The sequence below is a fragment of the Patella vulgata genome, chromosome 2, assembly GCF_932274485.2.
Source record: "Patella vulgata chromosome 2, xgPatVulg1.2, whole genome shotgun sequence".
NCBI classification, from domain to species: Eukaryota; Metazoa; Mollusca; class Gastropoda; family Patellidae; genus Patella; species Patella vulgata.
Genome location: NC_065880.2, coordinates 43,899,939 through 43,972,027, shown reverse-complemented (window position 1 = coordinate 43,972,027; position 72,089 = coordinate 43,899,939). Strand labels below are relative to the sequence as shown.

The 72,089-nt window shown below is 35.0% G+C and overlaps 3 protein-coding genes across 7 annotated transcripts in view; 1 reads left to right on the top strand and 2 right to left on the bottom strand.

Annotated features, from left to right (window-relative positions):
* Positions 1–1,877, top strand: part of LOC126810496 (uncharacterized) — an 8,906-nt gene extending 7,029 nt beyond the window's left edge. Inside the window, exon 3 of the mRNA XM_050535593.2 lies at positions 660–1,877. Within this exon, the coding sequence (XP_050391550.1) occupies positions 660–1,369 (710 nt within the window). The 3' untranslated portion in view covers positions 1,370–1,877. The remainder of the gene's footprint in view (positions 1–659) is intronic.
* A 2,252-nt stretch (positions 1,878–4,129) lies between these two features.
* On the bottom strand, positions 4,130–15,217 carry LOC126810499 (rhodopsin, G0-coupled). 5 transcript variants are annotated; one of them, XM_050535603.2, is made up of 6 exons: positions 14,636–15,217; positions 11,360–11,653; positions 10,066–10,182; positions 9,210–9,445; positions 5,714–5,946; positions 4,130–4,726 (listed from the first exon to the last, which is right to left on the bottom strand). In XM_050535603.2, the coding sequence occupies exons 2-6, from the start codon at positions 11,625–11,627 to the stop codon at positions 4,639–4,641; spliced, it is 942 nt and encodes a 313-aa protein (XP_050391560.1). In that variant the 5' UTR covers positions 11,628–11,653; positions 14,636–15,217; the 3' UTR covers positions 4,130–4,638. The 5 variants fall into 5 exon arrangements, with proteins under 5 accessions (XP_050391560.1, XP_050391561.1, XP_050391557.1 ...); XM_050535604.2 differs by having other exon boundaries at positions 14,849–15,217; XM_050535600.2 differs by having other exon boundaries at positions 15,003–15,217.
* Positions 15,218–44,151: 28,934 nt separating this feature from the next.
* Positions 44,152–55,069, bottom strand: LOC126810500 (myogenic-determination protein). The gene is made up of 3 exons (XM_050535607.2): positions 53,911–55,069; positions 47,760–47,841; positions 44,152–45,229 (listed from the first exon to the last, which is right to left on the bottom strand). The coding sequence occupies exons 1-3, from the start codon at positions 54,733–54,735 to the stop codon at positions 45,099–45,101; spliced, it is 1,038 nt and encodes a 345-aa protein (XP_050391564.1). The 5' UTR covers positions 54,736–55,069; the 3' UTR covers positions 44,152–45,098.
* Positions 55,070–72,089: the final 17,020 nt, after the last annotated feature.

Sequence of the window (72,089 nt, the reverse complement as noted above, 5' to 3'; positions counted from 1 at the left end):
GAGGGTTTTTTCTAAAGTCTTTCTTTCCCAGCATAACCGAAATCGAGGACTTTATCCTCCATGTTTATCGTCTATGTTTACATGTACGTAAAATAAGAATATCCCAGAATTCCAGTAAGAAAAAAAAACCTTATATCATGTTTTCTTATGGAAAACCCCTTATATCATGTTTTCTTATGGAAAACCCCCAACCCTAGAAGAATAACCCGTTACAGTTTTAAAGAAAAACTTTCAGAAGTTAACCCCAAATTCCCCTGTATATATTTAAAGCTGTCCCCGACTTTCAGACCGCAAGTTATTCTGGGCAAAGAATATACCCCAAAGATCAAAGAGATTTACCGTTATAGGTTTATAAATACATATCAAATATGTCTTGAAGTCTTGACTTTGACCATAGAATTGTTTGTACAATTTTGAACGTTTATATTACAGTATTTATTATATTTGCCAAAAAGCGGTTATTTCACGTCCTTAACATTTAATTTAAAACTGGTTTCTTATGGGGTGGGAGGGCGAATGTCGGATGTTATCATAAGGTCTCTCTCTCTCTCTCTCTCTCTCTCTCTCTCTCTCTCTCTCGTTTCTTCTGCAGAAACTATTGTTTAAAAAAAACAAACAAGGGGTAATTACCACTAATGACCCTATTTAATTTTTTATAGGTAATTCAAAATTAAAGTTGAGGATATCCGGATGTCAAAACTGGATTACGAAGTGTTCTATTCAAGACATAGCGGCACTGGAGGATGAAACTTTTGTGGTAACCTATACGAATTCGACCTATGTTCGACGATTTCATTCTCGAGGGTTGCTTCTTTCTGAGTTTAAATTTCCATGGAAACTCGGTGGTATAGCAACCCTCAACCAAAGTCACATTATTGTTGGTGTCCCAGAAAAAAAGTCCTTGATGATACTCGAAGTTCGTGATGAAGGTTTCGTTGTAAAGAATCATATTTTGATGGATGCTAATTGCGGCAGTGACATAGATGTTACGGATAATGCGGTTATTATGATCTGCACTGATCCAAACACCATCAGAATATACAACCATAACTGGGAACCGGAATTTGTGTTAAAAGACGCCCCAAATACCTTATTGAAACAAATGCACCACCTGGAAGAAAACGGATATTTAGATCAAAATCGAACCACCCTAAAGTCTCCAAAAGGGGCTATTTGGGATGAGTATAGAGGAGTTTGGTATATGGTATCGACGGATACCAACAAAGTTGAGCTTGTTAGAAACAACGGACTTGTTAAAAGAAATCTATTTTACGTCGGCAAACCAACTTCCATTATCTTGCTGCAAAGGCGACGTGAATTGGTAATTGGCACTAAAAGGGGGTTTATTTACATTGCAAATAGTAATTGAATGGGAACAAACATAAAATATGTTTTATTGTATTCCAATAGGACCAAACAGTCTAATCATTTATCAAATGCTAAATGTTCAGTATATGCCTACAGAAGGCCAAATGAGACACATTAATGATTTGTGTTTCTACATTCCAGTCTGAACATAATTATATATTCTCTATACGAAAACAATGTTTCAAATGATTGTCGTCTCTACAATCTTATGTCAATATTTCATGTACAAAATCAACATTTTAAACATGAAATTGACCTTATTGTTCATTTTCGACGTTTAATCGGTAACATTTTTAATTATCAAGTATTGAAATTGAAAAACAATTTCTTAATTTCACAAGACAAAAAAAAAACCAGTATATAAGTTTTTTAAGGTATTAAACATTTTAATTGAATTTGAAGTCTTATGATTATATTTTCTACGTTTCAAAAAATTGTACAACTTTCATTCTTTATACAACTTTCATACAAACTGTAGTAGATTAGAAATAAAAGTAGACTTTCCATGAGCTGAAGTGGATCCTTGTGTTTACATTAACTAGCAATTATGAAACAGTAAATAAAACTCGAAATAATAACAATACTAATAACTTCAATAGTTTAACAAAATTGAAAAATTAGAAAAAAGACTTTTGCGTTTCTGTGTAAACAATCCTATTTGTTGCAATATTTTCGAGCGTATTTTCATAGTTAGGGTTAGATTTGATTAGATTGAATTTCACATTTGCGTGCACATAAAAGAATCTTTCACAGTTGAAATTCGACGAAGAAATGCCACGGTCCATTTTTAATGTGGTGTTGGGTGAAAATGTCGTATTGTCTGGTTAAAATATCGTGATGTCGGGTTGTCGTGGTGTCGGGTTAAAATGTCGTGATGTCGGGTTGTCGTCTTATGAAGGGCGACACGACGACATCATGGCATGATACCATAGACTTTCGTTATCCTCTGTGAAACAGATTGCGTTTGATATTATATGTAGAATATGTCTAGCCTCGTTCTTCGAGTCCTATGTTACAAATGGCGCTGAAACGCATTATGGTACACGATTCGTATACCAATGGTAAAGTGTTTATTTTGTCTTAAATATTGGATATCAGAAGCTCATCTTTTCCCACTAAGATCACAACATCAGTGTTAATTTAAATTGATAAATAATTCGTGTTTTTAATGTCGAAGACTTTGGATGATACTGAGTTATAGACTTAACTACTTTAAGTATTGGGGAGCAGTAACGCAATAAATCGGAATGCAGGAGGAACAACACAACTAAAAGACCATGGGTGAGATTGGGTGAGAAAAATCGACTAAAAAGAGGGAAAAATGACTATCGCTCTCGAGAGGATCGGTAAGTTTTTTATCTGTTGAAATTCCAGCTGCCTTTGACATGGTTTTCATTAAATTTGGGATTAGGTACAGTTGAACACGAATTTGAGAAGTTACTTGTGTGGCCCCAAACTCTTAAAAAGTTTGTATAGTTCTACTGGATAACGTGTGTATTTACCCACCTTTTTGGTGTCAACTCTGTTAACCCATTACTATATAATTTCAGTTCAGTATCACCCAATAGCATTTGTTTGTGCTTGTCAGAATCATGTAGACCAAAATGTATGGTGGTGTAAAACCAAAGTGAATTTAAAATTGGCCGTGGCAAAGTTGATCCTAACTGTTTGGCCTGAGACAGAGATTCTATCTCTTTATCTGTTATGGCATCAGATCTATGAAGTAAGTTACTCTTTCCAAGGGATTTTAATTCTTTCTGCTTAGCCGTCATTACATCTCTGTATCCAGAAAAGGCTACACTTTCACGAAGTGTTTGTCCATAGTTATGCATGCGCAGGTAGCGTTCAACAGATGAACCTATTCCACGTAAAGTATTGTTTTCAAACTAACAACCACTAACTAAGTTTGCGTGCAGACACAATAAATTTGCATAAAAAGTTTAGAAGAGCTAAATTTCTATTCCTTGGCATTTAGAAATGGGCAAGTTATTTCCCTCTGAATTGGAGGGGGTCACGGTGGATAAGTAGGTAAGACACTGGCTCGCTAGCCTGGAGGTCGGGTGTTCGATCCCTGCATTGGCCGAGAAAGTTCATCCCGATTTTCCGGCGTGGTTCTCCCTTGTCAGTGATGCAGGACGGAGGGCCTGACAAGGACAGCTGTTTAGACATTCGGATCGGACGAAAAACCGAGGCCCCGTGTACACATCGGCGTGCACATAAAGGATCCCTTGACAGTTGGAATTCGATATAAGAGTAGACCGTAGTGCCCGCTGTCCGGGCAAAATTTCTCTCATAGTATATGCCCGTCTTCATTAGCAGGAAGGCGTTAAACCGTATTTCATTTCATTTCATTTCTCTGAATTGGAGAATTGGTTTCAGACCGGCCAGTTGTTTGGTAATCTCGCTATCGAACTCGAACAGTCGAAACTGTGCAACTCCCTCAATGTCACAAACTGGCTTAACTTAGCACTCCACCTTAAAGTGTTTATTCAATTCTCAGTGAAAAATTGGATAACTTCAAAATCCCGACGATTTACTGACAGTATATCGACAGTGTAAACCCAGCTTAAAAGTTGTTGCTGGATTCACTGCCAGTTCTTTATAGTGCTATAAACAAATATACATCACCAACTTCTATCCAGGTCAAATCGAGGAACTGGACCAGATTTTCAACAAAAAAGTTTACCAGCATTATTCATTTAAAAACCTTGGATAACAAATTTAAAATACATGATATATATTGCATGAAACAATACTGCAGTTTTCATAAATATAGTTTATTGATTGAGTGTACATTCACATTGTCTATGTAGCGATATAAAATCGGGACATTAACGGATGAATTAAGAATGAAAGAATAGAATACTTCAATTTATTTGAAAAACCATCCCCATCCACCAAGACCATATACATACACCAGTTATTCTTTAAAGATTTGGGGGAGGGGGATGGGGTTTGTGTTTCCGAATGGTTTAGGGCGTGCGCGTTAGATTATAAGGTCTGTTATTCAGCAGAGTGGTGTGGTTTCGATTTCCCGCTGGTACGTGGAGTAGGATCACCAGGTCAACTTAGTGGGTTTCCTCCAGTCCCCCACCCGGCTGCTTAAAACCCCTAAGCATAAGCGAATTATTAAAATACAATTGAACCATATGTTAGTTCTCTCTCTCTCTCTCTCTCTCTCTGTAAAGATTTATGAGTTAGGATGGTTAGTTTGAAAGGTAATGGTCCCAGTCTGTTGTTGTTTGTTCCCTACATGTATATGAAACAATTTTATAAGAAATGAGTTTCTACTTGATTTGTTTCACGGTTGACCATGCCGCCACTTGATTGTTTATTAACTCTATACCTGTATCTTGGTCTGGAAATATAACAAATCATAATAAGTTTTACATAATTAATTCAACAGTGAACTAAAAACTAGCCTTATCGGTGGAATATGGAAAGTGGCTAAGTGAATTTTTGATATTCTCGATAGCAGCGAATAGAAATCAGGATTTGTCTAAAATACATATTATGCTATGCTATTTCTGTCTGGTTAACATTAATACTGTTTAAATATGACATATTTGGTTGGAGATAATGAGGGTTATTTCGAATCCACTGTCTAAACCCATTCAGATAAACTCCAAGTATGAAAAATTCCAGCTTCTGAAAGGCACTTTCTTTAAAGCAATCCAGATAACATGAGTAAATGCCCTTTTTTTAGATCCAGCTACACAATATTGATATCGTGATTCGTTCCTAGTATAAATAAAATAAAACCAAGTACGAACAATCCAAACCATTAGACAAAATTCGAAGTCCTAAAAAAAACGGTATAGGCAAAATAGTGTAATAAGGCAAAATAGTGTAATCAGCATATGGACTGTTCACCGTGTACAAAATACACGACAAACAGTGGTAACAGGTGTCCGGAAGAGTAAGCTTACTCTGCCTGGCGCCACACCCGCCATAGCTGCATCCAAACTATTAGGCGAAATCTCGGTAAAATAGCGTGATTGGCCAATGAACTAGGCAAATAACGTGTTTGGCCAACGGACTATCAATGACAACCTACACCGGTTGTGTTCCAAAAACAAACGGTATAGGCAAAATAGTGTAATCTGGCAAAACAGTGTAATCAGCAAATGGACTGCTCACCGTGTACAAAATACACGACAAACAGTGGTAACAGGTGTCCGGAAGAGTAAGCTTACCCTGCCTGGCGCCACACCCGCCACAGCTGCATCCAAACTATTAGGCGAAATCTCGGTAAAATAGCGTGATTGGCCAATGAACTATCGGTATGCAAAATGCACGTGATGAACAGTGTTAACGATGTAGTAGACAGACATTATACTTTTACCTAACGATTTCTCTGTGACGGAATTGGCAGCTTAAAAGTCTTCCAGCACATTTCCTGAATAATGGATTACTCAGGTAATAGATGATCGGATTAATCATACAAGAAGCTTTAGCAAACATGGTTGGCCAGGTGGTGATCCATATTGGTAGATTAGCATCATAGACAGACCAAAGACACACAAACGTATAAGGTGACCAGAGAATGGTAAACGTTCCTGTCATTAGCAGACATATCTGAAATATTGTAAAAACAATTAATTGGACAGGAGGCGGATGTTATAAAAAATGGTAACATGTATATTAAATGACGTGCAAGTACTTCTATGTTTAAGGTTGATAAATACATAAATAAATATTAATATACGTCCAGTTTAAAAAATCAACCACTTTACTTCATTCCGATATACATCAAATTATAAGCTAGCTGTCTGCTCTTTCTTAAGCGTCATCAGATTTTATAATGTATATAAACAATTAAACATTAGTCATACATATATACATACGTTAAATAATAGATGACCATGACAATAGATTATAAATAATATCAGGTACCAGCGGCTGCCAGGCAGGATACGCCCACATTTTCGAGAGATGGATAGAGAACAAGCTAAAAAGAAAGTGATTTTTCCTACAATCAAGGGCCATAATTCAGGACATTACAATTCGATATGCGCAAATATCGAAAGGAACCGAGATCTTTGGGTTATAAACTTACATTTCAAGTTTCAAGAAAATCGGATAAAAATTGTGACCTCTATAGGGTCCACAACCTTGATAATATACCATATTTTTTCGCTATTTGAGAACGAGGGGTGGCCATTTTGTCTGTCAGTTTTGAGACGATTTTCACGAAATTCGAACTCAGCCGTCCTAAGGGTGTAACGGTCATATAATAATACGTTTTTTTTAAATCGGTAAAAATTATGACCTCTATCGGGTCCACAAGCTAAAAATGTGATATTTCGTACAATCAGGGGCCATAATTCAGGAAGTTACAATCCGATATGGGCGAATATCGACAGGAACCGAGATCTTTGGGTTATAAACTTCAATTTCAAGTTTCACCAAATTCGGATAAAAATTGTGACCTCTATAGGGTCCACAACCTTGATATACCATATTTTTACGCTATTTGAGAACGAACGGCGGCAATTTTGTCTGTCGAACTCAATCGTCCTTAGGTGTAACGGTGATATAATAATACGTTTTTTTTTAAATCGGATAAAAATTATGACCCCTATAGGGTCCACAAGCTAAAAACGCGATTTTTCGTACAATCAGGGGCCATAATTCAGGAAGTTACGGTCCGATATGCGCGAATATCGAAAGGAACCGAGATCTTTAGGTAATAAACCTACACCTCAAGTTTCAACAAAATCGGATAAAAATTGTGACCTCTATAGGGTCCACAAGCTAAAAACGTGATTTTTCGTACAAACAGGGGCCATAATCCATGAAGTTTCGATCCCATACATGCCAATATCGAAAGCAGCCGAGATCTTTTGGAGATAAACCTATATTTCAAGTTTCGTCAAAATCGGATAAGAATTGTGACCTGTAGAGTTTCAGGGCAGACGGACCGACGGACGGACAGGGGCGACGACAATATACGTCCACATGAAAATGTGGGCGTATAACATATTTTAACGCTGTGAGCAAAATCCTCCAATGCAGTATATAAACTATTGTCAAAATTAAGTCCGAATATCAACACAAATTCAACGCTGTCTTTGTCACAGATGAGCCCGGTCGAATAGTTTTATCCGAAGACACTTTGTTGTCCTATTCAAACTTTTGAACTGCTTTTTATAAATAAAATCGAGCGCCATTAAGGCACAGTAGGACATCTCTACCAAAATCACATAGAATGGATCTCGGCAACTTACCCATGTAGAGTGTTTTCCAACTTCTATGTTTTTACAGTAAGTTATATACTATTCAAAAAAAGTAGGGGATATTTGATTTTTAAGTGTTATTAAAGTCACCTAATGAAACTGACGAAGAAACAAATGACAAAATGAAATGAAGTTCACATTCATCGATTTATTCCATTATAAGGGTAAAATGATACCCGGGGTCAAACAGCAAAGTTACCACAGCATCACAACCAAGTCAGTAACGGGTAAATCCTCCTCTGTTTGCCAAACAAGCATTGATCCGACGTGGCATACTCCTAATGAGACGTCTAAGGTCATTTTGGTCCAGATTGTCCCATTCCTGTTGCAACGCAGCAGCAAGTTCTTGGACATTGGCAGGACGTTGTTGACGTTGACGTAACCTCTGTCCAAGCATGTCCCAGACATGCTCGATGGGGAAGAGGTCGGGACTCAGTGCTGGCCAAGGTAATGTGGTGATGTTCTGTTGTTGGAGGTAACCTGTAACGATCCTGGCCCTGTGACATCTTGCGTTGTCATCCTGGAAGATGAAACGGCGGCCATGACGTCGTGCGAACGGCACAACATGGACTGCCAAGATGTTGTCCCGGTAGTACTGGCCTGTAACACGCCCTGCAACAACATGTAAAGCCGTTCTTCCAGCAACAGTGATGCCTCCCCACACCATAACAGAACCACCCCCAAATCGAACATGTCTGATGACGTTAACGTCTTGGAAGCGCTCGTTTCGACGACGCCACACCCTCCTACGTCTGTCCAAAAAATCAACAGTGAACCTTGACTCATCTGAAAACATCACATTGCTCCAGCGTCGATTATCCCAGTGTTGACGATCCCTACACCAACGACGTCTTGCCTGAATGTGATGATCTCTCAAACAAGGGATCACGCGAGGGCGTCGGGCGCGAAGGTGACCCCTATGCAGTCGATTCCGAATCGTCTGGCCACTCACTCTCACACCAGTGTCTGTTTGAAGACGAGCGCTGATCTGATTTGCTGTGATGACACGATTTCTCAAGGCCAAGGTACGGATAAATCGATCCTGGGCTTGAGTTGTCGCCCTTGGTCGACCTGAGCGTGGTCTGTCCTGTACAGATTGTGTATCACGGTATCTGGACCATAGCCTGCTTATGACAGACTGAAAAACATTCATCGTCCGCGCCACAACCGCCTGTGTTGTGCCGATCTGTAGCATGCCAAGGGCACGTAACCTTTCATTTTGGGTAAGCCGACGCATATCAAAATTTGTTTTCTGGTCACTAAAACAATTAAACTGATGTTTCCACCCTGGAATTCAATGCCACAATGACTGTAACATTCAAAGTCAGAGTCGTGCAAATCTTGGGTTGGACCCCCATGATGATCCCAAGCATCACCTGCATTCCATGCGGTAGCTATTGGTGCGTTTGGGCGTCACATGTAACTGGAAATGTTTCTTCTGTTAGGTTCTATAGTGACTTTTTTCGTAGTCATTTGCATATTTTAGTATTATGCCCCCAAAATCAAATATCCCCTACTTTTTTTGAATAGTATATATTCCCCACTCTTGGTTATAGATAGTTCTAGACCAAAAATCACATAAAATGGATCACCACAACTTACCCAGGTAACGTGTTTTTCAACTTCTAATTTTTTACAGCAAGTTATATCCTCCCCACCCATGGGTTTAATCGTGGACATTTCAAGACTATTCTGGATTTCCTTTGCCCTTGTACATACACTGGTGTAGCAAAATATCATAATGAAGACGTGGAGGAGGTAACAGAATACAACCAAACACCAGGTATACACAACAGCTGCTGTACTACGATTTGCCCAATCTATGCTGCATGATGTTCCTGTTGAAATAATACAATACGCTGAATGAAACTAACTAAGTTGTCTAATCAACCCAGAAAACCTATTTATTTTCATCCGAAAATATATTTCTAATAATATGGGACAAATACAATTATAGATTAAATAGCATGGATAGCTTAATGTGCATTAAAACAAATTGTCGACAAATCTTAGTGTTCTCCCAAGAGCTTTTGTTATTTTTAATTGTCTAAATTAATATTCTTAAATTTAATAGTAAGTGCAGAACCTTGCTAGTTGACTTTCTTCCGCATTAAGGTTATAGATAAAACAAAGATCTATTGTTGTCTGTATCCTAACGGGGGATATGTTACTAATATTTACACAATTAATCTAAAGGCCATATCGCCCCATTATATAGCAGGATATTGGGGAGTTATTTCAATTAGTCAGGCAGCTTAGATGTATGAGATGGGTATGAACGTTCCGGAAAATTATCAAGTCGTTTCGATTTTGTTTATGACTTACCAATAATGAATATTGATTTAAAATAAGCACGATTGATGATTTATAGTATTATCAATAAGTAGGAGGTCAAGAAGCCATACAGGCTTAATGAAGACCCTGAATTATATAATCATATAATGTATTATTGTCTTACCAAAAGGCTCAAAAGTATAGGAACTCCATCCAAATAATGGCGGAGCCGTCCAAATTATAGAGTATATCCACATGAAGGCTATTACCCATTTAGTGAACTTTATGTCCAACTTGTAAACTAAAAGGGAAATATAATTAAAATATAAAAAAACAAAGGAAAATTAATGCTAAACTTGTGCCTATATTATGACATTTCTTCTCTGACAAAGAAATGACATAACACATAAACTACGGTCTATAAAGTCATATATTGTCAAACGAAAACTGATGTTTGTTTTTAGATCAGTAAATCTACGAGACAGGCCCCCTATGACCTGGAATAAATATGCAGAAAGTTGGATTTAACTGTTTTGGAATTTAGGGTACTTGCATATCACTTTACCAAAAGTCTACTAAATCGGATATGTTGGGGCTTAATTATTACAATGTAGTAGCCACAGTAAATATGTAACGTAGTATCAAAGAATCTAATGATAACTATGACTGTGGATTTGACTTCTTTATTTCAACAATGCAGGAACAAACATTAAAAGTCATTACATCTATAATTCTAATTTCTAATAACCAATACAGCACACTGGAACATATTATAACAGGTTGTAGTCATTACAGCAATCGCTCAAATTCACGTCTGTCCCCATTGTGGCATACCCTCGTTCCGCCTTGCATTTCCCTCTCATTTATATCATATACCTAAGCCAATTTTTTTTACTAATTCATTTATTACAATCTATAATTGTACATGCATAAATGATATTGAATGAAAGAACTCCTATAAATGCTACATAATGAAATCAGCTGACATTGATAGATTATCTCACTATAATCATAATTATGGCAGGCTACAGAACAATTGTGTGGGATCGGTGGATTATCTAACTTGACCATTTACATACATCAGCTGGACTGATTGTATCTCCAGCTCACAGCTATAAACCACAGCTGCTTACTAGTTCGTAACGGGGGTTGGGATGGCCTAGTGGTCTAGAGTGTCACGCTTCGACCTCTAGTTGGCCGGTCACCTCTGGCTTGCGGCTGTGGTTTCGATCCCAGGTGTGAGCGTATGTGGCTTGGAGATAGGGGCGCCTTCTCAACCTCGTGGGTTTACTCCGGGTACTCCGGTTTCCTCCCACAGCAAAGACCCCTGCGCGTGCGCTAAGATCATTAAAATGAACTTGTCTGCGATATCACCTTCGGTGGAAGCGGACGTTAAACGCTAAGAACAACAACTAGTTCGTAACACACGAACACAATTTCCAACGCTTCCATAACAAGTCATTACAAATTATACTTACTGTATTGAGGTTTGCAAACACTAATATAACGGTAGGCACTCAAACAGGCTAAGGTATTCATATCAGTTTGGGCTAACGTGAATGTTGCAAACCCTTGAATCATACATCCCGTGGTTCCAAATAAATATCTTTTAGCGAAATTGGAAGCAGTTGTCATAGGATAACCGAACACGGATATTCCTATATCAGCTATAGCCAGATTCAGCAAAAGAAGATTATGTGGCTTCCTTCTAAGTTGTTTTTCTCTACAAAACATTGTCAGCACCATTAGGTTACCAACTGTAGCAATCACACCTACAAGAAAGTATTTCAGATATATTGTACAGTAAAGTATGTTTGCCAAACAATAGACTGTTTTTAGATTATTTTATCAATACCCGTTGCCCAGTCAATTAAACGTTACTCGCACCTATGTACTTTTAAGTCTAGCCCGTATTCATTAGCCCAATCGGTACAGAAAAGTGGGGTGTTAGACCCCATTTCACTTCACTTTTAAGTCTATTCATATTGCTGTTGTAAATGGATGAAAAGATTAAGATACAATTTTTCTGTACTGGCTTTAATTTCTCCCTGCAATACCATTTCATGAAAATACGAATCCTCTTATTATTTTATATTACAAATTTCGGTGGATTTTCTTCTGTCTTTATGCCCGGGGGCATTAATACTAAGGATGACAAAACAATGTGTAGTTGTGATAGAGATCATTAATTATTAAATGACAAAAACCAAATCAGTCTATAATGAAAAAAGATAAATTATAAAAATAAATATTCCCCACCAATCAACAGTTCTATGCATAAGACGAAGCACAAGCAAGTTATTAAGGCGTCACATTAAAATCTATCATAATCTTTAAGTGGCATTTAGCGATTGGAAAACACATTTATAGAACACAATTTTTATGGGAAACAATCACTGGTTTATTCTAAAAGCACGACGTTTCGACAAGTATCCTCTTATCGTTATCAAGCACAATGACATTTCATAAACTTCAGATGAATATATAAGAGTGGACATGGTGAAACCATATAATAAGATAAAATAACAATAACAATAAAGATAAAGGATTAAACAAATTAGACATAAGATAAGTAGGGTAGTTAATTAGACAATCAACAACAATGGAAAACATTTAGCTAATTATGAAGACCATCAAAGGGAGCCGTTGGATGCTGTTATGTTGTTTCAATGAGGTAATAGGGATGAAACCATTTACTAAGATATGGTTAACACTTATAATAAATTAATGTAGGCATTGCATAGTCCATTAACAGAAGGCTAAATAAGCAAGATGGGTGATAATATGTATGGTAGATGAGCAAGTGGTTATGACAATGAAAAAATTAAGAGTGTGAAAGCTCAAAAAAGAAATGACAAATGAAGTTAATAGCCTCATAAGTTAAACAGTCCAGAAAAAAGCCATAGGTTGGAAACATATTGTAATAAATGGGGTGATAAAGGGGGGGGGGGGCCATTTAACTTACTATTACATACATACTAATAGTATGTGAACGCTCAAAAAGAAATGACAAATGAAGTTAATAGCGGGGGGACCATTTAACTTACTAATACATACATACTAATAGTAAGAAAGCAAGTACACACTGCCAATTCTCTCAGACTAACTAAACAGTTAAAGTTTGTGATTAATGGGTTGTAACTTAAGTTGAATTGTTCATTTTGATGACCTGATCGTATGCCCTTGAAATATGAAGCCCCGCGTCCCTGTTTAGTTTGGGTGAATAGCGCCTAATGTTAATCGCTTCTAGGATTTTCCTTGTTTTTCTATTCAGTTGGTTGGTTGTTAATCTATCAGTTTTGCGGAAATTGTTAGGGATGAATGGATTGGTTTTCGTCAAGTAAAATCCGGCCCACACCGCCACGACTTGCCCAGAGTCTACCCAACGCAACGTCTTGTCTCAGATAATCAGTGCAATGTGGACAGTCCCACGACCACGATTCAATCGATTTCCGTCGTGTCATGGCCTGTCGGCCCGACTGAGCCTGTTCAGTCGTTGTCGGATGCAGTTGGATGCAGTCGTAACCCATCGTGTCTGTGTGGACACTCACACGACACGATCATGTCACTGTGTAGGTCATGTGCTCCTTGTTTTCCCGGTTTACTTTTGGAATCACTCGCTAGAGGGAAGTGGCGTAACTCACGACGCATAATCTATGAGAGTCGGTCCTGTGTAGACTGGTACCGTCGTAGGCAAGTGAAGTAAAGGCGCGACCCGATTTTTTTTTACAACTACCCAAGACGCTGAGTCCTGTCGGCTCAGGACTTCAATGCTGGGTTGTAGAGACATGGGCGTGCCTGCCACATGTAAACCAACCCATCCTCTCTCTCTTCTGTCCAAAAATCTGCCATCTTGAATTTTCCATCAGTTAATCATGGAGCACATGACCTGCACAGTCACATGACTAAATGCTACTCTCTGATTGGCTAAACATCAGTAAGACAATTGATCGTGTCGTGTGAGTGTCAACACAAACACGATAAGTTACGACTGCAACCAACTGCATCTGACTACGATTGTACATGTTCAATCGGGACGACGGGCCACGACGCGACGAAAATCGATTGAATCGTGGCCGTGGGACTGTCCACACTACACTGATTATCTGAGACAATACGTTGCCAACGTTGGGTAAGTCTGGGCAAGTCGTGGCGGTATGGGCCGGGCTTAATACAGGGATCGAACCCGGAACCAGTCAGTCAGTGACTTTTACTTCTGCAGCAGACGGAAACTAACGACTAGTTTATCTATGCCAATCAGTTTAATCTTGTTTCACGTCACGCATGTAAAATGTTCGCATGAAAGAAACTAATAGACTGGTCATAATCAGCTTATTTTTTAATATTTCTGTATTATCGTTTTTAATTTCGTTTATGTTCCAAACTGTTAGTCTAGAGAGCCGGGCAGGTGGCAGAAGCCGCTGTTCTAGTAAATCTCAAGTATAGAAAGAGCATGGGCCGTAAGTTATCATTTAAGACGACTAGCTCACAATGGCACCTTTGGTTCACGCAGAGAAATCATCAGATATTGGTTAATTCCCATTCCTAACAAAAGACCGAATTTTTATAACTATTGCTGATTTGTTTCTGTATTCTTACAAAGCCGATTATATACAGGCGTTCGTACAAGCAAATACACGATTAGTCAGACGTTTTAATTTCACTTATCGGTATTTCGATGATGTTCTTTCACTGAATAATCTTAAATTTAGTGATTATTTAGAATTCATATATCCTGGTGAGTGTAGTAATACCGGAATTCTTTGTTGTTTCCTTTGTGATCGTAAATATAACTACAGGTTAGTTCGTTCCTACAACTTATTATTAAAACTGTTTTGCATCAATGTTCCTCGTTCTCAATAACTTGTATATAGTTTTGATGACTGCTCGGAGCTGGGTTAGCTCTCCTAAATTTCGCTCAACACCCTCTTTTATAACGCCCCAATTCTTTTACGTCATAGACTGACCTTGAGTTAATTTCCTTCGCAAATATGGAGAACATCCATTACCTTATTTGGTCTACCAAACATACGTCATAAACAAGATAGTATTTGATGGATATTTTGACAATGGTAATTTTACCAAATTATCACTGCTTTTTTATATATATAAACACATAACTCAATTTCATTTGAGAGTTGTAACATAATCAGATCATCTAATAACTGTGGATTGGACTTCTTTAATTCAGCAAGACGGTAACAAACATTAAACTACACTACATGTATAACATCCAATACATATTATAATATTGTAATCTTTACGGCCATCGTCTTAATTCACGTATGCCTCCATGGTTCTGTGTTGAGCTATTCAACTCAACTAACTGACTGACTTCATCAGAAACCTAAACCAATTTATAGGTGAGGTATGAAGTTACATAGTATTGATATTGAATAAAAATAATTATGATGACAGCTGAATACTAATAAATAAATAAATTAAAGGTCGGCGGGTTCTCCGACATGACCATTTCAATATGGCAGTAGCTTATCTTAACAATATTCATATCGATGTTAGAAACAGCGGTTAGGTCAAAAGGACAGCAAAAACTTCACCCTTTGTTACAGTACGTGAGATGTGACTCGATAGAAAGTGTGAACCTAATAATTAGTTAAAGGTACAATAATAATATGGTCGCAAAGACCATATTGTTACATGAGCTTGGAATTAAAAGCACCACTGACAGTGACAAGTACGCTTCCTACTTGGATCTGCATCTCAATTTTGACAATTGCCATAAATTTAGTGTCAAAGTATATGATAAACATGATGACTTTGACTTTCCGATTGTAAACTTATCATTTATTAGTAGTACCATTCCACTATCACCAGGTTACGGAGTGTATGTGTCTCAGTTCAATACGCAAGAGCTTGTTCCTTTTACTCTGATGTTTTTAAAGTAGATCGAGACATTTGTCATCTAAGCTTCAACTAGGGATACTTGTCCACTAAACTCAGAAAAACCTTTAAAAAGTGTTATGGCCGTCATATTTACCTGATTAGTAAATATAGCACGTCTATTTCGGCTATTATTCTAGATATATTTAATTGACGCTTATGCTATTTTCTTGATTATGTCTAAGATACCTGGTATCACTGTTCATCATCCATTTGCTACTATACTATTTTACTGAGATTTCCTCTAATTCTTTGGATGCAGCTATGGCTGGTGTGGCACCAGTCAGGATAAGCTTACTCTTCCGGACACCTGTGACCACTGTATGTTGTACATGGTGAACAGTCCATTTGCTAACTACACTATATTGCCGATACCGTTTTTTTATGATTTTTAATTTTGTCTAATAGTTTGAATTGTTCGTACTTGTTTTTTATTTTTATTTATCACTATTCAATCAGGAAATCAGCCTGCATTAGAATTCTACTGAATAGCATAAAAAATGTTCAGGCTGGTCAAAATAAGTGATCTTTAGTGCGAATGAAAGTGATAGAAAATGTACTATGTAAAATAAATGATAAATTACCGTCACTATTTTACCGATACCGTTTTTAAGGATTTTTTATTTTGTGTAATGGTTTTGTATTGTTCGTACTTGGTTCTATTTTATTTGCCACTCTTCAGGGTCAGCGTCAAGGTTACAGCGATATTCACACGTAAATGCCAATCCAACTGGTCAACGCCAAATAGTTTGAAACCTTAATCCCATAATGACGTACAGTTAATTTTTTTTTTAACAACTCTTACTGATAAATTGTTTCAATGAAATTTAGTAATTAAACTGGAATGCACGAGTCAAATTCAAAGGAGATATACTTTTTAAACTCGACTTTAACATATAAAAATATCATTCTACCAGCACAGAGATGGCATATATAATATACTATACTGTTTTAGTTTAATTTCTGTGGGAAAACCGGCAAATAACCAATTATTTTCTCAATATCCATAAAATGCTCAAGTTTGACCAGTTGGTGCACAGTTTCAAATTATCGCTGGAATCAACGGATTGCAACACATGTACGTATTCACATCATAATGTCTTTGTTAAGCCCCGGTTATGGTTGGCAATGCCTAAGTGGGAAAACACAATACCGGAAGAGAATTGATCATGGCTAAGCATGGTTTGGTGAGATGAATGACTTCTGTGAAATGAAACGGCCTTTCCCAATCGTAGTTTTAACTCAGTGACAGAGATCTAACTAGATCATAGTATCATCTCTTGTAGAAAACTGTACAGGCATACAGGACGGGGGGGGGGGGGGCAGACGTGGGATCCAACAATGCACTGGTTGTGGCTATGCTGAGGGTCAAACTCGCAAGCTAAATGAACAACAAGAAAAGACTGGGTGGGATGGCTAAAGCCAGAAGGTTCACCAGGGACAAGAAAAGACTACCATTTCCAGACAAAATACGGCGTAACGGACAAAACTGTTTACGCGCTAGAATCAAAGGCACATCAAGTTGGAGTCAAATGTGTGTGAAATAGCTTTATTTAACGTCCGCTTCCACCGAAGTGATATCGCAGACAAAAGGAGTCAAATATCCGAGAACACTCTATGTAGTACCCAGACAAGAACTGCCTGCTATGAACTTGACGTGACAGGGTGGGGAAAATTCTAACCAAATCAAAGTATACTTCGGCACTTGAAAGTTAGAAAGGATAGACCTTCAGGGCGATTACCAAAATATTAAAGAATAGAAAACAACAGGCTTTATCAACATACCAGCAGATGTTTTGCATGACTTCTAGAAGTACCGAATGTATGAAGGTTTTGCTACTTTGTAAACGTAGGCCTATAGCGATTCTGCAGATGATTAAATGTGGTGAATGTAAAGTTTAGAGATGAGTAAACTGGACGATCATGTACAGAACCAATAATTAATAATAATCTAATAATCATCGAACCGGACCCTGCGGTAATGGTAGTCACTGGCATACATAAACTTTGCGAATTTCAAGAAGGCTGTGGATATCGTGGAAAGACCAAACAATTATAAAATAGGACGGTATTATGACATCAATTGTCATGGGGATGGGGCGGCATTGGTGGTCTGAGGAGGACCCTAAAGTATGGTAGGCTCGAGTAGCAGGGCTACCGACAACCAGTATCGCAGCGCAATTTGCGATACATATTTTGTCCGTTGCTAATCAAAAATTAAAATCTAACGTTTTTGATTCGCATTAACTGCAAATCATTAATATGCCTGTCATTTTGGATATTGACACGAAGATGTATTCCCATTTTGAAGACTAGAAGGCTTTTTCAACACTTTCAACTTGTATAAAATGTCAAATAAAATTTTATAAACGAAACTGAATTCTCCGTGTGACATTTTCTTCTCGAACTACCAAGACACAATTCATTATACTATATAATACAGGGACATAACTCTATGAATAGGAACCATTAAACCGGAAATAGGGAATCAAGTAGTACCACTGATGTTGCAAGACATGTCAATTTCCAGTGTATCTCCCACGTATTGTAAATAAAATATATAAAAATAAATATATGTAAACGTATTGTAATATGAGAAATCGAAGTAAGAATTCCCGTAAAATATTATTGTTTATGTCGCGTGTGTCTATTTAATCGACTTTATTCGTTAATCTTCGCATGTGTCCGATTGAACGAAAATAAAAAGCAGACGCATTTGTTTTTTAACGAAGATTTCTAACGTAACGAAGAAATAACAAATAAAATTGCTTTCAGACATAAGACCTAACCAAAACATTCCCAAATTGTCACAGGTACCTGTAGCAGTGCTAAAAAAATATAAGAATGAAATCTGATCATTTGTTGTGAATGAAAGTAATATTTTGTTATTTAGATGTTTTATGTTGAAACTGAAAAAACTGCTAATCCATTTTTGAATTTGCTAATCAAATTTGGCAAAATTGGACTTTTTGATTAGCAGTGCTAATCAACTGGGAAAAATTACCCACAACAGCCCTGCCGGGTAGCCCTAAATAATTTAATATTCTCACGTAGTTAATTGTTAATTGTACAGCGAGATTGGAATCACCTTTCATGTTAAACCCGCCTAAGGGTGGTGTTATACACCATAAAATTATTCTACAACCCAAAATTATTTGTTATACCGAAGCCAACAGCAAAATGTCGTAAACGATGTACACCAGTTTTCTTAAATTTTGTATTTGTAATATATTAATAATATGATGACGGGTTGGTTCTGTGGTACAGCATGATTATTTCTTACAACCAGTATTTAAAAATTAGATTCGTTAGAGCAAATCTTGATTGCTTTCAATAAGCTGGGTTCAAGTAACAATAGGTTGTTCATAATGAAAGAGGAACCCATCAAGCTAATTATTTATACAAAACCCACGAGGATGGACATTCGACCCTACTTCTTGTCATGTATAAGCACGGAACCGAAACCACTCCGATTAATTCAATGACAGACCTTATGATCTCACTCACGCGTGCGTGTTAAACTATTCGGCCACACCACCCCTCCCCCGCCTGGATGAACAACGCGGGCATGCAAAAGGCCAATTATATATGAATCAAATGTCAACGAAGCATTATTACCTATATCACAGAGGGTGCGTTCACACAGGGGGTTTAATCTGAATTTAATTCAGAATAAAGTCTTATTCCGGATTTACGCGTAACACTCAATTCACTAAAATCCGTATATTTTTCCGAATTCAATATGGAACAACTATTCCGAAAAAAGGTATTCTCAGTCAAAATTTGAGTGCGGCGCGCTTGATTCAGATCAACGGCTTTACTGGAACCAAAGCGCGCATGTTCACTTCTACTTCCGTTTTATTGCTTGTAGGGAAACGTATGTATTATCCGGGCCAATATTCTGGGGTATAGCCTACATAGCCGTAACCCTACCCCATTGAAACATATACTGCGGTGACATTACCAGTTAAAAATCCGAATGCCAAGATATGGTGTGTTCAGATCACGACCAGGCCAGCTCTAGAAGTCTTGAAAAGAAATACCAGCAGTTGCCAGACATGATACGCCCACATTTTGCAACAGATGGATAGAGAACAAACTAAAAACAAACATGATTTTTTGTACAATCAGGGGCAAAAATCCAGAAAGTTATGGCTTGAAATGTGCAAATATCAAAAGGGACTGCGATCTTTGGGATATAAAGATATGTTTTAAGTTTCATCAAAATCGGATAAAAATTGTGACCTCTATAGGGTCCACAACCTTCGTATTACACATTTCTACACAATTTGCATACAAAGAGCGGCCATTTTGTCGGGTAGTTTCATTTCGATTTTCCCGAAATACGACTTAATCTTCATTATGGTGGAATAGTGATGTATTTAAACGGTTTTTAAAATCGGAAAAAAATTGTGACCTCTAGAGAATCCGCAAGCTAAAAATGCGATTTTTCGAACAATCAGGGACCATAATCTAGGAAGTTAAGTTCGGGTATCTGCGATTATCAAAAGGAACCAAGATCTTACAATGTAGTGTGTAATGGTGATATATTCACACATTTTTTTAAATTGGATAAAAATTGTGACCTCTACAGTGACCACAAGCTAAAACGTGATTTTTTGTTCAATCAAGGGCCTTAATTCAGGAAGTTACAATCCGATATGCGCGAATATCGACAGAAACCAATATCTTTGGGTTATAAACATGTATTTCAAGTTTCACCGAAATCGGATCCTTGATTTACTAGATGTTTACACTATTTGCGTACGAGGGGCGGCTATTTTGTCCAGCAGTTTTGGCCCGATTTTCATGAAATTCGAAGTCAACAATATCGAAACGAACCGAGATCTGTGGGTTATAAACATACATTTCAAGTTTAAACCAAATCGGATAAAAATTGTGACCTCTACAAGTACAGTGTTCACAAGCTAAAAATGCGATTTTTCTTACAATCAGGGGCCATAATCCATGAAGTTCCGGTCCGATACATGCGAATATCGAAAGGAACCGAGATCTTGGGGGAGATAAACCTATATTTCAAGTTTCGTTGAAATCGGATAAGAATTGTGACCTGTAGAGTGTTCACAGACAATTGTGGACGGACGGACAGGGGCGACGACAATATACGTCCACATGAAAATTTGGGCGTATAAAAATGGGGTTAACGCCCTACTGTTCTGCTCCGAACTGGGCTAATGAAGAGGGGCATACGCCATACAGTGTGCTATGGGGAAAATTTTGCCCGGACATCAACACTATGCATCACTGATAAGGGGTGGGGGACCACGCCGGAAAATCTGGATCGAACACCGACCTCCAGGCTAGCGAGCCAGCGTCTTACCCCTTTAGCCACCGTGACCCCCTAGACATCTTGAGTCTCTAGCATGTATTGTATGTAGTCGGATGAAAATGACAACAAAATTTATTGCTTTGCATTATGCATGTTTAGTGCTGAAAGGATTTTAATTATGAAATATATCTTCGCTAGTACAGACAGAGTAACCATCCTTAGTCGCCTTTGATTCTGGTGTAGACGAAATCGTGCCCGACGCTCAATGGCAATATGTCGACGATGTAGCCTTGCTCGCCTCAAGAAATTAAACATTAGCAACAAAAGATCACGAATACGAATGACGGGCGCACCCATCTTGGATATGAATGAACTTCACTTCTGCTAGTTATGGTTCACAAGCTTTGAAAGTTAGTGCTCTTAAAATAATGCAATTAAATTCAACCCTTACTTTCGTTTTTAAGTCAATGTTTGTAAAGGTGTCTAAAATTGTCCCTTTTATGGCGAGACGAGTCATTGATTGTTACATAGAAGTACATTATTGAAACCATTAATGTTCTTCTATATGAACACAGAACAATATTATAGAATGTATCCCCCAATCTGAACCATAACCAGAATTCACTACACGAGATATACAGGTAATGCAATGGTGGTCGGATTCTGGTAGCTAGCCAGTGATTTAACACAACAGTAGGATAATTAGATTTTGTCGATTAACTAGGAGATAGGTATCCATTTCACACAATTCAAATTTTGAAAATATATGTTAACTTACCGATAATCACAAGGTAAATACCAGTGCCAATATATCCTTCGTCAGATAAAGGACGAATGTGATATTTTTTCATTATTACTTCCCACCCGCTTTCAGGTGATACACTACAATTGCAGGTATTGTTCATTTTAAAATATATATATTATGTTCTCATAACCGGTATTTTCAATATTGTCTTCCTGCTAATACGCTTTCTTTGTTGTCTCTGCAAGTATATTAATAAGAATGGTATCAACATGTCCGTGCCAATTAAACGCCTGGTTCAATGAAGCAAAGGTTCCCATTAGTACAAGATTTTGAAGGCATTGTTGTTTGGCGTGCCTGGCTGACGTTATCCTATATGAATGAACTGCTTGTAACGGAATCAATAGAACTGTTAATCTCTATTGGTTGTATTAATAGAAAATTAAATTATAGTAAGTATATCCACACTGTTAAAATTATTATACATTATTATGTATTTTTACCCTTTTTTAACTGGCAGAAATATTGCCATCGTTATAACTGTATTTTAACATTGCGTGTTATTTCACAGTCTGTAATGTAAATTTACCTCTAGCTATTATACATCCAAGGTAAAATTACATATCTGTAAATGGAGTAAATTATTATGATGTTATTTTACATAAACTTGTACAAAAACATTTAATACAAAAGAATATTGTGTATTTTGACAAAGTGTACGTATTAATACCTCATAACTTTTGTAAAATTATATATTATGTAATTTGCCAAGGTAACATTACTAAAAGGAATGTGTTTGTCCTCGCTTGGCTAATTAGTCCTAGGTTCTATCCTGACGAACACAGAAAGTTTTGTAGAACTTTCAGCCGAGCACGTAACACAACATTCGATTATGTATAAAGAAAGTGTGTGAGTTAGTTGTATTTTACGTCCGCTTCCACCGAGGTGATATCGCAGACAATAAAGAAATGAAATGAAATGGCGTTTAATGTGCTACTAATGTGGCATGACACCGTCCAAGCAAAATGCCTCACACAACTCAATGTATGGCATATGCATTACTAGCCAGTTCGGTGCATTCAGATTTTGAATAACCTATTTCTCTAAAATGGACTAAAGTGACTGACAGAACAGTCAATATTTTTCACAAAATTCGATATGTGGTCAAAGGGGGAATAACCGATGTGACCACTATTTGACAGTAAATTTACAATTTTCTGTAAAAATAATACTTCAAACGGCATTTCTGTTAATATACAGCTCATATAATGTAAACTAACACATGGTTGTATTACTACATTAAATTTGATGTAATTTTACATAAGCCTTGTATTCATATGCATCGACATCGTTTAAATGTAAGTTAACAAACCATGTGATTTGACAAATCCTGCACTGTATTTTTACTATACTTATAACTGTAAATATACATATAATTTTAACAGTGCAGTATGTATAGCTTATTAAAATGGCTATTTACTGTTAAAAATGTAAGGAAAATCAAAGATAAATCATCAACCGTAAAGGAATAAGCGAAACATGTGTCGACTAACAGCTAATAAAAAATTGGATTTGTTTAAATATTCTGAGATTTTCAATAGGATTTTTGAAAAACTTTGTCTATAATAATGTGTGCCCCCCCCCCTCTCTCTTCCCTCTCTCTTAAAAAAAACGACGATAGCAGTATAAATAAATACTCGCTGGGGTTTATTTAAAAACAAAATCGGCTAAATACCTCAACATAAAAGTGATGAACGTTATATTATCTAATTTCGCGCGATTCAGAGACCATCATTATGAGTGGCCAATATTGTTAAAACAAACTGTAGACAAAAGGGTCGCGGTGAGGACAATCTGGACGTATAAAAATATTACGTCTACAGCTAAAATTATTTAGATAGAGTTATCTATGAATAAAACAAAAAACTAGAATATGTACTGTCAATTTCAGTTAAGTGAGTTATAGTGGTCGTATCAGGAAGAATGAATGAAATGGGGTGTAACGTCCTATTTTTCTGCCTTAACCTTGCTAATGAAGACGAGCATAGCCGATACAGTGTGCTATGAGGGGAATTTTGCCCCAGGCAGCAATTGAATTCCAATTGTTAAGAGTTCTTATTCCCACCAAATGCACCCCTATACTTAAAAATCAATATATTGAGAAATTATACAAAATAATTTACGTATACAGGTAACAGGATTAATCGTTACCATCAGTTTCTTAAAGATATTTTTGGAATAAAAACATATTCAAACTAATTAATCTATCAAAAATTTGCTTCAAACCCCTCTCAAAACTTTGTATTCGTTGGGAGATACCGCAAGCTATGAATAAACTGTTGTTAGATGCCATGTCTGTCAGCTCAATTCATTCATGGGGGGTCCATTTTTCAGAATGTATTTTTCATTACTTACTGTCCATTTAGCATACATATTGAGACCTAGGTAAATTCTTAATTATTTTCTGTAAACTACTTTTTCCGCCGTTTAATTGCATAGCCTTTCGTACGTTGACACCCCTCAATGTTCCAAAAACCGCATAACCATTTTATTAAGAAATAACAACCGCTCCGTCAGTTAAACTGGCACACAATAAGCTGGTAGACAACAGTCGGGTTGACATTTTTGCCCAGTGCTTGCTCCGTGGGTGTTTTCGGGTAATCCAGTATTTTTATAGTAAAATTGGATGTCTATACTTTCCAGATATATCAAATTTGTCATACTTTTATTGGAAATACCAATCGATAATACTTTCGGGACAATGTATGATTAACACTTAATACAACAAATGTCATTCGTTCTTATTATAAAACCAGAACAAACCGGAATACTTGATCACAATTAATATATACTCTACATGATAAAATAGACATGTATCTCGGGTAATCAGAGGTCTGACAAAACACCGAAACTGGGATTTTACACAAAACATACTAAATACATGGACCTACTACGCTACGTTTTAGTTAACTGGTATGCAATAAAATCAGTTCTGCACGATTTTGACAGGATACTTTAAGGAAGCCAAATATGTAGAATTTACATGCGATACCATCATATGTTGGCATAGTAGGCAATGAGTCTGCAGACAATCTGGCTCGCAAAGTACCCAGCTTCTGCGAAACCGAAGACTTAAAATATAGCGTTCAGGAATTTAATAGCATTGTTAAAACTAAAATTAAATCAGAATAGAAAACTGAGTTGGATAGAGAAAATACTTTTAGACTCAAATTATATAACAATCTGGTTGTAAAGACGGAGGTCAATCACCCATCGTGCAAAATTTGTAGATTAATCACAAGAATGAAAACTAAGGATTTAATTACTGACCATAAATATAAACCAGTGAAGTGCGAATGTGGCCACATTTTGACCGTTAATCATGTCGTCATTGCGTGCAATACATTGGAAGAGAAAAGACTCCCTGTAAGAAGTTTAATGGAAGATACCAAACTTCAATATACCCTCCAAAATGTACTCTTCCCCCTCGGAATATGTCATATACAATTTATGAAGCGATCTCAAAATTCATAGCAAAATCGGGAGTTAACTGTTAAGTTAGTTTCGAAAAAAGAGCACTAGTCATAGAAAGATAACTGGTTGTGTAGACCAGGTTGGCGGCTAAGATATGTATGGTTCTTAAATAGGTTACTGTGTAAAGACTGCACAGAACACATACAGGCCCTATAGACTGGATACAGTTGCTATTAGGTTATTTTGCTCTAGACACATATAATTCTTGTGAGACTGAAATCAAAATGTTCATTCGGTTCAGTGTGCAAATTGGAGATGCATGTAAAAGATTCCACAGCAATTCGAATTTGAAACAGGTGTAGGCAATAAAGCTACCTGACTAAAATACTTTCTCTTGCACTTGCATTCACATGTAGCCAGACATGTTAGTCTCAAAATGATTTCTTGTGTTAAATCATGCTCTTTTCACAGCCTTCCCTAGGCTCGGTATTTTACTTTCTTTGTGCTATCTAAACAACTCATCTGTGCCCATGACTGATTAAGACACACACATGTACCTGGTATGCCAAGTAAAAGCTAAATCGACGCTCGATTTGTCTATAAGTGCACTTATAATCACCCCTTTTATATTTTTCAGACTGGAACATCCCTGTAGTTAGTAAATATTGATACCCCCCCCCCCCCACCCCACCCCCAAAAAAGGAAAAAAAACAACCTTACATTCTCAATGTCAATATAAAACCATCAAAGTCTTGGAAACCCAAAAGTTATCTATCGCCATTGCTTTCTTTAATGGCTCTTTTGCTTAATGTCAAACATCGCGCCATCTCTAGATATTGTTTTACTACTGCAGTGTAATTCTAAACCCTAAGAATTGAGCCTGAAAACTTGCTTATGACCTGTATATAGATATTCATTATTAGCCATTTTTTCTCTGATATTTTTATTTCAATTATTTCTCAATAACCTAATATCGTGGTGCTTATATGATTCAATGAACGCCCCTTTTATGTACAAACGTTTCATTTTATGTGTGTGTACATATCTATTATATTCTGAGTTCTTGCTTTAGGCTAATTGTTTTAAAATCTAGGTAGTTTTTTTTTCGTGATTGGGTAAAAGGGGGGGGGGAGTCTTTATATAACACAATTTTATTAGTATGGGAATTAACTTTGTTCATCAACATTCCAAATGTCTCAGTGCTTGTTTTTTTCTTCTTCAAATTAAATAGCTATTTTTTATTTTAGGATTGAACGGGGGTGGGGTAGGGGTATTTTTCATTGTATAACACAATTTAGTATTGGAATTGACTTTGTCTGTTAACCTTCGAAATGTCTATTTAGTATTCATTTGTCAGTACTAATTTAATTTTTCATATCGTTTAATGAATAAATGATAATTTAGCGCACAAATTTATTGTTATGTCATTTATCAAATATTACAGTTTAAACAGAACAAGTTTCAGAAATTTCAACGCAAGTGTCAGAAATTTCAACACAAGTGACGTGTAGATTTTTACACAAGTTTCAACACAAGTTTGTGGTATTTGATCAAATTTAACACAAGTTTGTGGTATTTGATCAAATTTAACACAAGTTTTGTGTTCTTTCAACATTTAACACAAGTTTTGTGTTGTTACAACACAAGTTTGTGTTGTTAAATAGAGACACCTAACTTGTGTTGAAGATAACACAGTGTATACTTAATAAAAACATGGTAATTTACGGACTATTTCTATTTTTCTGGTTTTCCCTTATCTAGTGACATTCAATTACTTTTTTGAATTATGAGATGTCCTCTCACAGCCTCACATAACAACTTGATCTTCGAATGAATTATTAGTGAGCAGAAATTCGCCCGTGTATCTGTTATTACTCGTCACTTCAGTCAATTATAGAAGGGTTACTCGTGTTTTCCTTTTGCGTTCGCCACTTCCCTTTCTTGAAATCTTCATAACGCACCTATCGTAGCAATGATCTCTGTGTTAAAATTATATGTGATACTGACTGACACCAATATTGTCCTTTAAGAACTGTAATGAATTTAACACTGAAGAATGGGGAAGAATTACTAATCTTTGTCTATTTAGCTTTATTAAAACATGGAGTAGCCTCCCTTGTACCAAAATGATTACAGAGGCACCCGTGCTTAAGACAGGAAAAAAAAGATCAACATCGATTTCTAACAATAGCTATTTACTTGTTTAAAAAAAGAATAAAAATCTTAATATTTCAATAGAACACCAGTTTACAAATCGGTTAATCTCCAACTGGACAATAACTGCATTAATAATCACTGTAAATCAGCATTTTCTAGCTCCTTGGTGAATTTGTTTTGAAAAAAATCCCTCTTTCACATGGTTTACAAAGTAGAGCCATTATAGGTAAGTATAAATTTTTGTGGAAAATCTGAATTATTCACTACATTTTGTTGAGAGCTACTCATATAATTTGCAGGCTACAGATGAACCCAGATATGTTCCGTTTTTATTTACTAGACCTAAATCTACAGTGAAGAGGAAGTAGGGGGTCGATTCTTTGTTGACTCCATTGTCGAATCTCCAATCCCAAACAAATGTCACATAAAGACAATAACATATAATTAAACGCAAAATGAGTGACGCCAATAAATTTCAGGAGATACATAGCAAAAAGTAGTTTTAGCAAAACACATACTGATTTAATAATTATTAAATTCAACAAGTAAAATGTAAGCTAACATTACTTTCTATTTAGGTCATGCCGTCAATGATAAAAGGACATTTCATATCGATCCATGAACATCGAACAAAAGATGGTTTTTAACCTAAGTTTTCAAAATTTTATTTGTCTAAATTGCTATCTAAAGAACACTTTTCAGTCATTTTTGGTTAAAATCAAATGAGAAATTTAATTATTATGGAGTTTCTAGCGGATTGGATCTTTAAAACTCTGCTGTGGGTGTTATTCTCCATCTTGTAATAATATGTATCAGGAACATAATCGACGTCAGTGTTTATTTTACTAACATTATTTCACAAACGACTTTTTTCTCTTCCTACTCAAATAACATTAATGTTTAATTGAGCTATTAATGGATAAAGCCGATCAAGGTGCGTAAATATACCTAAAATACTGCAACGTTTGGTAATAATTCATCTGCAACTGAACGCAATTAAAGTATCCTAATTAAGACGGGGAGACGGAAACGACCCCACCTATATTTCTAAAAGGATGTACGTACAAGTTTGCAAGTTCGGCAGATGGCATTCAGCTGATTCAACAAGCATATTGTTCATTTAGCCAAATTTCTGGTTTGATTTTCAGTGTGGAACCATCATACAAAAGAAAGGCGGAGATTTTGTTAATTAGTATGCATATCAATCCACACGTGCGAAAACACAGACTTCTCGAGAAAAAATGTTAATAAGTTATATTGGAGAGTTAGTGAAGGAGAATCGAGTTTGTATAGGGGAAATTTCAGGATTTATTTTCACGATGTGTAAAGGCGAGAGTTTAGATTGTAAACAAATACCAAGAGAGGTGAATTTCTCGCGGTGGCCATTTGCTTGTAGCAGAGTTTACTATCAAAACGAAAATAAATCAGTAACAGTTTAAATCACACGTTCGGTAAGTGTCACTGTAAAATGCGGTAGGTTGACTGCTGTGTGACATTAAAACTGTGTTATAAAGTCACATTTGTTATTGAAATCGACATGTATCCCTGCCGGGTTAACATGAAATTGATTAAAATGACTCCAAATGTTTATATCCTTTAACGGTCATCAATCAACCATGTTGCATAATACGTAGTCAAGAGGAGTTTGAAATTTAGTACTGTTTACAATTTTTACGAATTGAAGTCATTCTCCAGTTTAACTTATTCTTTGAAATAAGGCGTTTATTATGCGATCTTAAGTTTTCTTTGGATACTCCGGTTTCCTCTTACTGCTAGCGAATTATTGAAATAACACTGTACCACTACTCCCAAAACGATCTAGGTTGTGTTACACCCCCCCCCCCCCCATCAAAACACTCACCCCTCAACCGTTTTGTTGCCGAATAACGAGCCAGCACGTTATTCGGGATGGGCGTCTGACTAGCAAGGAGACGACCATTTGTCAAGCGAGTAAGATGTTGACTAGTTTGTTGGCGTGCACGGGGTAGTTCTCGGCAATAACATATCCCTAGTTATCCCTACGGTCGGAGGTAGCGAGGAAATGGTTGGATGGAAGATAGGCCGGTCTGTTTTACTGAAGAATCCGGAATCCCGAATAACGTTTTCTGCACTAAAACAGGTGATTGCTGGAGAGGACTGTCTCGTGCACTGCAACAAACCTGTCAACACCCAACGGCCACCCAACGCGCACTTATCCCTACGGTCGGAGTTAGCGAGGAAATGAGCGGATGCAAGGTAGGTCGGTCTGTTTTAGTGCCGAATCCCGAATAACGTGCTGGCTCATTATTCGAATCCCGAATAACCTGCCTATTTCACGTTGCCGAAACTTCGTACGATTTAAATATAATGATCTTCGGATTAGGCTACTAGTCTGTCTTTAGGTAAATGCTGTGCTGATGACCCAAGCGCATATTGTTATCAATTTCTAACGTTGCACTACCCTGTGTAAAGTGTGCGATAATGATAAAATAAAAGTGCACTTGCAACGCGCCAAACTCCATGCACTAGGTGTTATATGTTTATAACAGCCCGGGGTCACGGTGGGTAAGACGCTTTGATAGCCTGGAGGACGGGTGTTCGATCCCTGCATTGGCCGAGAAAGTTCATCCAGATTTGCCGCCGAAGTTCCCCCTTGTCAGTGATGCAGGACGGAGGACAACTGTCTAGTTGTGCACGTAAAAGATCCCTTGACAGTTGGAATTCGATATAAGAGTAGGTCGTAGTGCCGCTGTCCGCGCAAAATTTCCCTCATTGCACACTATGGCGCCTGCCCGTCTTCATTAGCCCAGTTCGGAGCAGAACACTAGGGTGTTAAACCCTATTTCATTTCATTTCATTTATAACAGCCCGAATCCCTCCCCCCCCCCCCCACAAGACCATTATTTCCAAATAATTCCGACTTTATTTTCTGACCTGTGTTGTACTTTGTGTAGCTCACTACTCGTGTGAGAATACAAAACGTAAGTAGTAATACGGGTTATTGGTCAGAACATGCAACATTTTGCTGTTAAAAAAATCCGTTCTATGCGCTACATTAATGGCGCCCATGGCCGTTAAACTGTCGTCTGGTTGTTAAGTAGACTAGTAGATGACTCTATCCAGTCCGTTTCACGGTAAATTTACTCTTGAGAGATATATGATGGTTATCGAAAGGTTTTGCTTTCTGGAAATATTTGTTTAAAGGAAATGACACCATTAAGAACTTTGTATTATATCTGTGAGAATTTTAATGGAGCGTTAAATAATCTCACTGTGGATTTATAAACCATATGGAATCCTTTTCTTTAGGCCGTCAGCTTATACTGTAACCGTTTTCTTTACTATTTGCGTATTTCTCTTGATATGAATGCATAACACTATAAGCTAAAGTTGTTTGTGGGTTCAATGATTAGTCTTTGCCATATTCTGAAGTGAAAATGTAACAAATTCAAGTATGTGCTATTTATCACCCAATAATACATTCTACAGTAGATATCGCTTGTGAGATAACTTTCATTTTCTACTGAGCGATATCGCTTTACATGAAATAAAATGTATACCAAAAAATTATATTTATTTATTTGTGCGTGTAAGAAAAGGTTGGGTGGTAAATAAAATCTTCTACGCGTCCTTTTTGTATTAAAAAAACCTCATAGGAAATTCTCTGTTCCAGTGGTCTATTTGTAGCTGTCATCGACCGTCATAAAATTGCATTTTATGGGATGACAAAATTCTACCTCTGTTAATAAATCGTATATTAAGATATATCCGATTTGTTTATTCTACGGTCTAAAGTGAGTCAAAATTGAAAATAAAATCAGTAAACAAGCCGAGTTCCGCTTAAACTTGCGAACCACATAGAACTTACCTCGTCACTAATCGAAATATAACATCAGATCAACACAGTTCAATACTTTATTTTTTTCACTTCCGTCTTTCTATACAAATTAGAAACGCCCCATTCCCATTTATTCTTCGTTGTAGACACTTTTAGATTGTAAACAATGTATGTTAACCTATTCGTGAGATAATTGTAACTGTTGAACTATTTATTAGTTTTATCGTGTTCCTTGTTATTAATAATTACTTACCTAAACGTATACTAAATGTAGATAAAATTATACTTGATTGACATGGACAGGCTTACAACAGACTACCACCCTATAGGTATTTCTTTTATTTACTTGAGAATGCTTTAATATTACTTAATGGTAATAAACAAGACGTGGGTAATTGATTTATTAGATAATTAGTGTACTTTCTTAAATGTTTAGTTTTGACCGTGTCAAACTAAAGGGTAATATTATTTTGTTTAAAAGATATTTTTCCTGTTGGCTAACCAGGCCATCTTTTGCAACCCCCAAAGCTTAGTTTAACTCCATTAATGATATTTATCTCGATCCGGAAAAATAATAGTTTAGCCGTAAAGTGTGGTTAGGCAGCTCGAAATAAATTTATTTCCATGATGAAAGTCTGTGAATAAAACAGAACGAAACTTTGGAAATCAAGCGTTTATTAGATAAATAAACAAATAACTCGGAGAGAATATGGCGGATACCTGTTGGGGGATTACAGGCACTTATGTACATGTAATTGACGAATACAGTTTATCGTTTTGAATAGCAAATATAATCTTTCGTGGTAATTTAAATCTATCTTCTATAGAATGTGTTATTAGATCTTAAACGTGCCACTCAGTAAAGAGTACTTGAAGTCAAAATATCAATGTTATACACATAATTTACGCAAGGCGAACGAACAATCACTACCTTCAAAATGAATCCTCTTGTCGATTTATGAGACATTATTAGGTGTCTGGTTTTGTCTTACATTGGGTCTATCACACTTTAATGATACCTGACAGAATATCGTGTTCTGATTTCAAAAAGTACTTCATAGCTCAAAATTCAACTCTAAATATAAGAGTGTTAATTTTATTTTCTGTCGGCCTAATGTAATTGTTTTGAAATTATCTGCCATTACTAAACAGTGGATCTTGGTTTATGTCATTGATGCCATTTGGAATAATCAATATTGGTTGAGATCACAATAAGTTGTCTGTTATAGAAAGTGTACTCAATAGAAATTGATTGCGGATTTCAATGCATGATGTCCAATTTTTAAAGGAGCAAGTGCGTCTTCATTAGCCCAGTCGGAGCAGATCAGTAGGACGTTAAAACCCATTTCATTTAATTTAAGAGAGTAAAACCGTTAGGAGTTAGGTGAAAATTAAGTATTGAATTGGGTGGATCTGATCTGTTACTTCGATTAGTGACAGTATTGCTATATACTTTAAATTTTGGTTTCGATTATTTAGCGGAGATCTGCCTTTTGTTTACTGAACTTAGTTTCATTTCTGGATAGGTTTATATCTTAACGAAGACTGATTATTATCGTATAAATCAATAAAACTAAGTCTACAATTTTATTTTTGGCTCAATTGAAAGAGTTCTAACCATCTTAAAATAGAGTGGAAAAAAACCTCAAACAAGATATTAGAAATCACAAAAGAACACCGGAACTTGTTAGGTACGACGTATGGGGACGTACTAAATGCAAAGGGAGATAAAGTATGTATATACCCTCCTGCCTTACGCATGATCGATTGTTCGGATTTTGATTACAGAAGATGAAGTTGTTTGGTGAAAAATTATCAATAATAATTATCAAAGTCGTTTTTAAATCGTTCTTATATACACGTGTTATAAGAAACTGGAAAATATATTTTCAGATTATAAGAAAGTACTTCTATGAAAAACATAACATTGGCTTGATCCGCTCCATCTATGGTTACAACATTTCGTTGATATAAATGCCGTCTTCATTAGCCCAAGGACGTTAAACCCCATTTCATTTCATGTCGATATATAAATGGTTTCTAAAACTTCACGTATAATACTGTCCAGAATAATAAATGGAATCAGTGTTATCTGGGTCAAGGATCACTTAACGTGTCAGTGACCAATTCACCCATCTAGGTCTCATTATAATGAAGATAAGTACATTTCCTGAAATTGACGCTGATAAAACTATGTAGAAACCAATTTCATTAAATTAATAGAAGACTGTACATTGCACACGCTGGATTGGTTTTGAAGATGGAAATTTTTTTCCGCTAGATGACATTTTAATTCCTTTCCGGTTTGCTCTATAGTACATTCTCATTAAAATACATGTATTATTAAATTGTAAAAGCTCTATAATAATAACCTTGTTTTGTTCTGTTTTCCCTAATGATTTCTTTTAAAATATCAAAAGCCAAATGCTAATGTGTAATATTGTGTCAAATTGACAGTCTCTTAAATGTCATCCCTCTTAAACATGACATAACAAGGGCGATGTTCTTAGGCAATCTGTAAGCGATTTTTAATTGTACATGAATTGTTAGGAAAAATTGCCAGTTTTCGAAAGCATTGCAGGTTACCTAACAGGCACGAATGTACTATATGGATCAAGAACGTCATCGCAGCTACCCTGGAATTGTGATGTCAAATCAATGCGCAATTATCCATGGAACCAACCTTAGGCCAGTGTCGAAGAGCGTCACCCCCAAGAAGAACTACAACTGATCCAAAGATTGCACGTTGAATCAACAAGCGAAACAGTCATAAGATGGGGGAAATTCATACCAGCAAGCCAGTTATTGCCTCTTGAAAAGAGTTACCCAATTGTATATTTAATCAGCAAACATTAATATTAGTTTTAAAAACACAAAGCAGATCTAGGGCAGGGAAATCTAGCCTTTTTCCTCCCATCTACCCATGGCAGAATTGATCTCCACCTCGTTTTTGTTCAGTAACAACAAATTTTACAAATAAATAACACACAACACACTTCTTATTTTTCTTTTTTAAATTATAATTGAAACAAAATTATGTACAAATCCAGAAGCAGGTAATTTACTCCCTAGATATGCAATATTTAACCCGAGCGAAAATTGAACTACGATTGAATAACCCTGGATCTAGAGAAATTTCCCATACAATGAAAAAAGGGCCAAAACTGTCAGGTTTCCTGTTGGACACTAATATTTTATAGACGTATATAGGTTTTTTGAAATCTACAAATTTAGGAATCTTTCTTGCGATTGAAAGAATGGTAGCTGTCACAACTCATCTCGTTAACATAATGACGTATGAGATGCCCCGCGAGACTTCTGGTGACACTAGCCACGTGGTGTAATTTAATAGTTATTGGTTGACCATTGATACTCTACTTCTAGATAAACATGACGGCTATTGCCCAAAATGAACTTCTAATGGTGACAAAGAACGATAAGAAAATTCACGCCGAGATTCTAATTAACAATTAACAAGATAATTAATTGATACGGTTACTAGTTGATTTATAGACTAACTGAAAAGCTGTCCTGCTGTTTTCATACGAAATTAAAGCTTCAGGCTATGGCTATTCCCAAAGCGCCATTTTAAACATGCATTTTGACGACTTAGACCTACGGGAGCGAAATTAAAATAAAAATTCTAAAATATTACAAGCTATGAGTTTGGCGTCTAGAAAGACGTTTAATAAAATCCAAATTTCAAACTATGAATCTATTTGCGATTAGAAAATATTTGTGGATTTTATCAAGTAGAGGCTAGACTATTATCTGTAATGCTAGTATTTAAACAACTATATTTTATTCCTCAACCGGCGATAGAAGACGACGAGCAGTTCCAGGAATTTATGGCATTTCAAGGGAGGTAAGCACGTATTGGCTACAGATGAACACGTCGATCATACAGAAGCAAGATATAAAGAAAAATGTCAGATGTGATTATTTGTACACACTATATCTCTACATCTACCATAATTCAACAATCAATGATCGCAACTGTCATTTCTGATTAGAGATTTTCCTTAATTTAATACTTTCATCTACAGAGATATAAAGATGTTTGTCTGAATTTCTCAGATAAATGTTGTCTTTTAGAAGATTTTATAATTGCTGACAGATACTATGACGTTTATGTTTTTTATGGTGACATTTTTAGAAAAACGTTTAATACGACGATATAAATATGGAAATATGGAAATACGTCCATAATAGCTAACAGACATATTTTAATATAAGGTTTTGGCTAACATTTGCAAGAACATCACCCCACCCCCACCCCCGAAAATTTTTAATCAAACAAAACATATTTTTAATAAATATGCATATACCACAGGTACATAAATTGACTTGACTCAATGACAGACCTTGTGATCTAAACCAGGAAGGAGGGCCTGACAAGGACAGCTTCTCGGTCGTTCGGATGGGACGTAAAAGATCCCTTGACAGTTGGAATTCGATATAAGAGTAGGCCGTAGTGCCGCTGTATGGCGTATACCCGTCTTCATTAGCTCAGTTCGGGCGTTAAACCCTATTTCATTTCATTTCGATCAAATAGTCACAGACCGATAATTTTGATTTTATTTTTGTTAGTCTTTACGTTGTCTTTCTTTGGTTTCTTTTCATGTTAACTTATATTCCCAGTTTATATATGTATCAATCTTAAAGGCAATATACTGATATCTACTACATAATCTGACCCTATCCATAAGAACTTGTTTAGTTAAGTTCCGGTCAACAGTATCCCTTACCTGGTGGTAAAATTTAATCTGATTCGAAACCCGACAAGTCACCTTCTCACTATGGTAATTTGTTTTCCTCGACTTTTGAAGATTTTGGTCAAATTCAGCGAGCCGTGTAATGGTCAGCGGTAAGCTTTGATGATAAATAAATAATGTTAAAGGCTTCAGTCAGATGGAACATAAATTCCGAACACGTGTTGAAACGAAGGTGGTCAATTTAACCGCTTTACTGTATAGTTCCATCTTAACTCTATCTGTGTGGCATAAGAATCTTGCTCTATTCCTTCTTCAGAATAGACGATTATTCTACGGTCATTTAGCCTGGTCAATCAGAAATCACAATAGACTCAGTCCATTGGTATCGTGTAAATTTGTGCTGGATAACGATAAAAGGATACTTATCGAAACGTCGTACACGTGTATAATAAACCAATGGTTGCTTTCCCATATATCTATGTTGTTGTGGTTTGGACGGGGGGGGGGGGGGGTACTGAAATCCAAAGTTTTACGTTTTTAGATGTGTTGATATTGTTTTAGATGACGAACAAATGCACATGGCGTTATATTTCTGACTACTTTAAGGACCAATAAATAAAATGAACAATCTGATTATTGCCGCCATTCTTCAAAAGATCGATCAATTTCTTAACATGAGGGTGTAAAATTAGTTGTCAATATGAACAATAAAAATGATCCATGAATTATCTAGCCTAGCATCGCTCGATTATAGTGACCTTAATAACTATGATTGTTGTCAGACATAACATATCAAATGTAGATTTAAAAGTAAATTCTAAATTTTTGCTCCCAAGACACCACCGCCCATCTCTGCTGGTCACTATTATCTGTATAAGGTATACCTTTTACACGGTCATTGCGGTAGAGATATATCAATTTTATACTGCGTTTGTAACAAATGCAATTCGCTATTATCGCACAGACAAATTTAAATTTTACTCTAATTGCTTAGTTATTTACTGCAGTAACAATTCTTGAAATTTTGTTTCTTTCCTGTGCATCATGGTTGGGGGCAATTATTTAGATTTTAATCATTTCACATTTTAAAGATATATGTACATTAGTTACGAGCTTAATCTGTCTATTGCAAGTTTTTATTTAGGCTTCAGATGTTATAGAAATTATTAATTAGATCTTTATTTACATGACAAGCTCAAAATCAACCCTGTAGCCCCTTGGATGACTTGGATACAGTCGTCCATTTAATAATTAAATCAATAAATGGCTGACCAAGCTGACGTTTACCGTTAGTTATTGACGTCACCACCGGAGACTGCCCATGAAATGGGGATCACGGTGGCTGAATGTGGGTAAGAAGCTGGCTCGCTAGCCTGGAGGTCGGGTGTTCGATCCCTGCCTTGGCCGAGAAAGTTCATCCAGATTTTCCGGCGTGGTTCTCCCTTGACAGTGATGCAGGATGGAGGGCCTGGCAAGGACAGCTGTCTAGTCGTTCGGATGGGACGAAAAACCGAGGTCCCGTGTACAAATTGGCGTAAACGTAAAAGATCCCTTGACAGTTGGAATTCGATATAAGAGTTGGCCAGTGCTGCTGTCCGGGCAAAATTTCCCTCATAGCACACTGTATGGCGTATGCCCGTCTTCATTAGCCCAGTTCGGAGCAGAACAGTAAGGCGTTAAACACCATTTCATTTCATTTCATTTTCTGTCCATGAAAGGCCTACATTGAGAATGTTACTTGATACTCAGGAATATCATCTGTCAACCAAACGATCCACAATTCTCGGAGACGGTGCGGAGACAGGTGATGTCTATTTCTAGTCCAAACTCCCAACAGTGACAAGTTCGTTCAGAATAAAGTAATTTGACTGAAATTTTCAATATTTTCTTTTTTTTTATATCATCTATTTTTAATTATTAAAGCATGCATGGCCAACTCTTTATTAAACTCTTAAGTAATGTATCTCAGAAAACTAACAGACTGCCGTCATCACTAAACAATCACCAAACTACCATCGTTATCAGGAAACTATCCCTACTTCTAATGTGTCTATCAACTATTGCCATAACTTATCTCGTCTCTAGAACAGGCGATAAAAAGAGTATGCTTCGATTTTGAGCCTTGAAACTTCCCTTGAATGTTTTGTTTTTACTGAAATATTTTGTTTGATTATGACGGTCAAAAGGGAAACCATTTCTATTCTAGTAAATATTGTACAAGTAGATTTTCTTCCACATCTGAACGTGTATTTTAAAAAAAGTTAATTTGATATTATTATTCTGGCTATTTATTTATTCCTTATATTTAGTAAACATTTAATTAACCTATATTTTACCCTGTATCAAAATTGGAATTTTTGGACAATAATCATATAGATGTCGGCGCTTAACAAAATGTAAACAAAGCTATGTTCATCTTTATACATCGTGCAGGTATTTAAAATAACATGTTCGATATGCGTCCTAATATATCTCTGCACGTGGATTACGTGACGTTAATTATGAGTCGTATGCGCTTCTTCACTCCTTTATTATAATATATGGTATTATTTATGAATAGCCCCAAGACGGGTGAAATGTACTTTAAAATATTAAAATGTTTTCAAACCAGTGTTGAAATCAGTGTTTATCTTTTCACTGTTTACCGTGAAACAAAGTATATATATATATATATGATTATAATTTAGATCGTAAACTGACAAACGTACGTACTCGTCACTTGCCACATGATTTAATATAACAAAAGTATCTTTATCGTGTTTTATACTCATGACGATAAAACTCATCTGACGTTTAAACTTGTAATTTAAATCCATCGTGCATATAACATGCTATACAACCCGCGATAAGCCGCTCCACCTATATATATATATATATATATATATATATATATATATATATATATATATATATATATATATATATATATATATATATATATTCTTTATCTCTGTATATCTCATTTAATTAATTTACATATGTACACTACTTGTAAGTTGGTGCAGTTCCAGGGACAGGAAGTGCTTCTAAATCTTCAGTCATAGAGTGCGGAAAGAACTTTACTATGTTTATTTTTATGAGTTTTGCTATAAACATATTATAGCTTATGACATCTAAAATCTTTATTTGCATTAATTACTATTAAGTAAATCATGCTAATATTGTTATTCAGTTTTTTTCGAAGAGCTGCCGTATCTGTCGGTTGTAATATTCCACAAGATCCATTCCATTAGACTATCATAATAATCAAAATGTCAGAGCCCTCTTGAGCCGCTGTGACTCAGTGGGTAGCGTCGTTGGTGTTGACGGTGAAAGTTTCTCTGGACTTTCGGTCGTGGCTTCCTCCCGTCGGAGGTGTAGGAAGAAGGAAATAACAACGTTGGCGTGCACGTAAAATAACCAATGTTAATTGGAATTCGAAATAAGAGTAGGCCATAATGGCGCTTTCTTGGTAAAATGCAGAAACGTATGGCGTTAAACTCCATTCCATTTCATTTTTGTCGCAGCGATTAAGGATTGAACTATTTCGGAATGCCGAACATTATGAGACGATTTTTGTACCCAGCTCCATCCATTCCCTAGAATTTGTAAAACAAAAACTGACTTTGATGACGTCACCAAATTAACCTGGGCTTTAAATTTTGAATGGAAAATTAATGTAAATGTAATTAGAAATTTATCTGGGTCACAATATAAGTAAAAACTATTGCTCTAGGAAACATTAAATTGCATTAATTACCCTTTTAATTAAAGTCATACTTGTCGACCGTAAAGTACATGTAATTCATAATATAGCGCACCCATAAACAGGTCATACGTAATTGAGCATGTCGGTTCTTGTAAACCCACATCTAGTCACATTAATGCACATTTTAAAAATATAGTGTTATGTAACTTTAACATAAACGGACGTGCAAGTTTTTATGATGCACATAAAACATAAACTGTTATATAAATATAAATACGACCAAATGAAGAAGAGTCGGAATCACGAGACCAATATAAAGTAAGCATAGCTATTTGACGCCACAGTTTGGTTCTGGGTTGTCACATATTGGTTATTGAGAAAGCGCATAAAGCAGTGGTATGTGGTACTATACAACCGTGGTTCTATGTCACTTACCAGGTAAACACGGGTTTGATACCGGTGTTGTTCGAGCAAGTTACTCGGGATTTTCATTTTCAAGACCGGTTTCGCCTTGTCGGTGGTGCAAGGAACAGCTTCCGGTTCAGATGGTACTGAAAACTGCGCTCCAGTGTACACATTGACTAGCACGTAAAGGAATCCGTCATAGTACACCACTTGGTATATGCCCGTCTCTTTTAGTCCGGTTGGGACAGACCGGTTCATTTCATTGCATACAACTCGAATATTCAATATACTGAATTTTACAAAGGCACATGGGCTTTCTATTGCTGTTAAAATGTTGCTCAAATTTACGAATTGTGCGTCTGAAAATAGATTATTATTACTTGTAAATGACGTATTGGACAGAAAACACATATCTAATACGCATAAGGAATTCTCAGCATCAGTTTATACTCTATATTATATTTACAAAACCCTTAAATGTAATGTTAAAAGGGTGCCTTCTCTTATATACCATTCGTTTCATCTTTTACTGTCAATGACCATGAAGTGCAATAAAATTAGTCATTGCTTTGATACGTACGATGAGTTTTACTCATAAATACTTATACTTGAACACCTCCAGTTTAATGTCTAGTTTTAAATTTCTTTGATGATTTACAAAACATCCGAAAATCTACTTTAAGAGAATTTGTTAAACATCGATCGTGAGAATTGGAATAGGGATGTTTTTAGAGCGACTGTGATCGGTGATCTTCATACACCATGGACTAGTGTGGATTTAAGATAAACTCTTGACAATAAAATCAATTTGTGTTGAACTGCACAGCTATGATATGATTTGTTTTTCGATTAATTTTGCTTCATATACTGTTTTTTTTTATTTATTATCTTATTTGGTTTTCTGTAGATATACCAATGCTCGGCAATTAACTTTTTGTTGAATTATTTCTAACATATAAATACAATCGTGATACATTGACAAATTATCAAGTTTTTCATATTATCTTTCAGTGTATACCTGCATCTCCATTAATATAACGTATCTATGTTACTGCTTTATCGTGCATAATCAACAATAAATACGCTCAACTGATTAGGCAATTTAGGGCCAACGAAAAATAATCATCGGGAAATATTTGTATTTTCGTCTCGTTTGAAAGCAAATGGCTTATTTTCTGAAAATAATTATTTACGTTACTTTCACTTTATCCATTAACAAAGTAATTTTTGATGCCCATTGCATTTCTTTGTTCTTTCTATTCAAGACGCGTTTCATCTATTGGCTGTGTCATTTGTTTTTTCTGGCAGAGCGATCAGCTAAGTCATTATTTGTATATCAGCCCGTTCAGATGTTCTAATTGGAGGCAGCAACTTATTCCTAACTGAGGAGTTTATATAATCCTGCTTTGATTATGAAAAATATATATACTTTATTTTTTAGGTCTTTGAGCTTTCGATGTTTGTATATTTGGGATCGACAATACAAAAGTTTAACGTTGTGATTTGTCTTTTAAAATAGTTGATACCAGATATTCAGGAAATTCTTGTTATTTTTAAGATACTGAAAATTACCATTTTATCGTGCATATATGTTTTGTGGTATAAAGAATTCAAAGTTCTCTTGATGCTGTACCATCGCTTAAACCAAATGATAAATCAAAACCTGTCAGGATCGCTAACAGAGGCCAACAGTAGGAAAACAGGGTGTTAATTGTACTACCGTTTGATAACAGCACCTCACCAACATAGTGTTAACGTAACACTCTCACTGTTTCAGTGACCTCCACTAATCAACAGATACTTGAAACTTCATTAGACCGATGCCACTCCATTTTCTGCTAAATGAGTTTTGATGGCCTCCCCCAGGGTGAGAGACAAGGCACCGATCGGTCGCTGGAGGAATAGGTCAGTCGGTAATAGAGCCCATGGGAGATTCAATAGATAAATTAAGCAAACTAAACTGTCTTATTAAAACTCTTAATCGCTTTTCAATTTTCATTAGCTTGTATATAATGATAAAACAATCCCCATAAACTTTGCTTCCAAAATAACTAGAATATTTATCTCTGTATTTCTGTTGGTTTTTTCAAGGAATGTGCCAATAAACCCACCCACTAACAAAATATAAACAAGAAATGAGTATAGTGAACATTACGTTTTATTCCTTTAATGATTTTCCCATAGAAATAAAATGAAATGGGGTTTAATGTCCCTCTGTTCTGCTCCGACTGGGCTAATGAAGACGGGCATACGCCATACAGTGTGCTATGAGGAAAACTTTTCCCGGGCAACGGCACTATAGCCTACTCTTGTATCGAATTCCAACGGCCAAGGGATCTTTTACGTCACGCCAATGTATACACGGATCCTCGGTTTTTCCCCATAGAAAGCCTGAATTATTATTTTGCAATCTGAGCATGGGGTTCTTTAACGTGGATACTAACGTGTGTACACGGGACGTCGGTTTTTCATAACCATGCGAACGACGAGACGCTGTTTCTTGTCAGGGTCTCCATCTTGCACCATTGACAAGGGTAAACCAGGGTTGATAACGCCGAGGAACATTTCGGCCAACACCCGAGCACTCCAGGTTTGTGAGCTACGGTGATTCTCGGACATGACCTTTCTGCTAATAGAATTTTGATTTTTATCCAAATATATGCGCAGGGGGGCTTTCATACACATTATTGTTCTTTTGTTAAACTGCAACATCACCCAAGAGAAAAAATTTGAATGTGCAATAATACGCCACAAAGTTTATCCTTTTATAAATCTGTCTCTATTATAATACACTTCAGGCCAAAAGCGGTTCAAGTTAACCAATAGGGAAGCACAAAAACATTAAACTATAACCACACTGTAGGTTTTCATTCTCTTGTATAAAATAACCAGACTCAAAGAAAGAATATCAGCGGCAGAAAGATACAGTATAATAGAGTTTCCCTCTCTTCACTTTGTTGATAATGATTGAGGAGCTATCAAATTTTTTGTTGATAGAAGGTAAATATCAGTAGAGAGTCGAGACTTAAAGATGTTGGTGAACGTTTTCACTGATCTTATCTATTTCTATAGGTTTGCTTTTATCTATACAAAATATTTCACTTTTACCATAACAGACTGAAAATAAAAGGGGGACTGGATGGCCGAATGGTTAGCACGTGCGTGCTGTATCATAAGGCCTGTCATTGAGTCAACTGGCGTGGTTTCGAATCCCCCGGTTGTAGGGTCGCCTGTCCAACCTCGTGGGTTTTCTCCAGGTCCTCCTATTTCCTCCCACTGCTAAAGACCTTTACGTGCAAGCGAATTATTGAAATCTAATTAATCCATATGTTATTTCCGAAATGACCTGAAAATGAAATGAAATGAAATGGAGTTTAACGTCCTACTGTTCTGCTCCTAACCTGGGCTAATGAAGACGGGCATACGCCATACAGTGTGCTTTGAGGGAAATTTTGCCCGGACAGCGGCACTACGGCCTACTCTTATATCGAATTCCAACTGTCAAGGGATCTTTTACGGCACGCCAATGTGTACACGGGACCGAAATGACTTAGTTTGTGTCGAGTGGACGTTAAACCCCATTTCTCTCTCTGAAAATAAAAAGTATTTGTAAAGGACCTATGTATCCCTTTTCTAAGAAAGGGGAGGTAGGCTGCGAAGGTTACAGTTTACAATGCAATTTTTTAAGGACTAAACATGAAAAACAAAAAACCTTTCTAGTCCTCTATTTTGTTGACTTGGTGAGTATTGTGTTGGTCGAGAAAGTCCCGCGGGTCTGTGAAGCAGCAGAGTCTAGCAATTCTAATCAATACCCAAAGTCCGACGTGCACGTTTGCGTGCACGAATAGAACTCTTGTCAGCTGGATTTCGATGATGCAAACCCAACTTTACTCCGTTTCATTTCTCTGTATTGTGTGCATTCCAGAGCTTGGGAGTCTTTGCATTTTTTCAAATTCAACTTAGATATCTGTAGTTTATTAAGTCATTATCCCAACTTATTTAGCTACAAATGTGTGTCTTGTTCATTCACTGACAAAATACTAGTGAACAATATTTTTTATTAGATTTTATTTTTCTCCATTTTAATTCCAGAACATTTTATACATCTCTTTATTTGTATCACTCACAGATTGTTCTGAAAAAGTTTATAGATAATATCTACCAGCACGCGAGAAAGGATCACCAGGGATATCTATTAATATTCTAGAATACAAATAAACATAAATTATTTACACTTAATTATATCTTTATAGTTCTAATATACAAAATATTATGTACAAATGGACAGTAAGACTGTTGAATAGAATAACCTTATTTTGTTCCACACAAAAATCTACAGTAGTAAACATACAGATCGCATAATATAAAAACTCGAAATAGAAAGTGAAAGAAATTTACTTAATAATATAGTTAAACAGTTTTCAAAGGCAATAGATTATGATACCTTTATAATAAGACAATACAAATAAATAACAATAAAATGAATTTATACAAATGAAATATATAAACATCAAAATTAGCACATGGATAAAATTTTCAAAATGTTCATATATCTATAGTTGTTAAATACATTTAAACACTGTTCGAATAGCAATCAAGGATCTCTCGTTTTGGCCAAAGGATAGAGTCTGTTCAAATTAAACCCCACGCCGTACGGATCAAGTTGGTGTGTACTGTCTGATTTTTTTTCATATTTCTTATATAATCAATAACAAGCCATCAATTCAAAAACAAATTTCTTTTCGGTTGTACCCTTTGAAGAAAATACACGGTATCGATGATTTACACATTAAATACACATATTGTCACAAAATTTTCCCATTGTCTTCTAAAACATCTAGCTTAGTTTACAATTAATGTAGGCTGCGATTGTCATAGATAAGCTGCTCTAGTACACATTCGGTTACTGTATAATACTGAATTATTTATGTCTAAAATGTATTGCATAGTTTATGTGTAAGTTACACATGCATTTTGGTACTGTATGGACGAATTACATGTTGAATGCAGGTGTTGGTCATTTGCACATTACAATGGTCGATCTGTTGGGGTTAAATTAAGAACTGATGTTGATGATGATGTGGAGTTTGGTGCTATACTTTCTACTATTAATGACAAACAATCTAAACTAGAGACACCATTTCCCGATACTTCATAACCTGCAAAATAAAGGAACATTCATCAGATCAGCATTGGATGCCAATTTATATGTCAAATAATAATCTCTGTGTAAATGAACAAAATATAACACCACACGAATAAGTATTCCGGGGATGAAGTTGTGCTTGGAATTTAAGTGGGACTAGCGTATACTGATTTAATTTGACGGTCGAACGTTACATTTAGCATTAGAGCGTATACTGAATTTTGTTTCCCTATGATTAAAATACTGAATTCCCTAACATTCAATAATTAGGCCTGTGTCTGTCTTCGCCGAAAAAAGTAGGAAATGCGTAAGATCATTATCTACATTTTCATGTGAAGTTGTAAAATTGTTTGTAATGAAGAATGAAGTTGAAAACTTTCCCTCCATAGCATTGGTTTACAATAAATAGATATATCAGTGGCAAACCTTCTAAATATTTGCAACTCGTAAATTTTAGCTCGTCAGAAATTAAAAACAGATTGAGTAGCGAAATTGAGACTGTAAAAAGTGAAATTGGCTTAAGAGTGAAATATTGAAACAATTAGTGAATTATCTGATGCCGTCACAACCAGTCAATTTAGTCTAGTGAATATCACTTCATTCTTTCAACGGGGGAATAAACGTCTTAACACGTCATATATCGTACCCAGGCAAAACAGGGTGTTGATAGAAGCTAAGTACAGCCAGCTTATTGAATCACACTGGTGTCTTGTGTTTGGTAAGTAGCCTGCTGAAAGCATTCGTATATCCCAGAGCTCCATTAAAACAAACCGTTTGTCCCTTAAGGCGCGTTTTTAGTGCATCATTTTCCTCGTTTTAATCTGAATGAGATTTAAAGTTGCTGGGTCAGATTTCTAATTTGTTTTCATCGCTAAGAAAATGTTAATTCAGGTGCGAGATTGGGTTTGGAGTAAAAGCCCACGTTTAGCTCGAGACATGTGTAGATAAAATCTATAAGGAAATGTGACGTGCTGTAACATGGAACCATTCCTGATAATGGACTTAATTAGAAGTTCTTTTAATGTTTATAGTTCAGGTAGTATAGGCACATAGGGAAATCATTACATCACAAAAGTAGGACAATATTTCAAGCGGAGTTTATTTTGTAAGAAAAGTAAAAAGAAGCTCTTCTACCATTTCTTCCCTGTTTATTAATATTTAGCCATTGGTCTGGGTTTTAAAGCTAATGTAATATATTTTCATTGTTACCACTGTTTAGTATTCGTGACCAGTTAAAAGAAATGGATAAAGTAATGACAATTTATTAGAAAAAATATTTAATAGAGGCACTGCGTTACTTGTAAGGTAATTAAGCAAATAAACGCCGCAAAAATTCAAGTTACTCAATAAAACTAAATTATTAGGTCTACCATGGATCCTAAAATATACAAATTTAATCAAAATGCGCTTTTATTTATTTAAAAAGATCAATATAATGTCGTATAGGAATTTTCGTTTCGCTTGATTGTAAGTGTTAAAATGGCAAAGAATTGAGAAGCTGACGAAAATTGGCTGTAAATCTTGTAAGAGTTCACAATCCGTCTTAATCAAGTCAAGTCGAGCCGAGAAAAAGTTTTCTGAGTAGAAAAACATCTAGTTTCCCGCAAAATGATATAGCGTAACTTACACAGCATTGAAGATATAAGTATTTCTCCATCTGGGTTTCACGATACGCCGAGTGCTTAGAATTCTAATATATACATGTTCTATGAAACACGGGAGCAAAGGGCCACTAATGTTAACTTTTGGATAATGAGGGTACGAAATGAGCAGAACCGTTATAATGAATTCTGCAGATGTCCAATAAAACACTTGTAAAAATTATTAATATAGATCCATTTAATCAGTGCCACGAACATATTTTAAAGGATTTATAAATGAAATGAGGTTATTACTGCTATACTATAATAACATCGGATTCATGAAGCAACCCTGCCTTACCCTTTCACTGAAGTAACTACAATTATTGGATATGGAACCATAAACATCTAATAACTGTCAAGTAGCGAATCAGAAGAAACAAGATTTACGTTTTTAAAAAGATTTTTTTTGCTTGGCGTATCGCTTTAAATGATGAATTATAAATTGGGTATAGGGTTGCATTTTATATTTTCGCAGAAGGTAGAAAAAGTTTATTAAAATCCCACGAGGTAGGGTATCAGCATTACAATTTCAACAGTTACAAACACTGATGCATTTCTCGAGTTTATTTTCTTTTTAAATTATTCATAAAATAAAAATAAAGAAGATATTTTCTCCAATATCTTGGTTATAGTGCCTTAAATTTAAGATCAAAGAACTACCCAATCTGTCTGTATAAGTAATAAAACTGAACCTTCTTATCTCTACTTCAATTGATATTTTATTACCTATGTTATCTCTTTCTATACTGTGTGGTTACATAAAGTAAAAAAGGTCATCTTATCAATATTTAAAAACAGTGAAACTTGCGTAAGATTAAAATTAAAACACAAACACACACACACACACGCGTCGACACACGAATTCCGTCTTGAAAGTAACAGAATATATAATTAACTTACCGTTATTTCCTTGGTTAAAATTACCATTACCATCGTTCATATGATGCATTTTATCTGAATAATATTGTGGACTGTTGACCGTCTGAAAAACAAAATATAACATTAACTGCTGAATGCCTTTTACACGAAGACTAGCGAATACTATAATGCCCATATGAAATCACACAAGAGGCCACATTTAATATAGATTTCTGAATGATCCTAATTTCGACTGAACTACTTTTTAAGGCGATCACTAAAAGATAATCAATAATGATTTGTGAAAAGTCCTGCGTTTTTAAGGTGAGCAACGTTTACGAGTTCAAACCAATTCAAAAGATTCGCTATTGAATGAATATAATTCTAGAACTTCAGTAACACGATCTGCAGTAGAAGACATTTAAATCTTCAACAGAATTCACTACACAGATGAGAATAATATCAACAAATGTGAGAATCTTTATTCAGTAAACATCGTAATCCTAAAGAAGACGTTGGGATGTTGAAGACTCTAAATACCAGGTAAATGTGTTGAACATATAATTATCTACACTGTTTATTTTGAGTGAGTAGTTTGACTTATCTAGAGGTATATAAGTAACATATCGCTAGAGATAGCTTATTTATATACGTGCATGATATCAAGACGACGGCAAAACATGCCTTCAAATCTATGGGGTAGACACCGTGTGGAGAGTTTATTATTTTGGTGTTGATAAAGTGACCTTAATATACCGTCTTATTGTAAATTGATGCTTATTTTAACACGAGCTGCTCCCCTACGGAGTTGAGGTGAAATGATTTTGATTGATGGCCTAAGCTGTAGATTTGCGGCAAGGTGATCTGCTCATCGCCTTCTTATTTAGCTTGTATATTTAGATATGGAATAAGAGGATAATAAGGCTGATTATAAATCGACAAAAAATAACGTGGATAATTCCTGGTAGAATTATTTCTACTTTAGACCACTTACATCTCCAAGCATCAGAACTTAAAGGTGGCATGAACAAAAGATAGACACGAGTGTGGGATGTTTTCGATATATTTCACGTAGAACGTGTATACCACGGAGAAGCAGATGAAAACATGAACACAAAATACAATTCCATCAAAATATTAATAAATATAATTGCAGCCGGTCGAATTGCAAATCAATTTTTACCGAACTTTATTAAAAAGTATAATAATTGCTATGGACAAATAAATTGATAAGCAGAGTATAATGAGCTACGGTTTACTTGTTCTTCCTTGGGTGTCTCTTTTTAAAGTTCATTTAAATGAATTTATTATAAATAAAGCAATAAATAAAGCAATTGTTATTTTAATTTTAGACAATATGTTATACAAGTGTAAATTTAAGTTTCAAAATTATATCATTTCCATCTGTTTAAGCATATCCCTGATGTATGTTTATTTATATTCGTCATATTTATGATAATATTTTGACATTTATATATGTGTATTTAATATAAGATATATCAACATGTGCTTTACTAGGTGTAAATATGTTAATATAAGTATAAACGGATGTTAAAGACATGTTTATAATTATTGTAATAACCTAGAACTAACATAACATGTAAACATATGCTACTTCAAATATACTTAAATTCGTTTATTAACATATCATCATATATTTGTGTATAGCGAAATTAATGGTGAATTTGGCTTTAAAGGGGTGTTATTGGACTTTATTTTTTAAATTTTTGAGGGATTATGTGGAATCATACTATAGGTCGGCATTCAGCAGATTAATATATCTGTAATTCTCCATGATGCTGATTGGCAAATGAATCATACTATCGTGAGAACGTTTTCAACATGACATCATTTTCAGCTTTAATTGTGACAGTGAAGAACATTAGAACTGCGGTCCCATATAAGTTATTTGCATTAAATATATCTTAGAGTAAATTTACATCTTGGTGGCAACCTTGAATCAATTAAAATCAGAGAAATACTTATATTTTGTTAATTATTTAAATTCAAGTGTAACACGTGTGTGGAGGCGGTGTGTTGAAACCATCAAAGTAAAAATGTCTCTTGGCCGCCATCACGTTTCAGCTCAAAAACGTCGTACTGCTGGCAAATCTCAACAGGGGTGAGAGAAGTAAAGGAGAAAAACATCTTGGAATTTAAACGCTCTATTAAATTCTCCCCGAAAGTCCAACTTACAAGTGACATGATGTTAAAGCAAAGCGTCGTTAGTTACATGTTCATTTAATTGGAACGATGTCCACGTTCTTAAGGAACAACTTGCTAGCACTGGGAATCGTACTAGGGAGCCGCGATCAAGCTTTGAAATGATGTTACCAGATTGAGCCGTATCTTATATACGAATAAATAGCAAATTTATCAACAGTTATCTTTCTTTTGATGTGTGCCTATAATATTTTTAGAGATAATTAATTAAAATTACTTATATTTTATAACATAAATTCATATGTAAATAGCACGCGAGCAAAACAAAAGATTAAAATTTACAAAAAATAAGAACATTAAATAAATGAAATATGTTAAATATGCTCTTTCAATTTAAATTAAATTTAGATAATAATTTACATGAAAAGTTTGTTTGGTGATTTCTTTGATGACAAAATAAAAATGTGCAGGAGTGTAAGTATGGACTTCCCTTTCTTTGTCCTGCTCCGATAGTGCTCATTACATAAACTCTCCGTTGGTACTGTCTTAATATTTGCCTCTATCTATCCACGACGCCTTTGTTTACAGTATTGACTTCTTAAGAATCTGATAAGGTAATTTTTTTTAAATGCTATTATATAGGTTTTTTATATTTTATATATTTCATTTAACTTATCAAGCAGTGGACAATAACAGCAAGCATTTACATAATTCTTTAATATTTAACTAAATATAGTGGAAATTAGTAAAGCTCGAAACAGACTGACGGACAGGCAGACAGACATACGGTTAAAGATAAATATACAGACATAGATAAATTTACGGTGACCGACAATGATAAATTATACGTGAGATAGTTCTTCGTCATTTTCAGATAGCTCAAGTACCACAAGTCAGGCGCCATTTCAATGTCATTTCAACAATTTTGAACGATTTTCCATGTTAGGCTGAAAATTTATGGCCAACTATTTGTTTTTGTATTATGAAAAGAATGGAAATTATAGGTTTTGTTTGCTAATGTTATGGTTGTCTCTCGGCACCAACCCCTGTAAATGTTTCCGTTTGTTGTTCATTTTTTCATGTTTCGTCAATTTTTTCGGCTCTTTATAATTTATTCTTTTAAGTACAGTTTCATATTTTATTTTAAACTGCACACACTAATTTGGAAAATTTGCAACCACATTACCCAAATGATAAGGCTATTTTAACATTTGCTACAAGGGAAGTCTCCGTATACTGGGAATATCCAACAGTATTTTAAAACTTCTTGTTAAAACATATATTAAACGCATTGATTGGAAACCCCATTACCGAAATATTAAGGCTGTTTTAATTTTTGCTAGACGGGAAGCCTCCGTCTACCAGCGATATTCACTTTTATCTGTATTAACTTTCCGTTAAAACATGTATTAAACACATTATTTTGGAAGACTTCTAACTCATGTCGTAAATATTGGAAATTTTAATTAAAGGGGTGCTAGCAGATAAGTGGAATAGCAAGTCATAAAACGTAATTTTGTTACAACTTGTCTCTAATTCTGGCTTCTCACCTTTTAAATGACAATTTGGAAGGTTACCTTTCTTGAATTTAGAAAAAAGTTCACCTTTTGTGAATTGGTAAAAAAAATCACCTTATTTGAATTGTTAAAACAGGTTACTTTATTTGAATTTGTAAAAAAGGGTATCTTTATTTGAATTGGTAAAAACGGTCATTATATTTGAATGGGTATATAAAAAGAGCATTACTTTAGTCGCCTTTAACCTTATCATTTCATCTTTTTAAAGTTCTTCATAATATACATATTATACATAATATTTTCAAATAAAATTAATAAACTACTTTATCCTTAGTATCACGAAAGTAGGTAATTATATCAGAAAAAAAAGATAACTTTTTCCCGGTATTTTTTCTACTAAGTGAACCTCTAACGCCTCCTTGCCTTCACCTAATTAAATATTATCAATATTTTCTTAAATTTACGCATGTTAGTTTATTAACTGGCAAGGGAAAAAATCGGCAGTTTATACCTCAATTAAATAGAAATATGAGATGTAGTTATCAAGGCATGCTTTCGTATATTTCTCTCTTTATGGGAGTGCAAAGTCATGAGTCTTAGATATACGTCTTCAGTCACACTTAAGTTTTTCTCTACACATGTGCTTACAATTTAATATTCTCTTGGTAATTTGCACAGTTTGTTAATGATCCTAGGTTGATTATTATAATTAATAATTCATCCTATTTTATTATTCCTTAACAGCGAGGCCAGAAGTTATTTTGTATAGATTTTTATTTCTACATTTGAGTTAAATTGACTGTTGATTCAAACGGCGAATCTACATGGGTTATTTTGTGATATGCATTTGCATTATGATAAAAAGAAATTTTCATGAATTGTGCAGACTTAAATATCATCAAAATATCTTTATATGATAATTCTGTTTCTGTTAAAATTCAACGTAAAATAGAAACTTTATTATCATGCTGACTTCACATGGAGGAGAGTTATGCGAATATCCATAAATAATTGAGTCTTAATTAAAACCATACGTGTAGAAATCTAATCGGAAAAGATACGACACCGTATTTATAATTACCCGTTTACCAAATACATCATAAAAAGGCGGACCGACGTTTCGTTTCGCTTCTTTTAAACACAACACGATCATAAAATTAGACGGTCGGAAATAAGAACGCAGTTAATTGCTCTGAAGTTTTCAAATACCAAAATAAACATTTCTCAAGTTAGGAGAATATTATGGTTGAGAGGAAATGGAGTTTCTTCTTTGTTTATTTTAACTTTTTTCTCTGGCAATCGAACCTGAATCAAGTTGCTCTTTTATTATTTGTAAGAAGTGCCAGGGTAAATATATGTGCCACACATTAGGCCAACTTTGAAATTTTAACATTCTACAAATATTTTATGAGATTTCAATCTAGAAAAATTTAAAACATTGATAAACATAGATAATCGTGATAAAAACGGGCCATAAAGATGCAATGATATGTAATGTGTTTGTTAGTCTTGTTCTCTATCATACAGATTTTATATCTATATATTTCATAAAATACAAAACTCGACAATATAGCCAGCCTTATCCATGGCAGATTTGCAATTCGTTATAACTGAATAAATGATATAAATACCGTTTCTAAAACAATTTCTATCTTGAATATCATATCCTCCAGTATAATTGAAAGAAAATAAGATCGGTAATGTTGGTGGTCTTTAAAATAATTTTCAGGAGTTCTTAATTAAAGTATTTATGTAGTGTTAAATAAGCTAATTTCTTAAGGTTTTTGGCAGTGTAAAAAGTTAAGTCCGTTTATAGATAATTAAAATGCTTGATATTAAATCTAAAACTGTAATTGATAAAATTCCACTGTGTATTTCTTGTATTTAAGCATTGGTATAGGAGTTCAGGAACAAATTAATTGTTTTTCAGTATGTATAATAAGGCAACATAGAACCGAATCTCATTTTGATCTCTGTAAAAACTTTTAAATTGTGTCATTTAAAATCCATCTGTAAAACTTTAACCTTTAAACTATGTAATAATAAACCCCATGTAAATAATGAACGGACAAAAACTTACAATGAAAATAACATACGAGTGGGTCTTTTTTCTTATTTTTACCTAAATGTTGGGAGACTTTCTGTAATTGTTATCATTTGGCTTCGCCTTGTTATGATGTTTGTGGTTTATTGTACATACGTGTGTATCAAGTTTTGTGTTTAATATCTTCAAGTATAAAGGTGATTATCATCAAATATGTGACTTTAAATAATCATTATCATCATCACCAAATATGTGACTTTTCATGCTATTAAATTAAACTGAATACACAAATGTTTGGTCACACGCTATTCGCGTCTCAAAACCGGAAAAATTACAAAAGTGCATCATTTTGTTTAAAATCTATCTATTCCCAAATAATTATACCAATCAGATTAATATTCCGCCTTCATTAGTCTGGTTTGAGGAATTGGTAGTTAGTGTTAGTATCAAATCAAGTATTAAATCATACCATGTAATCAGAACCGCTACTAGATGATCCTGATTCATTACATGATGCATCTTCGTTTCTCGATATTCGATTCCCATGAAGTAAATCTTCCAAACTTTCAATATAGTCTATAGCATTTCTCAATATTTCAACCTTCGGTAAACGCTGATTGGGATTTGGACAGGTTCTGCGTTTTAAAACTTCGAACGCTTCGTTCACACGTCGCAGTCGTCTTCTCTCGCGCATTGTGGCGGCTTTTCGTCGATCAACGGTGACAGTCTTTTTCTTACAAGCCTTACAGGCCCATAATAAACACCTTCTGTTTGGACCGTGATAACCCGGAGCTAATACATGGGGTACGTGCCCGTCACTGTCATCCGATAAAAAGTCATCGTCATCTAATTCTGATTTAGATGGTGAACACATGTCTCTAGCGTGTAACTTTTCGTCTGCTTTACAACTTTCTTCTTTCACAGGGCTCCCCGCTTTATCAACTTGTCCCAGCTTTCTGTCCTCCTTGGAATTAAAATTTTTCTCTTTGCTGGGTGAAAAGTTCCGCTGTTTCTTACACTCTATTTGTTGAGGTTCGCCATTAGCTGTAAATAACCGCTGATGCTGAGTCGTGTTGTTGCCGTACCCATAAACTTCTGGATATTGGCGAGTGAAGGCTCTGTGATAAGCCGCAGTCGGGGGCCCAAAATAATCCTCCCGAGCACCAGGGTGGGAATAAGATATATCCATAATCTGGCGAGCTTCTGACATGTCGGCAGAGCTAAAAGAGTTAGAGTTAAACACAGGAGGCGTATGCTCGTATCGGCAACTACGATAGTCAGCCATCATCATCATTTTGGCCGGTCAGGTCAGGAAAGAATCTTATCTTCTTTAAACTCTAGGAATAATTTCTTCTGTCAGCACTTACCGCCCTTTCCCCACCAACGAGGATACTTACAGTTCCGTGAACAGTTTATTACTGTCGAGACAACACCAATCACATAGAAGTTCCCAAACAACGTATTTCACTACAACAGGGAGAGTTCGAGTTTCTTGTGAATGACATTGAGTCAACCCGGTCGATTGTTTTTAAGTCGTGGCAACCAAATTCACGGTAACCCAAAAGAAGTAAATTTCACAGTTCTGTAACCCTGGCAATCACGAGTACTCTTCAACACAAATTAAAACTTTCGCGTTTCTTTGGCATATTTTTCTTCGGCCAAAATCTCTATGAGAAGAAAGTTCTATGACTGACAGATCACCAACCAATGAAATTCGAGAAACCCATGACGTCTTGGATTTGGCGAATTTTCCACCTCTGAAGGGGGTTTGGTTGTAAATCTAGGTTATCCAGACATCGCCTACATCGATACTTCTAAACCTGCACTAGAAGCGTCTGGTCGCTCTTCGCCAAAGAGGCGGTCTGAGATCAAAAGATGTAGATAGTTTGGGAGGCTTTTAAAACTATCCCAGATGTTTAAAGAAGTCATTGGAACTTGTAATGGATACCCTCATCGCTCTATCAATGATGAGAAGTGCGATATTTTTCGAGGAAAAAATTAAATGACTTCTTAACTTTCACGCGCTTTCCGGTAGTCATCTGGGTAAGGCTGCTCTCTGATTAGATGCGTAAATAACATATTACCGCCAATTTAACTCTGATTATTAACATAACGTATAAATTACTAACATGCGACTTTTCAATGACGCTTTAATTAGTCTCACTAGCTTCAGCTTAATATCGAGGAATTTTCAAACAGATTCAACTCTTACATCAACCTACCTTCTAAAGTTTTCATTTTAAGAATCTGAAAGATTTGAAGAGATGGCGTCTTATGAGTGGATATTTCCTTTGAAATACATGGACAGGGTCAAGTATTTTATCATAAAGTTACGTTACATCATTATGCTCGGCTTATTTTAAAACTTTAATATTACAGATAATGAAATCTGAAGTGGAGACGTAATTCAGAGACATTTTTGATGACAGTCTTTCATTTTAAAAAATGGTTTAGGTCCATTGACTTCTCTATAAATTGTTATTGTTTTGGCTCTTCTTGTAGTAGTAGTAGTTCTTGGTGTTTAACGTCTGCTTCCACATAAGTGATATCGCAGACTACAACTACTTCTACTGCTCTTCTTGTAGAACCCCCCCCCCCCTTGTTAATATTTACCTCTTTTCGAAATATTTCAGATCTATAGATTGTTGAATATAAATTGCAACCAACCGTATGTTTATGATATACGGGTATTGCGTTTTGAATTCAAAATCAGATCATACAATTTTATTTACTATTTAGTAAAAGAGTTGTACATTGCGGCAAATTGGAGTTCAGAAGTTTTTGCAAATAGCACCACAGAGAATAGTGCGTTGTTTGGTCTGTCGATAATGCAATACGGACAACTAGTGGAGAAAGATTCTCTTTTAAAAAAAAAAGAATACAAACTTTAAAAAGTTCCATCTGACGTTTTTAAATATAGAGGTAACAAAAAATGACACATTTGTGATGTCTATGTTGTATGTAAAGGAGAGAGAGCGAGAGAGAGAGAGAGAGAGAGAGAGGGAGAGAGAGATGGGGTTTAACGTCCACTCGAAACAAACTAGGACTAACACATGGTTTAATTTTATTTCAATAATTCGCTTGCGCGTAGGGGTCTTTAGCAGTGGGAGGTTATCGGAGGACCCGGAGAAAACCCACGAGGTTGGACAGGCGATCCTACTCCTTGTCACGTACAACCGGGAATCGAACCCCCCGCCAGTCGACTCTATGACAGGCTGTATGGTTTAAAAGTATTTTGAAAGCAATCGGTTGAGCTTATACCATAAATGTTTTATATGTAAAAAAAGAGTGACAAGGAATCTTGTATGAAAAAGCTGTATTCATTTGTAAACTAATGGTAATGAATACAACAAGGTTTTTGTCATAGGTTTGTTTTTCCTGAGACTGTCGCTGGCTAGAATATTGATGAAACGATGGTTACAAATATTATCAGTTGATTAACCTCGTTACTATTACTTCGTGCATAATGCTGTCTAGGTGACTCTAATATGACCAGTATTTATACACAGCAAGTTTGGATTCCACACAAACACATACATATAGTCGTCTGTAATTTTATACATTCAAAGTGATTCCAATCTCTACCATTTGAAAAATGCCCTGTTCAAGATCGGCAGTTCAAATTAAGATTTGTGTCTTCTGGCTGAAAAAAACCACGGTGGGTTTCGATAAATCCTACTGAAATATTAGTTTAAAAAAGCGAAGGAAGTTCTTTTTTTGGAAACCCACTTATGATATGAATTGTGGCCTTATTTACAATGGATGACATAATTTACTTATTTATATGAATTATGTAAGAAGTAATTTACATTTAGCTGTCTTTGTCTATTTCCACAACTAGTTTCCATCTTAATCATCAAGATAAAATCAAGTTTGCCGATCTTTGAATATTTTACTTCGTTTTCTACTTAAAAATAATTTATGAATGTTTGAAAAAAATCCGGTCTCAAATATCAACGTTCATGTTTTTGTGATTGAATAAGGCGGGTGTTATAGGACAAGATTAATAGATGTTGTGAATCTACCCCACGTGTCATGTGTTTATACTGCAACCAGGTTACGACTTTTTACGAAACGACAAAAAGTCGAAGACATTCATCATCGTCCAGTTTAAAATTTTCATGTCTTTAACGTTAAATATTTGTCGTTTATGGCATACTTAAGTGAGGGTTCAAAACTAAATCGGAGTCAAACCAATGATCAACTGTGGAAGTATCATAACGGAATTCGATTCTTCGTACAAAATTATTTAATTCATCTTAGCGACAGAGTAAAATAGAGTTGAAACTGTTACTTGTGTGTATGTCTTAATTTTACAGTTATTATGACGGTTTCTATATTTTATTTATTACATCACTTTAAAGTTCATAACAAACAATCTTGTGGTATATAGTCCTGTGGTTATTCATGTGGGATGGCCATTTTTTTCTCGATACAGTTAAAGTTCTGTTTAGATAATATTATAAAAGGGGCGACTAATTTCAACCATCATTTAAGCCGGTACTTGTTGAAAGTGTTTTCCCTCATTTCTCGTAAGTGTTATCAGTTCAGAGTGTATTATAACCCAATCTCACAGCGGTTGGTGGGCTAATTAACTCCCCTGATATTCCATTTATTAGGTTGGAACTAATTAACAGTCAAAACTACCTATTAACACTTCACGCAACAATAACCGTCTTTGCAGAGTCTTCAGTCTAGTCTGTTCAATGTCAGACGCCATATTTAATTGATGACACGTGACACTTTCACCGAGGCTAAACTTGACACATTATTTTCCATGAGTGTATCTTTGAAAAAATAATTGAAGATTTGCAAAAAAATAATTCGAACACAAATCAGTATATTACCACGCCATGGCCGTGATGCGAGTGAACCTTTTTGGGATTGAAAACACTCTATTTTAGAATTCTTGATGTTGACATCATACGCGAAAGTATAAATAAGAAGTTTCTTTATTTTGTGATGCTAAAAAAACCCGATACAATCAGCTGCAACGACAACCTGATCTGTCCACTGTATGTCGTCATAATTATATGTATGTTTAAATTCTGTTACAACAAGGTGTTCAGTGATAGTTATTACAAACCTGCAACTACATTTTGTAAACCTTGTGAGATTACAGTAATTGTTACACATCACATGTTAGGAAAATACCTTAATCAATCAATTGCGCCATCGAATAAAATATTAGCATGTAATAGGAATTCCCTAGAAACTGTAGGTCCAAAATATATTATAAACTCTGTGAATTGATATTTACGAGCGGTCATGGGATTGTGCATGGATTAGTTAACTTTTCCTCAAATCAAATCATCTTCGTTATTTCCAAAAGAACATCAAATTGCCGTTCGGATGGGATGAAAAACCGAGGTCTCGTGTACACATTTGCCTGCAAGTAAAAGAACCCTTGACAGTTGGAATTCGAAATATAGGGCATAGTGGAAAATTACCTCATATCTCAGTCGGTGCAGAACAGTAAGACGATCCCATTTTATTTTATTTCTATCAATAAATATACATTTTAACTCCTTGGTTTCACAATGTACATCACAAATTTGTTGTCACTGAACGTCTTCAACTATACATGTGTGGTGCTGAGATCGAAGTTAGCTTATTAGACCCTAAAACATCGAGAGGGGCGCAATGACGATCTTTGCGCCCCCTTGAATATTTGCGCCCCTCGCAAATGACAAAAAATCACGCGGTTTCAATGCGGTTTTCAACATTATAATCATAATCATAATGCTCAACCAGTGTCAAACATATACCGTGGGTCAAATATGCTACAAATCGACTCTAGCATGTTCCACCACACAGTCTAATATTACCCGGTGGCACTGGGAGGGACTGCCACCCCACCCCTCCCCCACACACATATTTTTTTGCGGGGGGGGGGGCGGACGGAATCTTATTCCTCATGCAAAATCATCAGTCACTACGCCCTTGCCATTCAGAGGTGATCATAGCTTTTATGATTTTAACATGTCCGGATAAGCACGACCATCAAACATTTCAGTCCAATATCAGCTCTGTCCAAAAATTATCTTTAAAAAACATTTTTCTTTTTTCAATTTCAACAGCATTCATTTCAGATTTGTTTGACGGCACAAGCCAACTTTGCTGATGCCAGCAAAACTTTCAGTATCCAAAATAAATGTCAAATGACAGTTTAATCTGTTGATTATTTCGAACGCATGAAGAGAAAACATTATATTATGTGAAAAAATGTGGATATATGGATAGTATTCATAAGAATCAGAAGGATGTAACTTTATAAATAAATAAATAATATTTGTTTCAATAATCTAAAAAGAAAGAAGAATCGGAAAAAAATATATACCGTTGCTCCAACACCGGGAAAGAATTAAAATTATTTTCTTTCAAGTAAAATCTACATGGATATAATATGAATTGTACCATCCATCATGAAAGCGTTCCGTCCACAGACGACCATGATGTAATATTCATTAATGTTTATCACTTCTTGTCTCATATTTCTTTCATCATAAAACCCCCCAATAAATCGTTGATCCAAAACCGGGAAAAAAATTAAACTTTATTTTTGTTCAGTTGAAATCTAAATGGATATAATATGAATTGTACCTCTGTGTTCCTTTCATAGACGACCACGATGTAAATATAAAAAAAATTCATAAAGTTAACTATTGACTGTTTATCACTTCTTGTCTCATATTGCTTTCATCATAACAATATTTACGCTGTAGAAATATCCTTTAATTACAGGATTATGATAGAAATAGATGTATTCTGTCACTCGCACGAGCAGTTACACGTTCTGTCTTTGTGTAACATGATGGACAGGTCGTAACAGGTGCTGGTAATTCTTGTAATGTACATGGTAACTGACGTGACAATGACATCCCGATGAAAAGCGTCTCTAGGTGTTTTTTTGTTGTAATGATTATGAAATGGATTGATATCATATGTGAAAGTAAAAGTAGAAGTATTTGTACATGTATCATCGTGAAAATGAAATCTAGATCCATCATCACATGCAACAGTTGTGGGAGATCCCCATCCCGTGAAAAGAAGTGATGTACAATGGAATGTTTAATGCTCCCTGAGGTGGTCGGTGAAGATATAAATATCTGACTTTTAGTCACTTATCTCGTTTTGTTACTAAGATATTATGTTAAGTTTGGATGTTTATACTGAGTTAGGTTAAGGAATATTGGTTTCCAGAATATAATAATCCATGATTTTTGTTTTCCGTAAAAATTAACAATTTGCTGAAGAATTAAAAAATTTGACCCAAACATTTTACTACAACATAATATAAAATATTGTTATAAGTACCATTTCAGAAAAGAGATTCGTTTGTCTTTCTGTTCCAAATACAAATTATACGTTACTTTAAAATATATCTACAGGACCGTTCTTTAATGTTATAATGTTTAAACCGTAATAATATGTATGAGACCCAAGCCGCTGTAGCAAATTCTAACAATCACCGCGAAACGGTGTTTGAAATTGATTGGAACACTCAGCGGTCTATATGTAACTATACTGAAATAAACATCTATAATTCGGGACACTTTATAACATGGTATAGCGGTATGTGAATAACTTTTTGAAAGAATCGTGTAAAGGTGAGGTTTAAGATTTCTAAGCGCTGTATGACACATTTGTTTCTATGATGTGTATATTATATTTTGACAATTTTTTGAACTTTGAACTTAACCATCAGCTTTCATGATTTTGATTTTCACCCCAGTCACCGGCTACCACATGCCCAACAATACTTCCGGTGTATAATTATACTTACTGTTGATTCATTTAATCTAATTGTTATACACGTGCGCTATGAATATGCTAATTAGGTAGAATCGGGTGTAAACACGTGTTTGATTGGCTATTGCCGTACAGTTGGTCAATACTTCCTGTTGATAACAAAACTAATCAAACATTTAGAACATTTTTTATTAAAATTCCTGTGATTAAATACGAATTGTGTGAATTTATATTTTTAAATTGATAAATATCACCCCAATTTAATAAATAGATTCCGTAGATATAACAACAGTCCATCTAAATGTTTATATTTTATAATATTTTTACGGTCGGAGTAACAAACTACAGGGGCTACACCAGCCCATTCCAGTATGGGGTTGAGTGGGAAGAAGGTCTCAACTGAAACTATTTCACCGATACGGTTACTTGTATAAGTAATTCCCTACTTCAGTCAATGTTACATTCATAATTTCATGTGGCACATAGCAGATTATGACTCGTACTATAGTATTACAATATGTTTTTCTCTGGGTTATATTCCAGGACTGTACAACGCAGCGTACGCTAACGGCTAGCCCTCCGATCCATTCACTTAATCTGATATGTACGATTTTTTGGGGAGTGTTTTCTGCGTAGTGTCTTGTCCGTAGATTTGTTTTGTGTACTTATGTGTGGTGCAGACGCGTTATGTAAGATTTAGACAAAGAATTGGCCCTCTTGCTATGCTAGTTCAAACTAGATAATGATAAATGAATATGTTGAACATTTCATTCAAATTACTTTATTCTGAGCTAAGTTACCAGTATTTGAAGTTTTGACAAGAAATAGCCGATTGTCAAGTATCATTGCCATCATAATAACCTAAGTCTCGATTGTCAGCCAATTTATTTATTTAGAGATGTCCAGTTAACGTTAACCGCGGGTAGTCCAATCCATGGAATATCTAAGCCATCCGATAATCTAGAGAGTCGATTATGTGAATAAATGTCTAGATGATAATTTAAATAACATTCGAAGCCAGTGAAAAGACCGACAAAGGGCAGATTAAGTCTCACCTAACGCATATTTAATACTGTTTCCTATCGACGTTAGATTGTGTAAATGGTAGATTCTTTTCATCAGAATCTCTAAGGCCTAGAAATGAACGGCACAGGCTATTAATTTGTGAGGAGGGGTTATGGAGTTTCCCGAAAAAAATTCCACGCACCAATATCCGTACAGCCACAAAATATCATAACATTTTGTTTCAATTTCCTTTCTAAATTTTTATCGGGGTAGGGGTACATTACCGTGGAGTTACTCCGAAAATAACGCATAAAACGGTTCATGAATGAATAATAAAAACAAGTTATATTCTTATAAAATCTTGATCCCGGCCAGTCAGAGTCCGTTGAAGACTAGATGATTTTATGGATTTGTTTGGCGTGATGTGTGACAACCGATTTCGCGATTCACTATCGAAATAAGCAAGAAATAAAAGAAATAAGCAAGCCGACTTCGGTTAATTTTTAACCACATTTATTTTCCCCGAATGTATTATTTTTTACACAAATTCTACAACTATAAATACTAATGCCTTCCCTTGCTGATATATCTGGCAAAGGGTTTGTCTTGCAAATATTTTTTTATAGTTTTCATGTCGCAAATTATACAATCTTGAATATCAATACATTTCATAATTTCATGTCATTTAATATTTTCTTGCAGTCCTATTTCGTTCCGGGTGAGGCGACGTGTCAGTTTTTAGTGCAGACAACGTACTCCCACGGCACCCATTGCCCAGCCTTTTAAATTTCTGTTGAGATTTTACTCCGTTTCGCTTTCGGAATCCCTCGTATTTTTACCACGCGTCGTCGCATTTTAGTAAATAATTTTGGCGCGTGAATTTTGATAAGATTGTTTATATCTTAATTTCGGATCTGTATTTAAGTAGTTTAGCTTCTGGCCAGGGACTTTGTGCTAATATAAAGGAATTTAAATCTGTCATAAGGGAATTTTATGAGTTTGTATTTTGAAACGGTTGCCGCCACATTATTTCATATTTTATAAATTATGCGTATTTTTTGTGAAATGTAAACTTTGGATGTTTTTGCTTGCATCTTTTTTTTTCGTCATTTCAAACAAATTATTCTTATCTTATCTTTGTTTTTCAAATTAAAAATGATTTAAATTGGTAATAAAGAAAATTAGTGAGAAAAGTGTGTTGTCGCCTTGTATAATTATAACGGCATTAGGGGACGCTGAAATAACCTATATACAATATGGCGAACATTTTAAATTTCGCTGTGCTAGATTTATTTAAACAAATCATTGTGTCGGTTAAATAATATTGAGAAATATGCCAAAATATATTCGCTAAAAAATTTGACATCACGTATTTTAATCCCGGTACATCACTGAAATAGTCCGAAACTGCTGTCTCTTAGACCGCCTCAAACTGTCTAAGATAATAAATATATATGTGAATATATCTTTCCGTATCATAGGAAACTTTTGCGGTTTGGGGCGGTATAAATACTGAAAGGTTATACTTTATAAATGCAAAAAATCCAAACATGCCATTTACAATTTGATATGCTATGATGATGAGTTACTAATTCCAGATTGATTTCGGCCATTGGAAACCTTAAAAGTTCTGAATCCCTCAGAAACGATCCAAAATAAATAATTCAAAATCATCTGTGGATTTTTACCATATAAAAAATAGCACCCCATGTACAAGCTGGCTATTTTAATTTTTAATTCTGAAAATATATTTTATTTTTAACTATCTGGCAAACTGAAAGCCAGGAAAAAGACGGTATAGTACGATAGACAAATCTTTTATATATCGGTTTAGTTTGAAAGGAAGCAGAATTGGGTAGAGATTGTATGATACAACCGATGTAATAGAATATCGCAATGTTTTACATTATTCAATGTAATATGAGGTTCAACTAAATAAACCGATCGTAAGATAATCCCATCTTTAATTAATTGTTCAGAGATAAACTGTTACTCTTAAATTCTGTTCAGTATCAATGGAATTACCCCCTTTACATTGTGACGTTATACAATCGAGGACAACCCTTGATGGTAAGACCGGATGCAAATGTCTGAAATTTCTTGGGATTTAAAAGACACGCGAAACGCGACTACTTAATTCAATGATTTTGTTTATATTATTTGATTGATATGCCAGATGGGCGATATGGTCAATCGGTGTATATTTCGATATATACTGAACATTTTATCATTAAGTTGTCAGATAAAATCTGTTTGATGTACTGACCGATACCTATTGTTAGAGAACATTCGTTCTTTATCTGTAAGTCCAGGAAGTAACAAAGAAAATAAATGTTATTTTTCAAATTGTAATTCTAAAAGAAAATGTAAATTTATTTTGTGTCTTTAGATATGAAAAAAAAAATGATTTTTTCTCCCCTTCTTATCGTGTTCATTAAACACAGATTACCTTTGATTTTAAATTTAATAATGCATTTAGAATAATATATAAGCACATAGTATACATGTATTTAAACAAAAATGAAAGGTATTGAATCTGTACTGGGTTAAGATGAGAACTGTGATTTCTATACGAACACACGTTATGGCGTTATCGGTCCGTCCACATTTTCTTGTACTCACAATATAAGACAAAACATCTCTTGGTGGCTACAAGATTTTGAGAAAGAAATCTATATTTTCTAAGTACGAACACGATTGCCCATGTACGAAGTATTCAACTCCCCAGAAGGCTTACATTAAATTATCCAAATAGAAATATTCGCAATCTACTTTTAGATGTGCGGTCATTTCGTTTCAGATCAAACTATCTCGGATGAACAAAAGAAACAATTTATTTTACGAATGTTCAAATATAGTATATAAACATCTTTAAAATAATTCAATTTGCGACAGGCAAATAATATTGGTTATTTGTTTCTTCTCGTCAATATATATATATATATATATATTGCTAGTATCATAATATTTGTTTTCACGAATTGTCAGAACTTGTAAAACACACATTAATTTGGATAGTGGAGATTAAAAACCCACCACGTAGTATGGACAAATTTCACAGATATCGAATATCTTAAATATTTCTTATTTATAATAATAAGAAATAACCTTTTAAATGTTAATTACTTTATTTGTAATGAGTGATGTTTTTCGTATTTAAATGTATCCTTCTGACATGATACGTTATCGTGTGTGAAAGGTGGGTTTTTGTGAAGAATATACCGACAATTCATCCATCTATTAAGTCAAATTGTTAATAAATTCTCTCTTTTGTAGACGTTTTGGGCAGGAATCGGCGCCAACGCAGGAAATCCAAGACAATTGGTTGGAAGGAGAACATGAAAAATGATCTGTCGAGTCTCAACATTTCACATCTAAATGGTTGCCATATATTCTCTAATTGTTTTCGGTCACAACCCATCTAATAAGATCATTCCCCATCGAAAAAAAAAGAAATTGCCGTAAATACCTAAATGTCTCTTTCCATTAAGACGAATGGTTAAGGAATTTCTTGAATTTCGATTCATTGTCTTAATTTTGATGAGAAATTAAGCTCAACTGTTGCACGTTTCATTTTGATAAACGATGCGTAGACCCCTATATTTTAAATCTAGTTGAGATCTGTAGAAAATCATCAACCAGTCTATTAAATCAAAATATCGTTTTTTAAAACTTTACCCATCAAATTATATGGTCGAAATTTTTGATAAAAATTCGAGGTAACTTATTTTGTAATAAAAAAAAAATAAACTACATATTAGTATTGGTATCATTTTTTTAAATTACTAAATAAAAGTAAAATATGTATAATTTATTAGCTCTGTGTTCTAGAAAGTGTAAGCATACCATGCCTCGTGCATGACAACCGTAAGTAACTTTAGCTAAATTGGGGATATTTTGGACATGGATTAATTCAGAAGCCTTTAAATGGATTTGGGAATTTAAGGTTTAGTTTCCTATCCCTTTTTGACCACTTTCTTTTTATGCCAACTCATTCAAATTTTTTGTTTACTATTCACGAAGAAGTAGTCCATCACCATCAAATGCTTGGAGAATTCAACCTTTTGTTAGGGCCAATCTGATTAAAACACAGATCCTATTTCGTTTCGTATTTCATAGTATAAAATTTCGTTTTATTTGTCTTTACTACACTAAGATCTGGAAGAGTTGTTATATTACCGGCGTTTTGATTGAAATGAAATGAAATGGGGTTAAACGTCCTACTGTTCTGCTCCTAACCGTTTTGATTGAAGTGAGGGATAAGCCAATGAAACGGTCTGTTCGGCGACCTCTTAGTGTGCCATGCACGGAACTGTGGGTAAACCATTAGAAACGTCAACGCTGATTGATCAAATCATTGTCTGACGTCATAGGGTCAAACGCCGCTCGCATGACTCCTGACGCGTCCTCCCCTTACAACTGGTCAGATCTTCATGTAGTGTAGGCTATCGAAAGTATAAATAAACGAAACGATATAGATCTGTATTTTAATCAGACTGGCGTATAAATGGTTCGTAAATCTTCGATAAATATTTTAGAACATGTGTTCTCAATATTTAGCTTCGAATAGTCCACTATGCACTTATGCATATTGTATTACATATGGAGACATCGGCCAACCCACGTAATTGATATGATTATACATAATATTGAATTGTTGCACAATACCCATGCAATATCCTTACACTAAACCACGCCACATTAACCTCATTTTTATAATCCCCGTAACGAACCATATCACCCGCAACTGTGACAGCAGAGAGAGAGGGAAATGAAATGAAATGGGGTATAACGTCCTACTGTTCAAAAACCTTTTGAGAGAGAGAGAGAGAGAGAGAGAGAGAGAGCCAGTCGGCCACCAACCCCCGCTGTGACAGCAGTGGCAATCCGGGACACTGATTGCAAACATTTACATCAATGTTTGGTTTTGAAAATTATGTCTCATTTGATTTAAATGGGAGAAAAAATCAAAATAAGTACCTATACCTGTCATATCGCGACACGTTTTTATAACCTGTGTTTTCCTCTGCTGTCACAGTTGCCGAGTGTGTATAATAGGGAAACGGGGGGCATGAATCGGGGTTGATATATAGTCGCATATATTTCATAAAAAGATTTTCACTTAGATCTCGTGATTGGGATTGCAACACAATGAAAATATTAAAGGGGTGTTCCCTTTCCACGGGATACCGTAAATCAAAACGGAATTTACTTTGTCCGAATCAAATTATTGAGCCGTTCAGAAAACAAAGCTAGTTTTGCTAATCAGTTTTACGTAACCCATGCCAATAAGCTTCGTAAAAGTTTGCTATTATTATTTTGTTAAAATATTGATGAATCAGAAAAATGCTATTATCATATTGTTAAAATATTGGTAAATTAGAAAGTTGCCATTATCATATTGGTAAAATATTGTTAATTAGAAAGTTGATACTTTGCTATTACCATATTGGGAAAATATTGGTAAGTTAGAAAGTCTAGATCTACCGGCCCCCCACCCACTAAGTATTCCTACGCACAAGCAAATTATTGAAATAAAATTGAACCATATGTTAGTCATGAAATGACCTAGTTTTGACAAGTGCACGTTACCCCCCCCCACCCCCTTTCTCTGTCTCCGCGAATTAATCAGTTTTATTCAGTAGCATGTATCTGGGACTTTACCTTTAATGTATGTGAAGGCAGAGTTCGACATGATAAGATATAAAACGACCAGAATACATTACATATTGACAACGATTGGGTAGTTATCAGTTATAGACATGACCAATATGAGAATATTCGTATTGCTGTTTTTGTTAGCTACTGGAGTTTCTTCATACGCTCCAGTAAAATACATGAACACAAATTGTGGTCAATCTGTGTATGTTCTTACTGCTAGGAGGATCCAACTTGATGCTTACATGATAAATTCAATGCCACGTAATTGTCTTGTGACAATGAAGACCTCGGATGTAAGTCTGGACATACATAACACGAGTTCCAGGATACAATTTCTCCACTTTAACGTTCCATGCAATGAAGGCAGGGTTGTGTTATATAATTTCCTGGATGGGGATGGATCTTATTGTAACGATAATACACCAACTACGTTTATAAAATCAAGAAGTGATATATCTACGATAGCATTCGACAAATATGATACAGAGTCAGATTATTCGGCATCTTTTGATCTCCTTGTAACTGAAACACATTATGGTGCTTGTGGACATTTAGATTTCAGCTGTAAAAATGATGGATGTATAAACGATGTGTTATTAACCTGTGATGGCAATAACAATTGTGGCGATGATTCTGATGAGCAAGCTGTGGCATGTATTTGGTTTTTACCAGTTGTTATTACAGTTCCCATAGTAACTGTTTGTGGTGTTTGTTGTTTTATTATCATAATATTCCTCTATAAAAGGAATCTAAGACGACGACGACAAGGCAATATAATCCAGTAGAAGAACAAAAAAGGTTATGTGATTTAGTCGACATTCCAAAATCAATATATTTATGTCTAAATATGTTTTGCACTGCTCAATTTTACTTGACATGTTTGAATTTTGTTTTGGTATATTTTAATTTAAAGGATACATATTGATCTTATATATATTATTTTGATTAGGCGGCCATTTACAAATATATTTACGGTTTTCTTCGTCCAGGTTTATATCTAATAACAGGTTTCATCTCTCATGATATTCAGCTTACGGAATTAATACATTTCAGTGCTTATCCAGTTTTACAGTCTAGTTATACATTTTACATATCTAGGTTTTCAGTACTTATCCAGTTTTACAGTCTGATAATATATTTAACATTTATTGACTTTCAATTCATTGAATTAATAATTCACGGTTTCCCTCGTCCAGGTTTATAGTCTAATAATAGGTTTTATCTTTCATGATTTCCAGCTTATTGAATTAATGCATTTATGGTTTCCCTTGCATCAGCGATCAGTCTTGTTCAGGAGCTTAGATATTGTTTCCCATACTTTTGTTCTATTTCAGTGCTTATCCAGTTTTTTTCACAGTCTAAATACACATTTTACACATTTAGGTTTTCAGTACTTACCCAGTTTTACAGTCTCATAATATATTTCACGTTCCTTGATTTTCATTCTATTGAATTAATATAATTACGGTTCCTTCGTCCAGTTTTTATAGTCTAATAAGAGGTTTTACCTTTCACGATTTTCAGTTTATTGAATTATTATATTTACGGTTTCCCTCGTCCAGTTTTATAGTCTAATAACAGGTTTTGTCTTTCATGATTTTCTGTTTATTGAAATAATATACTTTTTATTTTTTATTTTCCCTTACATCAGCGATCACTCTTGTTCACTCATACTCCCATACATTCACATTGTTTATCTATAGCCCAGGTTAATTGGTTTCCTATTAATAGTGCTAATACATTGATCTTTATAAATAATAGGATTTCCCCCCCTTTTTAATCCCTGAAAGAGATTCCGTCGTGTAGGTTTAGTTGTAAATGGCCCCCTAATCAAAGGTTTTAAGTTTTAATTGTATTTTATTGTTATTTTTGTTGCACATTCTGTATATATTTACCTACTATTCACATACCTGTATCATTTGTTTGATAACGACGAGAGTATCCTCGTCGAAACGTCGCTTAGTATTAAACTAAGTATTTTCTTGTTTTTGGTATATTTTAATTGAAAATGATACTTAAATATATGAGTATTTTTTATGTTTTGGTATATTTTAATTAAAAATGATACATATTGATCTTAATATTGGTATTAGCTTGTTTTGATACATTTTAATTAAAAATGATACATTTTGATCTTATATACCGGTATATATAAGTATTTTCTTGTTCTGGTAACCGAAAAAGAAAAACTGCATATTATGGTGTAAATGAGTCGCTAAACCCAATTAAACTTCAATTCCCGTTTTCATCGCCTTAAATGAACATCCAACTATCCCCGTTCCTGGAAATAAAAAAAAAATTAGGCACATTCAATCTTTCTGGAGACTGTCACTCAATGCTCATTTGTAGCTAAAATTGGTGACATTTTGTAAATGGATTTTAGAAGCCTTTAAAATAAATTTTGAAAATAGATTTGCAAATTAACGTTTGGGTTTAATTCCAAATGCAAAACTCTCATACCGGTAATTGTTTGGTTTAGTGTTCCTAATTCTTTTCTTTTTTATGTAAATTGTCTTTTTTTTAAAAAAAATATTCATTAAATTAGAATAAAATATTATATTTTAACCAGTTTTTGTTTAATAGTTACATAACGATATTTATGTCAAAGTTCTAAAAACATCGATTAAGTTATTAATCGATATGTATCGGCAACACTCTGAAGATTTGACTGAAAGACGATTTGTAGATTTGACCGACAGACAATAATATGTAGATTTGACCGACAGGCAATCACAGGGATTCCCTGTTATTTTTTTCATTTTTGTCACATGATAGGCTGAGTTGTCATAATCGCCAATGGTTGAGGTTTAGATAACTATATTAGCAAAGTTTGATTAAAGAGACATTGCTTGAATTATAGATAACCGTATTGTTAACAAAGCTTTATTTGTTTAAAGAGACACTGTCATACTCAACGAATTAAAATGTAATTTTATATAGTATATCTTATACATAGAGATTAGTCAGGTAGAATATCATAAAGAGTAGACAAAAAAAAAAGAAAAAAAAGAAGGCGCTGTCTGGGCAAAAACACACACATGGGGTATGCCCGTCTTCGTTAGTTAGTGCAGAAAGGTAGAACGTTAAACCCCATTTAATTTCAGTCATTTCTATTGCTACTTTTCAAATTAAACTAAAGATAAAGACTCATTAAAAAATCTTTTTAACACATTTTTGATTTATTGTTTATATTTGTTATCAAGTATTTTATTTGTTTGTATTTGTTCGAAAAAAGTATCATAGTCGCATAGGGTTATTAGGATTGCTTTGTCTTTCACCTCGAGATTAACCAGTTTTATTCTGTAACATATACCCGGGACTCCATCTTTAAGATCTATGAAGGAGTAGGTCAACTTGATAAGATAATACATAAAACGAGAATTCATTACATATTGACAACGATTGGGTAGTTATAGACATGACCAATATGAGAATAATCGTATTTCTGTTTTTGTTAGCTACTGGAGTTTCTTCATACGCTCCAGTAAAATACATGAACACAAATTGTGGTCAATCTGTGTATGTTCTTACTGCTAGGAGGATCCAACTTGATGCTTACATGATAAATTCAATGCCACGTAATTGTCTTGTGACAATGGAGACCTCGGATGTAAGTCTGGACATACATAACACGAGTTCCAGGATACAATTTCTCCACTTTAACGTTCCATGCAATGAAGGCAGGGTTGTGTTATATAATTTTCTGGATGGGGATGGGTCTTATTGTAACGATAATACACCAACTACGTTTATAAAATCAAGAAGTGATATATCTACGATAACATTCAACAAATATGATACAGGGTCAGATTATTCGGCATCTTTTGATCGCCTTGTAACTGAAACACATTATGGTGCTTGTGGACATTTAGATTTCAGCTGTAAAAATGGTGGATGTATAAACGATGTGTTATTAACCTGAGATGGCAATAACAATTTTGGCGATGATTCTGATGAGCAAGCTGTGGTGTGTGTTTGGTTTTTACCAGTTGTTATTACAGTTCCCATTGTAGCTGTTTGTGGTTTTATTATTCTAATATTGCTCTCGAAAAAGAAACTACGACATCGATTGCGACCACAAGGCAAATCCATCCAGTAGATTTATAGCTGAATGTCCTAACGAGAATCTAACATATCAATATTTACTTATCATTACATAATAGCTATACTATGTAGTAAGAGTCCGAGCTAAAAAGCCCAGAACAATACGAAGCTGGCTAAGTGATCACC

Excerpts from the sequence above, each read along its gene's own strand:
- LOC126810499 (XM_050535600.2), bottom strand. Across the intron at positions 10,183-11,359 it reads TGTTTGCAAACCTCAATACA|TTTACAAGTTGGACATAAAG; the intron begins GTAAGTATAATT and ends TTTCCCTTTTAG. Across the intron at positions 9,446-10,065 it reads CTATACTTTTGAGCCTTTTG|GAACATCATGCAGCATAGAT; the intron begins GTAAGACAATAA and ends TTATTTCAACAG.
- LOC126810500 (XM_050535607.2), bottom strand. The coding sequence starts at position 54,735 with ATGATGATGATGGCTGACTATCGTAGTTGCCGATACGAGCATACGCCT. Across the intron at positions 47,842-53,910 it reads GTAGCGGTTCTGATTACATG|ACGGTCAACAGTCCACAATA; the intron begins GTATGATTTAAT and ends TTTGTTTTTCAG. Across the intron at positions 45,230-47,759 it reads TTTTAACCAAGGAAATAACG|GTTATGAAGTATCGGGAAAT; the intron begins GTAAGTTAATTA and ends TTTATTTTGCAG.